Here is a 72,089-nt window from a genome sequence, read left to right as displayed (position 1 = left end):
GGTTGTGTTGAGTGAGAACCCACCTCACTGCATCTTAAGTACCTTCACTATTCAGTGAACCCAGCTCACTGCATCTAACTACCCAGTACCTGTTGTGTATAATTAACCCACCTCATCACTGCATATACCTAGCGTTGTGTTGAGTGAACCCAGCTCACTGCATCTAAATACCTGTTGTGCTGGGTGAGAACCCACCTGGCCACCTTACTGCATCTAACTACCGGTTGTGTTGAGTGAGAACCCACCTCACTGCATCTTAAGTACCTTCACTGTTCAGTGAACCCAGCTCACTGCATCTAACTACCCAGTACCTGTTGTGTATACTTAACCCACCTCATCACTGCATATACCTAGCGTTGTGTTGAGTGAACCCAGCTCACTGCATCTAAATACCTGTTGTGTTGAGGGAGAACCCACCTGGCCACCTCACTGCATCTAACTACCGGTTGTGTTGAGTGAGAACCCACCTCACTGCATATAGCTAGCATACCCCCGAGATGGACAAAATGGACAAACCAGGTAGAGGAAGAGGTAGAGGCAGGCCCAGAGGAAGGCCACCAGGCACCGGCAGGTCTGTGCGAGGTGGTGTTTCTCTGATTTCATGCTGACCTGCCCCAAAATACAGTGCTCAGAAGAAGGCACGTGCCATCACTTCCCAAAATCATGAGGAGGTGATTGAGTTTTTAACACAGAACACCTCATCTCTCGCAGCCACCAGCGTAGCGCTGGTGGCTGCGAGAGATGAGGTGTTCTGTGTTAAAACAAGCAAGCAACAAGTGTTAAAACAAGCACCACATCCGCTGCATTTGACACTTCGCAGGAGTTATTTGGTGGTGGTGGTGAAATCACTGATTCCCAGCCACTACTGCCACAACAACAAGAAGGCGCAGGTACACCACCTCATACGTCTGAGTTAGGTGGCGATAATATGGACGTAACGTGTGTGGATGGGGATGATGGTGGACCACCTGAAGTTGGTGCACTTGAGGAGGTGTCTGAAGAAAGCACAGCTGGCCAGGAGGATTATGATGACGATTATACGGATACCACATACAGTGGAGGAAATAATTATTTGACCCCTTACTGATTTTGTAAGTTTGTCCAATGACAAAGAAATGAAAAGTCTCAGAACAGTATCATTTCAATGGTAGGTTTATTTTAACAGTGGCAGATAGCACATCAAAAGGAAAATCGAAAAAATAACCTTAAATAAAAGATAGCAACTGATTTGCATTTCATTGAGTGAAATAAGTTTTTGAACCCTCTAACAATAAAAGACTTAATACTTAGTGGAAAAACCCTTGTTTGCAAGCACAGAGGTCAAACGTTTCTTGTAATTGATGACCAAGTTTGCACACATTTTAGGAGGAATGTTGGTCCACTCCTCTTTGCAGATCATCTCTAAATCCCTAAGGTTTCGAGGCTGTCTCTGTGCAACTCTGAGCTTGAGCTCCCTCCATAGGTTTTCTATTGGATTAAGGTCCGGAGATTGACTAGGCCACTCCATGATCTTAATGTGCTTCTTCTTGAGTCACTCCTTTGTTGCCTTTGCTGTATGTTTTGGGTCATTGTCGTGCTGGAACACCCATCCACGACCCATTTTCAGTTTCCTGGCAGAGGGAAGGAGGTTGTCGTTCAGGATTTTACGATACATGGCTCCATCCATTTTCCCGTTAATGCGATTAAGTTGTCCTGTGCCCTTAGCAGAAAAACACCCCCAAAGCAAAATGTTTCCACCCCCATGCTTGACGGTGGGGACGGTGTTTTGGGGATCATAGGCAGCATTTTTCTTCCTCCAAACACAGGGAGTTGAGTTAATGCCAAAGAGCTCTATTTTGGTCTCATCAGACCACAGCACCTCCCAGTCACTCACAGAATCATTTAGGTGTTCATTGGCAAACTTCAGACGGGCCTGCACATGTGCCTTCTTGAGCAGGGGGACCTTGCGAGCCCTGCAGGATTTTAATCCATTGCGGTGTAATGTGTTTCCAATGGTTTTCTTGGTGACTTTGGTCCCTGCTAATTTGAGGTCATTCACTAACTCCTCCCGTGTAGTTCTAGGATGCTTTTTCACCTTTCTCAGAACCATTGACATCCCACAAGGTGAGATCTTGCGTGGAGCCCCAGAGCGAGGTCGATTGATGGTCATTTTGTGCTCCTTCCATTTTCGAACAATCGCACCAACAGTTGTCACCTTCTCTCCCAGCTTCTTGCTAATGGTTTTGTAGCCCATTCCAGCCTTGTGCAGGTCTACAATTTTGTCTCTGACATCCTTGGACAGCTCTTTGGTCTTTCCCATGTTGGAGAGTTTGGAGTCTGCTTGATTGATTGATTCTGTAGACAGGTGTCTTTTATACAGGTGACTAGTTAAGACAGGTGTCCTTAATGAGGGTGACTAATTGAGTAGAAGAGTCTAACCACTCTGTGGGAGCCAGAACTCCTAATGGTTGGTAGGGGTTCAAAAACTTATTTCACTCAATGAAATGCAAATCAGTTGCTATCTTTTATTTAAGGTTTATTTTTTCGATTTTCCTTTTGATGTGCTATCTGCCACTGTTAAAATAAACCTACCATTGAAATGGTACTGTTCTGAGACTTTTCATTTCTTTGTCATTGGACAAACTTACAAAATCAGTGAGGGGTCAAATAATTATTTCCTCCACTGTATGTTCCCGGTAGAGGAGATGACCAGGGGGACAGTTCAGAGGAGGATTCAGAGAGAGGTAGGAGGAGACGACTCCATGATAGAAGCAGAGGGAGCTAGTCCTCAGAAACAGCTGGGGGCAGTGTCTGGTGCCATGTATCACCAGCTATGGCCAGCCAGCACAGATGCCCTTCAACGTCAGCTGCTGATGCCACCGTAGCGCCATCAGCCCAGGGGGGCTCAGCGGTTTGTAAATTTTTTTAACGTGTGTGTCTCAGATCGGCGCAATGCCATCTGTTGTCTCTGCCAGCAAAAATTGAGCCGTGGAAAGGCCAACTCTCACGTAGGGACAAGTGCCTTACGAAGGCACCTGGAGAGAAGGCACAAACAGCTATGGCAAGAACACCTGAGGAAAAGCAGCACCCCTCAAAAGACAAGCCACCCTCCTTCTCCTCTTCCTCCTTCAGGTGCATTGTCTTCATCCACTTTCTCCCTTGCACCTTCACAGCCACCCTCCTCCACACCGCCTCTTCCCTTGAGCGGTTCCGTCTCCTCTGCCCACAGCAGTACCCAGCTGTCCGTGAAGGAAATATTTGAGCGGAAGAAGCAAATGTCTGCCAGTCACCCTCTTGCCTGGCGTCTTACAGCTGGCGTGGCGGAACTATTAGCTCGCCAGCTATTACCATACAAGCTGGTGGAGTCGGAGGCTTTCCGTAAGTTTGTGTCCATTGGTACACCGCAGTGGAAGATACCAGGCCGCAATTATTTTTCACAAAAGGCCATACCCAAACTCTACCGTGCAGTTGAGAGGCAAGTGGTGTCATCTCTGGCACACAGCGTTGGGTCAAGGGTCCACCTGACCACGGATGCCTGGTCTGCCAAGCACGGGCAGGGCCACTACATTACATACACAGCCCATTGGGTCAACCTGGTGACCGATGGCAGCAAGCAGGGAGTACGTGGCTGCGCAGCAGACCGACTTGTCACACCTCCACGGCTTGCAGGCAGGCCTCCAGCCACCTCCTCTCCACCTGCTACCACCGCTTCGCTGTCGTCATCCCCCTCCTCCTCCTTGGCTGGTGCCACGTTCTCCTCTCCAGCTACACAGCCCCAGCACCCCAGGGCCTATGCTGCATGCCAGGTACGATGGTGTCACGCAGTGTTAGACATGTCTTGCCTGAAAGCGGAGAGTCACACTGGAGCAGCTTTCCTGGCTGCTCTTAACAAACAGGTGGAGCAATGGCTGACCCCGCACAAGCTTGAGATCGGCAATGTGGTGTGTGACAACCGGCGGCAATCTGATTGCTGCGTTGAATTTGGGAAAGCTGACACACATACCCTGCATGGCACATGTGCTGAATCTGGTCGTACAAAGATTTGTGTCCAAGTACCCAGGCTTAGAGGACGTCCTGAAGCAGGCCAGGAAGTTGTGTGGGCATTTCAGGCGCTCTTACAAGGCCATGGCACGCTTTGCGGAGATTCTGCGTAGAAACAACTTGCCGGTGAGACGCCTGATTTGCGATAGCCCGACTCGCTGGAATTCCACCCTGCTGATGTTCTCTCACCTGCTAGACCAGGAGAAAGCCGTCACCCACTACCTGTATCATTACAGTACAAGGACACAATCTGGGAGGATGGGGATGTTGTGGCCCAACAACTGGACACTGATGCGAAATGCATGCAGGGTCATGGAGCCCTTTGAGGAGGTGACCAAACTGGTGAGTCGCGATGAGGGCACCATCAGCGACTTGATCCCCTACGCCTACTTCCTGGAGCGTGCTGTGCGTAGAGTGGTGGATACAGCTGTGGAGGAGCGTGAACGAGAAGAGTTACGGCAGCAGGAGTCGTGGGAGCCATTTACACACGAACCCGATGTTCCCACAACACCTGCGGCAGCACAGAGGGGGGAAGAGGAGAAGGAGGAGGAAGAAGAGGAGTCGTGTGGGGAAGGAGAGGAGTCAGACTCTGATGATGGTGATGATGAGGAAGGTGTTTCTGTGGAGGAGGAAGAGGCGGCGGAATAAGAACAACCGCGGCAGCCGTCACAGGGGGCTTCAGCTGCTCCACGTTCCCGTGGTATTGTTCGTGGCTGGGGGGAGGAAGAGGAGTTGCGTCCCATCACTGAGGAAGAGCAAGAGGAGATGGAGAGTACGTCTGCATCCAGCTTTGTGCAGATGTCCTCTTTCATGTTGTCCAGCCTGTTGAGGGACCCCCGTATCAAAAAACTCAAGATGAATGACCTGTACTGGGTGGCCACGCTACTAGACCCTCGGTACAGGCACAAAGTGGCGGACCTCTTAGCAACTCAACAAAAGGCGGAAAGGATGCAGCACTTGCAGAACAAGCTGTCGATGATGCTTTATAATGCATTTAAGGGTGATGTGGCTGCAAAACGCGAACAAGGTACCACTGGCAGTAACCCTCCTCCTCCCAAGTCCACGCAGGCAAGGACAGGATGCTCCAGCGATTTCAGGGTGATGTCGGACATGCGGACATTCTTTAGTCCAACTCCTCACCATAATCCTTCCGGATCCACCCTCCAACAACGCCTGGAGCGGCAGGTAGCCGACTACCTGGCCTTGAGTGTGGATGTAGACTCTGCGAAAAGCGACTGCGTAATATGTTGGCGCTTTATAAATACAATAAATAAATAAATAAAGCGACGATGAACCCTTGGACTACTGGTTGCGCAGGCTTGACCTGTGGCCAGAGCTGTCCCAATTTGCCATACAACTTCTCACTTGCCCTGCCGCAAGCGTCCTGTCAGAAAGGACCTTCAGTGCAGCTGGAGGCATAGTTACTGAGAAGAGAAGTCGCCTAAGTCACCACAGTGTTCAGTACCTGACCTTTATCAAGATGAATGAGGAATGGATCCCGGAGGGCTACTGCACGACCGAAGACTAAGTCAGTCCCCACACACAGCATCTCTGCCTGCAGGCCGCTTGACTGCCTTCTCCGCCACCACCAACAGGGTCCAGGACTCTAGGCGGATTCCTGAATTTTTAAGGTCGCTGCTAGCAGCGGCCGCTACACTAATTTTTCTGGTGCGTGTATATGCCTGCCTAATTTTTCTGGCTGCACTGCGGGCGGCTGCAACAACAAAACAAAAGGCATGTACATGTGCCCATCCCCCTTCATGATCATTACCTTGCCGCAGTGAAGGGGCTTGCGCATCACAATGAAGCAATGACCGCCGGCTATTTGAGTGTCTCGGGTGGGGGTGGCACACAAAAGATAATAAGGTTGTTGCGTCATTGTGGTCAGACCAAATTTGATCAGCTGGACAGTCACTGTTGTTCTATCATTGAGCTACCACAGCCCGGCGACCATATGGGCTTGAAAAACGCCACGGCCTACACTCTGGCTACGGTGCACACCAGTCCAGTACGGCCGTCACTACGCAAACAGCTGTTTGCGCTGCGTTACACAGTGAGTTTGGTGTGTCAGCGTGTAGCAGAACTCTAATTACACTCCCTGATTGATGTATACCCATGCAAGACGTTTTAAAGCACTTTAGGCCTGCAATTTAGCATTCAATGTGATTTCTGCCCTTAAAATGCAGCTTTGCGTCAAATCCAGATTTTTCCCCGGGACTTTGGGCATGTATCCCACTCCGCCATGCCCCCCTCCAGGTGTTAGACCCCTTGAAACATCTTTTCCATCACTTTTGTGGCCAGCATAATTTTTTCTATTTTTGAAAGTTCGCATCCCCATTGAAGTCTATTGCGGTTCGCGACCTTTTCCGTGAACCGAACCTTCCGCGGAAGTACGCGAACCCGGTTCGCGAACCGAAAATCGGAGGTTCGCGACATCTCTACTCATGGGTAAAATCTAATTTTGAATTCACTAAGGTGTTATAGATTTATTGAACGTTTTATCGATAAAACATTAGATAAATCTATAACACCTTAGTGAATTCAAAATTAGATTTTACCCATGAGGTAAATTATCAAACGTTTGATAAAGTGTTTGATAAAGCTTAGTGAATTGAGGCCAAAGTAATTCTTATAAGAGATACTCCCAAACCTGGGTTGTAGGTTCATCAACCATGGTAGATCACTAGTGAAGAAAGCCTGTCTTGGCTTCGACCTGGATAACCTGGATAACTGAGCAATTATCATAAGTGACTGCCAAATGGGGGAAAAACAATCAATGAGAGGGAAGTGGTGTCTCAAATGAATAAAAAAAAAAATCTAAAAACAGTTTATGGTGAACTAGCTAAAAGGTGCTTCTAACCATCCATGTTATACCTCCAGACACTTACTGTGAAATATGTAAGTGGGCATGTACCTGCAAAACACATCATCCAATAAACTTCCCCTTTTTTTTCCTAATTCATGTTTGTATGTTATTGACTATTGAGGTGGGCTACTCGGAGCTAGTATGGCTTAGGTGACTCCGCGAGAAAGTCCATTGGAAAATTCATGATTTTTTTTTTTGGACAGCACCATCTCAAACATTTAGGTTTCAGATACTGTTGGTTGTAGTAAGTAATAATACACCCACACTATTCAGCTAATTAATATGCTTCAAGTTGTGAAGGTTGCTGTGATTAGAGAACTGTTCCCTACGGCCTCTACCTGGGCCACCTAAACTATACTAGCTTAGCTACTCTTCCCATTTTAAACTGTTTTTAGATTTGTATTCTTTTGAGGTGCCCCCTTCCTCCCATTGAGTGTCTTCAAGGAATCCTTCTATCTTATCTCAAAATGTTGGGAGGTATGCTTGTTCCCTTACATGTGCAAACTCCATGTAGACAGTAGACAGGCCTGGATTTACCTATAGACACAGATGTTCTGCCCCCTTAGATATCGCCCTCGATGAACCTACAAACCCCCACCAAACTGCACTACAAGTGTGCTGGCTGTCCCAGCTGTCACTTACTTCCCTTGCCTGTCATAGGTAGCTACAGGTGCCCCTTACCATTAGGTAGCCACAAGTACCCTCAATATGAAGTAGCTAAAGGTGCCCCCAAGTATTAGGTAGTTAGAGGAACCTCGGTATTAACCCTCCTGGCGGTTTATTAAAATCCTCCAGGGGGCAGCGCAGCAGTCTTTTAAAAAAAAAAAATTTAAATCATGTAGCGAGCCCAGGGCTCGCTACATGATAGCCGCTATGCAGCGGCATCCCCCCACCCTCTTCGATCGCCTGCGGCGATCTCTGATCAGGAAATCCCGTTCAAAGAACGGGATTTCCTGGAGGGCTTCCCCCTTCGCCATGGCGACGTCATCGACGTCGTGACATCATTGGGAGTCATGATCCACCCCTCAGCGCTGCCTGGCACTGATTGGCCAGGCAGCGCACAGGGTCTGGGTGGGGAGGTGGCGCGGCGGCGGCGGGGCGGCGACGATCGGGGTGCTCACGCAGCTAGCAAAGTGCTAGCTGCGTGCAGCAAAAAAAAAATTATGCAAATCGGCCCAGCAGGGCCTGAGAAAACCTCCTGTGCGGCTTACCGCCAGGAATGTTAAGTAACTAGAGTTGTCCCTGACTGGAAGAAGATGTCGTTAGTGGAATGCCGTAACCTCACTTACATTCTTATCTGGACTCTGCTTAGGGAAGGAGGGATAGAGGCAATTGCCAAGGGGAGTGTGCCGCCTTTCCATCATTAGGCACCTAAACAGTGGCGTAGCTAAGGAGCTGTGGGCCCCGATGCAAGTTTTACATTGGGGCCCCCCAAGCACTCTATACATAACAATTGATACGGAGCACCAAAATCTGCCAATGGCAAATACAGTGTCATAGGTGCAAGAAGGGTATGGGAAACAGTTTGTTAATGATTACCACTATTCAAAGTATCTATAGAAGTCATTATAATGAGCACAGGACCAATAGAGAGCTAATACTGAAGTTGAGGGAGGGCCCTTCGGGGCCCCTCTGGCCCAAGGGCCCCAATGCGGTCGCAACCTCTGCAACCCCTATTGCTACGCCCCTGCACCTAAAGGCATGTGTCTTCAGTGCCTTATGGTAAATCCAGGCCTGACAGTAGATCCTCTCTTTCATGTGCTTCTCCCCATTTAAAGCCTCCCTTCAGTTCCACCCACACTCTTGGGCATCCACCAGTCTAGGCCCTTGTATCAAAAAAAGGAAAAGAGGCCTTGCACATCAATTAAAACTTCACTTTTAATGGAACCAGTAAAAGGCATACATTACATCTCATAGCTCACTTAATAGTTCACATGCCTCTACTAGACATTCTGGAACATCCTCGGAGGATGAGGCCCCTTTAGAAAGAGGAAGGTCAGGAGAGGCAAACGGAAATCACAAGAGTATTTTGAAACAAGTCTCGTGGACCAAACCACAACCGAGACGTTCAGAGAGAAACAGGAAGAAATAAAAGTATATAACCTGTAGGGGGTGGAGTTGAGTGATGCAGTATACTCCCTCTTGAATAAAGGTTTAAGTTTTTGCCCAACGGTGGAATTTGATTTTGTGAGATTCGAACAGGAACTTTTCTTGAACACCAGGAAGCTATCACTGCACAGGTTCTTTGCCAACAAGGAGAGACAATTAGATCAAACTCAGGATTCGAACTTTAGAACTATACCTCTACTAGTTGGTTCTTCGGAACACTATTGGGAGTGTGAAACATTGAGAGACCTCTGTGAACTTTCAGAGGCCCACACTCCTAATACAGTAGAGTTGGGTCGTAGTCTCCCCTATAACATAGGGAATAGATCAGTCTTCAACCCCCCGACAATACCAGGTGGCTCAGTTGAGTTATTCTATTCCAAAGTCCTTGAGGATTGTAAGGCCCTGATATACCCTAAAGATGCTTCTAATTTGTCACGCCAAGAATTGGAGGCCTTGAGATGGTTAAAATCTAGGTCTGACCTTACTATAAAGGAAGCTGACAAGGGTGGAGGGGTGGTTGTGCTCTCTACTGACCAATATAGGAGGGAATGTCTGCGACAACTTGATGATAGATCAACATACTCCAAACTATCTGCAGATCCAACTGCACAATACATTGGGGATTTAAAAAAATTGCTACAAAAGGGGGTGGAGGAGGGTGCACTGGATAGGGCAACAGCAAATAAATTGCTTCCTCATTTTCCCCGCAGCCCGGTGTGGTACTGTATCCCTAAGATACACAAAACCTTGAATAACCCACCGGGCCGCCCCATTGTTTCGGCAATTGGATCTTTGACAGAGGCATTATCTCAATATGTTGATTTTCAATTGAGACCCCTGTTGAGGTCCTTGCCGTCTTATGTAGGTGACACTACAGAGGTCCTTAATGTTTTGGGTACTTTTGAGTGGCAATCTGAGTACCATTTAGCCTCAATTGATGTGGTCTCTTTATATAGTAGAATATGTCATCCAGATGGTCTAAGAGCTATCGAATCCTTTATTCCTGAGGTTATTGATGACGAGCCTCTGCGGTGGTTTGTCCTGGCGGGCCTGGAGTTTGTCCTAACTAGGAACTCATTCCTCTTTGACCGGCAGTGGTTCCATCAGGAGGTCGGCACAGCGATGGGGAGCCCTGTGGCCCCCACCTATGCTGGCCTCTTCATGGGTCGCTGGGAGGCGGATTACATCTATTCTTCGAGGAATGGGTTCCTGGATCGGATCAAACTCTGGGTCCGCTATATAGATGATATTTTGATCATATGGGAGGGGTCACAGGAATTATTTAAATTATTCATGGATTACCTGGGGTCCAATGATGTGAATATGTCTTTCACCCATACTTGGGGTGATCAACATTTAGACTTTTTAGATCTGGATATTAAAATCCAAGAGGGAGTGATAGTAACTAAAACTTTTAGGAAGAAAACGGCTGTTAATTCCTTACTTAATGCAAACAGCTATCATCCCAACCCTACACTTAGGGGAGTCCCTTATGGGCAATTCTTAAGGTTGCGTAGGAATGCCAGCTGTTGGGAAGATTTTATAGAACAGTCAGAAGATTTGGGAGAGAGGTTGCAATTAAGGGGGTATAATCCACAGGATATCCAACAGGCATTTGCTAGAGCTGCCTCCAGAGATAGAACCTCATTACTATCGCAAACCAGAAGGCCTAAAGGATCTGCTTCACAAGATAGATTTTTCATGCATTTCACATATTCCCCCATGTTCCAGAGTATCCAACAAACAATCAGAAAACACTGGTGGATAATTCAACAGGATAAAATGTTAAAATCAAAGAGTACTTTGTTTCCCTGTGTCTCCTACAAACGAGTTCCTAATTTAAAGGACAAACTTTCACATAGTGAGTTTACTAGCCCCCAAACTTCTTGTTGGCTAGGGTCCAACCGCCCTAAAGGAAATTTCAGATGCCAAAGGTGCTCCTGCTGCAATTTTTTGGAGGTGGGTGATACCTTTACCCGCTTTGGGCGGACTTGCAAGATCAGACAGTTTATTAACTGTCGGACCAGAGGCCTGGTCTATGCGCTTGTATGTCCTTGTAGACGTATTTACGTTGGTGAAACCACGAATATGCTCAAGGATAGATATCAGGCCCATTGCAGGTCCGTTCATAGCGGAGAGGGTTGCCCTAGAGTGATAGATCATATGCGGGAGGTTCACAATAGTGATGTGACAAAACTGAGATTTCTAGGGCTAGAACAAGTTAGGCATGACAAGCGGGGGGGTGATTGGCATCGCAGGCTTTTGCAGAGAGAAAGTTACTGGATTTCATACTTCGATGCGGTTGGACCTTTGGGTCTGAATGAAAGAAACAATTTGGCTGTATTCATCTGAGATTCTTTGTTTTATGTTTTAATTGTTATTAGTATCCTATTTTGCCTCTTTTTGCATTTTAATAATTTCTGCCCCTACAGGATCACCATGGTTCTTGCTTCGCAGTCCATCCCATTGGAATGGTGATTACTTGTAGTACTTGGATGCAATGGTGCATGTAAACAACTGATTTTTTCTTTCTCCTCCCTCCCAGTGTGGATGGACTGTATTTAGCAATTACATGTGGGTTACATAGATATGTGACTCAGTTTGAATAATGGTGTAGAATATGAGCAGCAGTCATCTGTATTTTATTTTGTTAATTTGGTCTATCTGCTGCTATATATTTATAGATGCTATTTGGGATGTAATAGTAGATTTACACACTAGATGGCAGCAGAGCGACTGTTTATCCAGCATGGGTGGCTTTACTTTGTAAGGTGTATGGTTTCTGGCTCTCGTTCGCTCTCTGGTGGTTGGCTCATATGCGGCTGTGATACGCATGCGTGGACGCATTGCGTCAAATTTGACGCATTGACCCGACGTAACTTTTTAGACGTCGCGTGGATGGCGTCACCTTCCGGTTTAGCGTTCCACCACCAGGAAGCCATCCAGAGAGGCGGCGCTTTTTGCCAGCGTGCGTTCCATGCACGGAGGGCGCACTCTAACCTGGATGATGGCGGCTGCTCGTATGGGGTGAGTGTTGCACTTATTTAAGGGGTGACTTTCAAAGGGGTAGGTTGTCCTGATGATGCGCCACTGTACATAACCGGCGCGAAACGGCTGTCGACTACCCTCACTGCCTGTACCTCTCTTTCCACCTCATAGGAGATGTAATGTATGCCTTTTACTGGTTCCATTAAAAGTGAAGTTTTAATTGATGTGCAAGGCCTCTTTTCCTTTTTTTGATATGAACTGTTGCAACTACTTTTTGGCCTTTTGCACTCTGTATGTATAACGGATAGCTATTCCTGTGCACAGAGCCACATCTACTGGACATTACTGTTAGCCTAGGCCCTTGTGGCCTCTCCAGAAAACCAGCCCTGCATGGCACCCAAATGAATGCCACTGAATCTAATTTGACTGCAGAGAACTCAATATGGTGCATCATATTTTGCATCATAATTCTCTCCATATTTGCGGTGGTGACCTGTGACCTCTACCTTCTCTTTGATGTATTGTTTTTCCTTTCATCCTTCATCTTTTTTATGAAAAAGTTAAAATAAAAACCACAGAAAGAAAGGAACAATTATTGAAAACAAAGTGAGAATGCGATGAAACATTCTGTGTAAGTTGTGGTGGAGCCATAAATATATGTATGGCGATATGTATTATTATGTCCGGCTGCACCAACGTATCTCCCGTGTTTTATTACAGCCTGATTCTCGTCCCTCTGACAGCGGATGATGAAAAATCCATACAGTGCGTGCTGCATGTTATTCAGCCTGATGCACTATCTTTATCTTACAGTCACAACACCAGATAGCCATACATTAGTTCTGTTGTGTTATACTAACCTTTTCTCTCCAGGCCTTAGAGTTATCGCTGCTAAGATGTACAGTGAGTCACTTATGAGAGAATCAAAAACAAATTCCGTTCTTGAGCAACGTTACAAATGGCCAAGTTCCCTTCAAGCACCCAAAACAGTTCCCAGGGCAGTAGTGTAACCGCAAATCATGGTACCCTTCAGGGCTGGCCATTGCCCTGATTGACCTGAGCAATCGCTTAGGGCACCACAACGATCTTTTTAGAAGCAGTGAATGGACATCCACGAAGCTCCGCACCTCAACTACAGTAAACCACCACCTCTAGCCATTGCAAAGCTCTGCCCACAACCTATACTGCAGGTCTCTCTGGCTACCTACACTGGGGGCACCCTGTATTGCCACCTAATGAAGGGGGTGCTCTCTCTGACTACTTAATACTGGGGGTTCCTTTGACTACCTACACTGGGGGACACATCTGGCCACATGCACTAGGTGCTCCGTCTCCGTGCTCCATGTTTGCGCGACCTAGTGGACAGTGCCGTGCGCAGCAGGCTATGGGGGGGGGGCTGGGGTGCGGCGGCATAGCTAGCATAGTTGCCCCAGTGTAGAAGGGAGTTTAGTTGCCTCAGTATAGCTAGTATAGTGCCCCAGTATAGCCAGTATAGTGCCCCCAGTATAGCCAGTATAGTGCCCCAGTATAGTCAGAATAGTGCCCCAGTATAGCCAGAATAGTGCCCCAGTATAGCCAGAATAGTGCCCCAGTATAGCCAGAATAGTGCCCCAGTATAGCTAGTATAGTGCCCCAGTATAGTGCCCCAGTATAGCCAGAATAGTGCCCCAGTATAGCTAGTATAGTGCCACAGTATAGCCAGTATAGTGCCCCCAGTATAGCCAGTATAGTGCCCCAGTATAGCCAGAATAGTGCCCCAGTATAGCCAGAATAGTGCCCCAGTATAGCCAGAATAGTGCCCCAGTATAGTGCCCCAGTATAGCCAGTATAGTGCCCCCAGTATAGCCAGTATAGTGCCCCAGTATAGCCAGTATAGTGCCCCAGTATAGCCAGAATAGTGCCCCCAGTATAGCCAGAATAGTGCCCCCAGTATAGCCAGAATAGTGCCCCCAGTATAGCCAGTATAGTGTCCCCAGTATAGTGCCCCAGTATAGCCAGAATAGTGCCCCAGTATAGCCAGAATAGTGCCCCAGTATAGCCAGAATAGTGCCCCAGTATAGCCAGAATAGTGCCCCAGTATAGCCAGAACAGTGTCCCCAGTATAGCCAGAATAGTGCTCCAGTATAGCCAGAATAGTGCCCCAGTATAGCCAGAATAGTGCCCCAGTATAGCCAGAATAGTGCCCCCAGTATAGCCAGTATAGTGCCCCCAGTATAGCCAGAATAGTGCCCCCAGTATAGCCAGTATAGTGGCCCCAGTATAGTGCTCCAGTATAGCCAGAATAGTGCCCCAGTATAGCCAGAATAGTGCCCCAGTATAGCCAGAATAGTGCCCCAGTATAGCCAGAATAGTGCCCCCAGTATAGCCAGAATAGTGCCCCCAGTATAGCCAGTATAGTGCCCCCAGTATAGCCAGAATAGTGCCCCAGTATAGCCAGAATAGTGCCCCCAGTATAGCCAGAATAGTGCCCCCAGTATAGCCAGAATAGTGCCCCAGTATAGCCAGAATAGTGCCCCAGTATAGCCAGAATAGTGCCCCCAGTATAGCCAGAATAGTGCCCCAGTATATCCAGAATAGTGCCCCAGTATAGCCAGAATAGTGCCCCAGTATAGCCAGAATAGTGCCCCCAGTATAGCCAGAATAGTGCCCCAGTATAGCCAGAATAGTGCCCCAGTATAGCCAGAATAGTGCCCCCAGTATAGCCAGAATAGTGCCCCCAGTATAGCCAGTATAGTGCCCCCAGTATAGCCAGAATAGTGCCCCAGTATAGCCAGAATAGTGCCCCCGGTATAGCCAGTATAGTGCCCCCAGTATAGCCAGAATAGTGCCCCAGTATAGCCAGAATAGTGCCCCAGTATAGTGCCCCAGTATAGCTAGTATAGTGCCCCAGAATAGTGCCCCAGTATGGGTAGGTGGTGCCCCCCACCCATCCACGCCGCTGTTATTACCTTAACAGCTGCCGCTCTCCCCTCTCCAGCGCATGTGTTTATTCAAGGCAAGCGGCGTATCACCCGGCTGCTCTGTGATGCGACAGGAAGCAGGGCAGCGGCTTCCTGTAGCGGCGATATGTATCGCCGTTACTATGGTAACCGAGCCCTGATTCCTGCGCATCACAGTGCAGCCGGGAGATACGCTGCTTGCCTTAAATAAACACATGCGCTGGAGAGGGGAGAGCGGCCGCTGCTAAGGTAATAGCAGCGGTGGCCGCGGGGACGTGCGGGAGGGGGGGAAGAGGACGGGACACCAGGCAACATGCCGCGGCACACTGGTTGAAAAACGCTGCCTTAGAGGGCGAAGTCTAGGGTGCCAAGACATCTGTGCCTATAGGCTCCTGTGAGGTAAATCCGGCCCTGATCTGGACGCCATAGAGCCTTTACGATCTCTCCTGTCTTTCCTCCACCTTCCAGGTGAAGCCAGTCTCCATGCATAAAGGCTTTGTATTCTATTAACAGCCATCAATATGAACCACTTCTTGTAGGATACAACGCATAGAGGTGGGACAAGGTCATTCAGCACCCAAGGCTGAGACAGCAAAGTGCGCCCCCCCATCCCTCCCACCCCAGCCATCACCCACTGATTGCTATTACACTAAGAGGTGCCCCAGGGCCCCCAACACCTTAATCACTACTTATCTGGCTTGCAGTCGCTGCCATGTATCACCTTTTCTTATTTCTTTCTGCTTCAAACACAATTGGGAATGACAGCTGAATGAATTGTGCACCCCCTCCTACACTGCGCCCTGAGGCTGGAGCCTCTCCAGCCTCTGCCTCGGCCCGGCCCTGACAACGCACATGGATTTTGTATAATTCCAAATGTCCAGTTTTTGAATTCCTTATTTGTTTAGAGGTGTTAATTATTGCTACACAGCCATAGCCGTTAAGGCACCTGTTTATTTCACTGACCTGAGAAAGTGGACAAACACCTGCGAAATGCGTTGTTTTATGTGTTCGAATAAGGGAACTTTTTTCAATAAACTGGTCTAAATTCTTCAAGAGAAGTAAGATTACTTCTCTGTTTATAAGATCAATAGCTTTATTAAGGGGCCCATACACTGGTCGAATTTCAGCCATCGATCGATTGATTGGTTCTATGGAATCAATTGATCGATCGGGAATCAATTCTTTCAAATCAGCAAATCAATCGATTTGCAGACAATTTGCCAGGGTGGAAAATCTAGGTTGATCTGCTGCTGGCAACCGATCGATGGCCCATAGAGTTGCATTGGATCTAATGGTGCAATAATGCATTTAGATTGATTTTCAATAGCTTTCCAATAGATTTCATTCTAAAATCTATTGGAAATCTGTTCCTAGTGGGTGGAACACATCAGATAGATTCCTGTCAGAATCGACTTGACAGGCATCTGATAGAAATCTATCTGATGGTCGAATCTGCTGCAAATCTATTTAGGGCCCGTTTTCACTTGTGCGGTGTGAATCGCCACTGTAAAAAATTGCATGCGGATGCAAACTTCGCATGCGGTTGTATGCAAATTTTCATGCAAATTCGCATACGATTTCGCATACGAATTTGTATACGATTGGATGACGATGTATGTGAATTTAACCATGGCAGTGCCTGTGTGCTTTTCCATTGATTCCATGCGAAATTGTATGCAAATTCGCATGAAAATTCGCATACCAATGCCGCATGCGAAATTCCCTATTAAATACATTGTATGCGATTCGCATAGCGGTATGCGGTATGCAAATTCCGATGGCTCTGCCGTGCAGATTTTTTCTGCACAGAAAAACGCAAAGGAATCCTGACAAGTGGAAACAGTCCTATCCACTTGTATTGGCTATGCGAATTTGCATGCGGCAAACGCATGCGAATTCACGATAGTGGAAAGGGGCCCTTAGTGTATGTCCACAGTTAGTCTGTCAGTTATGCAATGGGCGCCTCCTGTTTTAAGTGCCCTTTATTGTTTACACACATTGCGCACAGATGATATTTGCAAAAAGAAAAATCTTTTTGACATCAGCTGTAATCACTGTGGCATCCAGTACTAAAGTATGAAGACAGTGGATCAGGCTGAGAGCTATTTTGAACATAAGTTCTTTATTTTTACTGTATTAAGTTAAAAGAAATAAATTGCATAAGACGTGGGAGCCAAACAGCTTGGGAAGGAGCCTCCTGAGGCTGCGGAAATGATTTTGTTGCAAATAAATACTTCTGGTTTCGTCTTTTTTTTTTGCTTTGATTGAATTTTGGTGCATCACTTGTATAGGATTAAAGCAGCAGCAACAGCCATACTATCCAAGGAAAAGGAAGACATATGGAGAAATATACAGTGAGATGCGAAAGTTTGGGCAACCTTGTTAATCGTCACGATAAAAAATGTCAGTTAAATATATCATATAGGAGACACACACACAATGATATTTGAGAAGTGAAATGAAGTTTATTGCATTTACAGAAAGTGTGCAATAATTGTTTAAACAAAATTAGGCAGGTGCATAAATTTGGGCACCACAAAAAAGAAATGAAATCAATATTTAGTAGATCCTCCTTTTGCAGAAATTACAGCTTTTAAACCAGGGGTCTCAAACTCGAGGCCCGCGGGCCATTTGCGGCCCTCGATACAATATTGTGTGGCCCGCGCCGGCAAAAGCTTCCTTATAGTTCGCTTCAGTGCTCCCAAGTAATCCGCCGCATCCCCGCCGCTAAACGAGGTCTGCAGAGCCCCCGAATCGCCGGGGGGCAATCCGCCAGCATTTCCTGGAAGGGGCAGAGCTTTCAGCTTCAGCTCTGCCCCTCCTGACGTCAATCACGGCGCATCGCCGCCTCTGCCTGCCCCTCTCTGTGAAGGAAGAGTGAGAGGGGCGGGCAGAGGCGGCGATGCACCGCGATTGTGAAATTCCTTATGCGGCCCAGCCTCATCCTGACTTTGCCTCCTGCGGCCCCAGGTAAATTGAGTTTGAGACCCCTGCTCTAAACGCTTCCTGTAGGTTCTAATGAGAGTCCAATACAATACAATAACATTTGTAAAGCGCTTTTCTCCCATAGGACTCAAAGCGCATTTTGGACCATACCTCTTTACAAAACATCTCTAGTTCATTCAGGTTTGATGGCTTCCAAGCATGGGCAGCTCTCTTTAACTCACACCACAGATTTTCCATTATATCCAGGTCTGGGGACTGAGATGGCCATTCCAGAACGTTGTACTTGTTCCTCTGCATGAATGCCTTAGTAGATTTTGAGCACTGTTTAGAGTTGTTTGTCTTGTTGAAAGAACTAGCCCCGGTGCAGCTTCAGCTTTGTCACTGATTCCTGGACATTGGTCTCCAGAATCTGCTGATACTGAGTGGAATCCATGCGTCCCTCAACTTTGACAAGATTCCCAGTCCCTGAGCTGGCTACACAGCCCCACAGCATGATGGGACTACCACCATATTGTACTGTAGGTAGCAGGTGTTTTTCATGGAATGCTGTGTTCTTTTTCCTCCATGCATAACGTCCCTTGTTATGCCCAAATAACTCATCAGTCCACCCCTTCACCTTATTCCAAAATGAAGCTGGCTTGTCCAAATGCGCTTTAGCATACTTCAAGCAGCTCTGTTTCTGCTGTGGGTGTGGGCTTCCTCTGAGTCTGCATCACTCTTGCATACAGCATCTCCTTGTGTAAAGTGCGCTGAATGGTTGAAGGATGCACAGTGACTCCATCTGCAGCAAGATGATGTTGTAGGTCTTCGGTGCTGGTCTGTGGGTTGACTCTGACTGTTCTCACCATTTGTCCCATCTGTCTATCCGAGATTTTTCTTGGTCTGCCACTTTGAGCCTTAACTTAAAACTGAGCCTGTGTTCTTCCATTTCCTCAATATGTTCCTAACTGTAGAAACAGACAGCTGAAATCTCTGAGACAGCTTTCTGTATCCTTCCCCTAAACCATGATGGTGAATAATCTTTGTCTTCACATAATTTGAGAGTGGTTTTGAGACCCCCATGTTGCTACTCTTCAGAGAAAATTAAAAGAGAAGGAAAACTTACAATTGACGCCCTTAAATACTCTTTCTTATAATTGGATTCACCTGTGTAAGTAGGTCAGGGGTCACTGAGCTTACCAAGCCAATTTGAGTTACAGTAATTAGTTCTAAAGGTTTTGGAATCAATAAAATGACAACAGTGCCCAAATGTATGCACCTGCCTAATTTTATTTAAGCAATTATTGCGCACTTTCTGTAAATCCAATAAATATATAATAACTTTTATCTTATACAATAAAATGCAAGTGTGTACTGAGCATGTGCGCAGCCAGGGCAGTTAGGACACAGGACCGGATGTGACTTATTGCATTGTGGGAAATAACAGCTTTTTCCAACTGCCAATCAAGCAGCTCCCTGTGTGCATATACTTCAGACAGTGGTGGGGAACGAGCAAGCGGGGCGCGTATGTGCGCTCATTGGGGGGGGGTAGCGGCTATGACCTAGTGCCGTTTTTTAACTGGCGGGCCTTTTTTACTAGTTTGATACATTTAACTGACATTTTTTATCGTAACAACCACCGATTTATACAGGAAAATTATGACGATTAACAAGGTTGTCCAAACTTTCGCATCCCACTGTGAATGATAACTGTATCTAAAATTTCTCAAATTTTCCCTATTCGATTCTCAGCTAATTGTATTACTCTGCATCTGACAGAAATCTATTGTCCCAACATGTCTAATCAATTGAATTGTGAATGGGATTGTGTTTGACCTAAATAAATCAAAACTACTGATGGGGCAGGACAGAACGTTTCTTTTGAATTAGGGCAGGGTTGGAATGGTGGTCAATCTATGGGCCATATTGTTGCATTGCATTGAACAGTGCAATGCTGTGTTTCACTACATTTTCAATCTAGTGAACTACAATGCACTGAATAAGCTCATAATTGAGGAACCAATAGACACCAGGTATCAATGTACGGGGGGGGGGGGGAGGGAGGGGCGAACCATCTGGGAACTGTGTAAGGGAGGGGAGAAGTAGACACACACCAGTAAACTTTGTTGAAGAGGAAGTGTGGCAACTCTAAACACCAGGAAACTGTATAGGGGAGGGTCACAAGACAGCAAGGAAATACAGGATCTTCTCAAAAAATTAGCATATTGTGATAAAGTTCATTATTTTCTGTAATGTACTGATAAACATTAGACTTTCATATATGTTAGATTCAAATACACACAACTGAAGTAGTTGAAGCCTTTTATTGTTTTAATATTGATGATTTTGGCATACAGCTCATAAAAACCCAAATTTCCTATCTCAAAAAATTAGCATATTTCATCCGACCAATAAAAGAAAAGTGTTTTTAAAACAAAAAAAGTCAACCTTCAAATAATTATGTTCAGTTATGCACTCAATACTTGGTCGGGAATCCTTTTGCAGAAATGACTGCTTCAATGCGGCGTGGCATGGAGGCAATCAGCCTGTGGCACTGCTCAGGTGTTATGGAGGCCCAGGATGCTTCAATAGCGGCCTTCTGCTCATCCAGAGTGTTGGGGCATCTCTCAACTTTCTCTTCACAATATCCCACAGATTCTCTATGGGGCTCAGGTCAGGAGAGTTGGCAGGCCAATTGAGCATAGTAATACCATGCTAATAAACAAAACCTATTTGTGCGCTCCTCACAATTAGCCAAATAACAAAATGTTACAGCTTCCCCTGGATCGCACCTGAAAAAAAGTGTGTGTGTCACTCTGCAAGTAATATGAAAGGTAAACAGGGCGCTCTACAGTAAGCAGTTAAGATTATCCTCAAACATTACATGAACACAGTCAAACATAAGGGTGGACATGCAAATGACCATATATTAATGTCCCTGATGTTAAAATCAAATCACAGTCCACAGGTTTCTTCCTCCGGATCTATTTAGTACATAGGTGACCTCCAACAGTTCCTGAGTATTATAGTAACAGTATACGCTCACCAGATTCCACAGCTGCCCTTCTCAGGATCAGCCAAACACGCTTCTGGACAAGCCAGTATTCTCTCAATGTCCCATTCTTTTCCTCCTCAGCAGGCCGTGCGAACATAAGAGACAAAAAAGCTCCAATAGTGTGATACTGTATGGTTCAAATCTGCTCCATTGCACCAGTGCTCCCAAAGAACTGATATCGGCACCCTGTGCTCCACCACCAAATAATCAATAAAGCCTCTCACCACACGAACTGGCTGACCCAGCACAGACCAGCATTGATCACTTTTGCCGCTTGCATCAAGCTTATACTTTCGTTGACAGCCTTCCTAGAACTCAAACAGGGCCATGTATAGTGTAAAAATCTTCTTTTATTAAAATGATTAAAACGTAGTGCACTTACAATATCGTAGAATCAATTGCGCATATAAAATCCTTATGAACTCTTTCAGCGTCCCTCGCTCCTCAGGCCACGCCCAACTAGTTTCGTCCTATGACTCATCAGGGGCTAGTTGGGCGTGGCCCCTTGCAATGGCAGGGGTCGCAGGGGTAATTGCTATGCCCATGTTCTTAGATCGTCTGTCCCGATATCTTTGGCCAGTTGGGGCCAGTCGGCGCATGTGCGACTGTGCATGCTCCGCGTCTTTCTCCCGCTGCCAGAAGAGTTCTGCACATGTGCAGTAGACTGCGCAAAGAAAGCTCCCAGCAACGGGAGCGCAGCAGGGTAGACGCGTGCTCCCGCGCCGTGCATGTGCAGTAAGTGACTGTGCATGCTCCTCGTCTTGCTCCTGCTGCCAGGAGAGTCCTGCGCCTGTGCAGGAAACTGCGCAAAGAAAGCTCCCAGCAACAGGAGCGCGGCGGGGTAGATGCGTGCTCCCGCGCCTTGCATGTGCAGTAAGTCGTGACTGGCCAAAGATACTGGGACCCCTTATGGAAGATCCACGAGGCAGGGGACGGTGCCGAGGGAGCGATCAGGCTGGAGGAAGCTGCAGGAAGCTCCAGGTATGTATGATTTTTTTTTTATTATTATTATTCTCAGGTTCCCTTTAAAGTTATATAACTTAGTTTGCTCTGCATTCTTTTTGTAAAGTGTATGGCTTTTGTGTAGTAAAGTTGTGAAAATCCGAAACGATACGGGGAAAAACAGGAACAGATGTCGCTGTGAGTAACATCGCATTCATTTTAATATCATTTTTTTCCATCACTGACACAGTGTTTGCTTGTGTGAAATTCACGGCCTTAAAATAGCTCACTGTACTTCATAGAATATCTACAAGTGTAATTCTTGCACATTTAAATACATGAAGCTCAGTGGTTAGCTCTCCAGCCTTACACTAAGACCAGGCTTTAAAGAGAACCTGAACTGAAAATAAAAAGTCAAAATAACCAAACACAGGTCATACTTACCTCCTGTGCAGTCTACTCCTCAATCTCTTTCTCCTCTCCTGTGTCCTGTTTGTCCACTTTAATCAATGGAATTCTCCGTCCTCTATTTTAAAAATGGCCATTACCCCATAACAGCTTCCTGGTCAGCACACTGTTTATGTGTTATATCACCCATAGGGAAACATGGACATGACTTTGCACATTCAGTTATAACTGACAGCTGCTGATATATAACTGACAGCAACTGGTATGTTTCAGTTCTGACAAAATATTGTCAGAACTGGAAGGGATCACTGTAAGAAGAAAATGGCGAGCTTCTGAGAGGAAGTGATGGTGAGGTTAGTATGTAATATTCATTTGCAGCTATGTCATGTGTTTATTTGAAATAATTTTACTCACTTCTGGTTCCCTTTAAAGTACAACTGTAGCGAGAGGTATGTGGAGGCTGTCATATTTATTTCCTTTTAAGCAATACCAGTTGCCTGGCAGCCCTGCCAATCCTCTGCCCAGTGGCGTAGCTAAGGAGCTGTGGGCCCCGATGCAAGTTTTACAATGGGGCCCCCCATGCACTCTATACATAGCGATTAAAACGGCGCACTAAAAGCTGCCAATGGCAACTACAATGTCAGAGGTGCAAGAAGGGGATGGGGAATAGTTTGTTAATGATTACCACTATTCAAAGTATATATATAAATGATTATTATGAGCACAGGACCAATATAGAGCTAATACTGTAGTTGAGAGAGCGCCATTCGGGGCCCCTCTGGCCCAAGGGCCCCGATGCGGTCGCTACCGCTGCACCCCCTATTGCTACGCCCCTGCCTCTGCCTCTAATACTTTTAGCCATAGACCCTGAACAAGCCTGCAGCAGATCAGGTGTTTCTGACATTATTGTCAGATCTTACAAGATTATCTGCATGATTGTTTCTGGTGTGATTCAGACACTGCTGCAGCCAAATAGACCAGCAGGGCTGCCAGGCAACTGGTATTGTTTAACAGGAAATAAACATGACATCCTTCACATACAAGATAAGACAAATAACATTTATATCGTGCTTTTCTCCTGGCGGACTCAAAGCACCAGAACTGCAGCCACTAGGACGCGTTCTATAGGCAGTAGCAGTGTTAGGGAGATTTGCCTAAGGTCTCCTATTGACTACGTGCTGGCTTACGGAACAGGGAGAGCTGAGATTCGAACCCAGGTCTCCTGTGTCAGAGACAGAGCCCTTAACCATTACATCACCAGCCACCACCCTTCGCTACAGTTGTCCTTTAAAATTTAGCAAGGACTAGTGATACGCACACATTTTGCATAATGTATAATTTTGTATCATAATTTGCAATTGCAATTCAAAAATCATAATGCAAAATTTCTGTAAAAATCGCAATTAATTTTGTACATAAACATATCAGATACAGTGCTGCTTGTGCATTTTCGGCAAAGTAACTTTCGCATCAAAAATAATATTTTCAATTTCGAGAGAATTTTCGCAAAAATAGCTTTTGCACTTTCGTGTTTTTCGTAAAAACATGCAAAATAGACACTTTACTGCGATAATTCGCAATATTTTTACTGCGGAAACATGAAAAATCTATATTTTTACCATTAGAGGGGCACTAAAGTGAAAAATTGTAAAATGTAAAATATGTGCAAGCTCAGATAAATAAGACCTTCCTCTTTTTTTTTTAGAGTAAAATGAGCCATAAATTACTTTTCTCCTATTTTGCTGTCACTTACAGTAGGTAGTAGGAATATGACAGAAGTGACAGGTTTTGGACTAGTCCATCTCTTCATAGGGGATTCTCAGCAATTCTCATTCTCATTCTCTTTATAAAGATATTCCCTAAAAAGTATTTAAACAATGATGCTGGCCAGTTTCCCTGCTGTTTTTGGCAGTTGGACAGAGCAACTGCCATTCACTAAGTGCTTTTGAAAATAAATAAATCCCTGAGAATCCCCTAGGGAGAGATGGACTAGTCCAAAACCTGTCACTTCTGTCAGATTTCTACTGCCTACTGTAAGTGACAGCAACATAGGAGAAAAGTAATTTATGGCTCATTTTTCTCTGAAAAAAAAAACCATCCTTATTTGTCTATGTTTGCAAATATTTTAAATTTTACAATGTTTTACCATAGTGCCCCTTTAAGGGCTCGTACACACTAGTGGCGTTTTTTGGAATTTTTAAGAGGAGGCGATTTGTACAATTCCTAAAGCGCTTACACTCTGCTTTCCAAAGAGATAGTTCTCATTGTGGCGTTCCATTTCCTTGCCGCTGACAAAAGCGCTGCATGGACCATCTTCAGGGCGATTTTAACCTGAATGGAAGGTATAGGGAAATTGCAAAGCGCTTGAAAAAGCACTTTGTATAGCAATTTCCCCAGCACTTTAATGAATAAATACACTGTATTTATTCATTTCCGGGGGCAAATTAATCACTTCCTGAGTCTGACTGACGTCAGGAAGGGAATTAAATAATTGCTCTGCTAAAGCGCTTACAAAAGAGCTTATAACTTGCAGAGCAGAGTGATTACAAAAAAAAAAAATCGCTCAGCCTGGGCGATAGCGCGAGCGCATCGCAATGTGAACAAGGCCGAAAAGTTACCAAAATATGAAAAATAACAAAACTTATTTTCTATGATATTTTTGCTCAAAAATCGAATTTAACATTATTTTCGCAAAAAATGAATGGATAAAGAATATTGGCATTTTCGCTCATCACTAATCAGGAGCCATAATTTTGCCATTTTGCATAATTTTTGTGTAATTTTGTGCCAACTTTAGAAGTTTATAGCAAAGCCCCCATACCTGCTTTCATTACCAAAATTGCTACCTATGTTAAGGGTAATAGTGGGAACAAGTCAGAATAATAATTTTTCAAAAATACCATATAGTTTTTAAGATAATCCATTTTGAAAATAAGAGAAAAAAGTTTTTGAAACTGTAATTTTTGATTTTAAAACAGTTATCCCTTTGCATTTTTCTCAAAAACTACAAGTTCTTTTTAAAAACATTCTTTATTTTCGATTTGTTCCCACTATTTTCCTTACTATACTTGGCGATTTTGGTGATGGTAGCATATATGGGCTTTGCTATTAACCACTAAATTTGCCACAGCATGACATGAAATTTCATGTAAGTATGCAAAATTACAAATACATTACACAAAATCAATTGAATTTCCAAATCGTAATTATGTATGGCCATAATTGTGAATAATTACATGAAATTTCAGGTAATTGTTACCAGCAGTTTACAATCACCACTAGCCAATACATGATCAGCAATGCATAGGGTTTGAAGGTTCTCCAAAAGGTTACGTAGGTTTCCTTCAAGCACCCTGGCCTCCATCCCATCTGTAGACTGTGGTAGGTATAATTGATGCAAGCCCCACTGGCCCACCACCCCTAGTGGGTGACAAACTACTTTGCTTCCTGCAGGCATCCAAGTGGTGAGTGGTGACTGACGGCCAGGATTGCCCCAACAGTGACAGAAAAAATGAAAGGCTCTACAAGTAGAGTAATGACAAACTGGGAGACTGATGACTAGAGATAAACCAACAAGCCAGAGGTCAAGACAGGCACCGATTTAGGAAGGTCAAGTAACTAGACAAGGTCAAGGCTGGCAGAGTTCAATCACAAATCAAAAAATGAGATGACGAACGGGGTAGGCAACATACAAGTGAAATATAGATAACCAGGTTACAACAGGAGAACTACACTGACACAACTGGTACGCAGAAACAAGGTATGCTCAAAGCTGCAGATGTCAAAGCAACTTACTACAGTCTGTCAGAAGATAGGCAAAAATAACGCTAGTAGGATATCGGTAAAATTACTGATATTCTACTACTTAACTCCTATAATCTTTTCCGATATTTTACAATAACCTAACCCTACTCCCTCTACCTATGCTTAACTCTAATACCTCCCTGGTGCCTCCTAACCTTAACCACCTTCCCTGGTGCCTAAAAAAACACACTCCCCACACCTCAATGGACAAAAAAGTGCTGCAGGACCTATTTTCCCCGACCGTTGTGCCCAGCGGACTGTAAACCAAAAGTTTTGCAGCTTCATAGGAACAAATAGAAAACTGACAGTTTACAGCACAATGGCTGTAAAAACGGACAGTTTTTGCCTGATCCTGATGGCCGGATGCGTATGGCCGGTTCCATGAAAAAACGCAAATGTGAACCGGGCCTGATGCAAATCTCGTTAAGACGGCACCCGAAGCAGAAATTTGGGTGCCCAATAAATATTATTTCAACATTAGAACACTGTATTTTTTGAGCTATGTTAATGTTTTGAAAATTTTTATATTATACTATATTATACAGTTGTTTTTGAAATAGTTTATCTTTTGTATGTTCAAATTTTATGTTTGTAAGGGTGTCTGTGCAGGAAGGGGGGGGGGGGGCAGATAGGCATTAAGAATGGGTGCTTGTGTAGGCGGGGACGATTAGGTGTAGGCGTCAAGAAGGGTGTTGGGGGGCAGTTAGGGGAGGGTTCTGTGTAGGTTTAGCTTAAAAGAAGATCTGTGATGAATTTAAAGCACATTAAAAGAAACAGATTACTGTTTCCTCCGTTATTCCCCCTCTTCATTTCTCCTATTTTTGCCGCTCCCCGCGGCCAATAAATAACTTAATTAATAAAATATAACTTTTAAACCTTTGAGCAAGATGGCTGCAATGTAAAGTGCTTTCAGGTTAGTACACAGGTCTCCCTGTACCGCTGTGCACTAGAGCTGAGCTGAAGCCACACTAGGCAGATCTCCTACCTGCTGTAGCCTCACTGGAGTAAGGCAGATCTTCCCCCTGCTAGCTGGAGCACACAAAAAAGTCAGAGATGACTCATCAGATGATGTACAGCAGGGGGAGGGAGAGGCAGATAGCAGGGAGGAACAGCTGCTGTATTGTCTGCCTCTTCCTGCAGCACAATATTCGTCTAACTAGACGAATAATTAGAAAGGAGCAGGAAAGAGACACCACAGCTGTTTCTAAACAAGACAAGGGAAAAAAGATTTGTACTTATCACAGGAACATATCTCTTCATTTAAATTGCATTTTGAAAAAAGGCCACAGAACCCTTTTAAGCTGTAGCAAAATGTCGGTAAGATTTCCAACTGTTTTATTATCGTTGTTGTTAACAATGTTCATTTGCCAGTATTATTACAATAATACACACCATCTAAATTTAAAAAATGAACAATATTGGTAGATATAAATTATATTTTTTATTATCATTACTTTTATTAACAGAACCCATTTTTCCTTGCACCCCTTCTTCCTGCACGCAGCCCCGGATACCTGAAGGGTTTGTTGCAACTGCCTCACACGTCTCTGAACCTCAGACTAACAGGATATAATAACTTGAACAATCCCCTGGTTAGTGATGACACCATCTAGCTACTTCCTGATGGCCAAGCTGCAGCAGTAGTGCGCAGACGCTCATCATGTAGCGCCCCACGAATTGCGTCTGAAAGCCGCATGCACACTACGTAGTTGTGATCTCAGCCAAACACACAAAGGGTGTAATCAGGGACGTAACCATAGAGCCTGCAAGGTAAGCAGGCACAGGGGGGCCTGGAAGAAGAGAAGCCTGAGAGGAGTCCTGAAGGAGGAGAAGCCTGCCATCTGAAACGGGGCCTGGATACTTCCTGGACTAGGGGTGGCTTGGACGCTTCTCCATCCTGGCTGTTGCAGCCCTCTCAATCATGCTGGACGGGCGCATGGACGCAATCCCTCCAGCTGCTGCAACTCCACGTAGAAAATTGGGAGAGGAAGACGCTTCTGCCGTGATTAGGAAAAGTCAGAGTGCCTGCAACAGCAGCGTCACACTGTGCAGGCTTGCGACCCACAGCCTGTCCTGCGGCTGTGTCTGAGAAGGACAGAACTGGTGGAGAGGCTGGGAGTGGGACTGCATAGACAGAGGCAGTGGCGGTGTAAGTGTGCATTTTTTTTTTAATCTATATCTGCACGGCTGCTTGATTTATTAAGGAAGGCCTGATTTATGGTGGTGGATGTGATTACTGTTTTGGGGGGGGGGGGGGGGGGGCTGAATCTGGTGGTGCCTGTCTGTCTACCCAATGTTTTGTGGGTATTAGGAAGGGTGGAGTGCCTGCATAATTTCTTTTCTTTTTTTTTGTCGGGGCAAGGAAGGCCCTGCCTGGTTTCTGTTGAGTGTGATGGGGGTTTCCTGTTGGTTTTCCATTTTCTTGTGTGTGTAGGGGGGTGGGGGGGTTGCCTGTGTCATGATTTCTGTTTTGTGAGGGATGTGGAGGGTGCCAGCCTGATTTTGTGTGTGTGGTTTGGGGCAGGGTTGACAATGTGGGGGTGGGAGATTGGGAGGGAGGGCCCATCCAAAAGTTTTACAGGGGGCCCAGTGGTCTCTAGTTACGCCCCTGGGTGTAATATTTTATTCTGAAGTCTTTGAGGTTCCTCTCTAGGCCACCTCCATCTTCATCAGCAGTCTTGATTGCAGTATGATTCCTCTTTTGTTCATAGGTTTCATCCCTTGTTGTTTGCACTCTTCTGTCTCGCCTGAAGAGTCTCTTTGGAGGAAGTCCATCTTCTATGAGCTTCCTGCTGGCTCCGTCTATTTATAGACTTGGCCATGGCAGCCCCCATCTTTGCAGAATAAGCAGTCATTTGTCTGTTTTCACGCTTCCATTGCTCAACTCGATAACCTATCAGCAGCATACAGGTTTACAGGGGGGACAATCGCTTTTTATTTAATGACCTTTCAGGAGACCAAAGGGTACTTCAACGAGCTGTGAGGATACCAAAAAATTTGTCCATGTCTGTGGATATAAAAAAAAAAAGTCTCACTGACAAAACTAATAGTGCCAGTACGGAACACTCCATCTCTCAGCCTGCGATCATTACGCCGGGAGAGAACAATCTGCCCTTAAAGAGTGCTCAGCAAACAGAGCCATAAATAACAGCTAAAAAGCATCCAATTCTCTGGCGTTCCACTTTAGCCGTAAAACATCTCATTCGCTAAAACAAGTTGTCAAATCACATTTTGAAACAATCCACCAAGGAAATGGAAGCGCGGCGTGAGGCTCGTACGATTTTTTTTTTACCTCCTCTCAATGTCATAAAAATTGATCAGATCACTTTTGAAGGAAGAAATCGATGAAAGTGTAATTTGCCATGCTCCAAAAATATATGTTAAGAATGGTTAAAAACGAGAAATGTGATGTGATCTGATACTTATTGTACGATTAGTAATAGCTTCTCTGGAGCGGCTGAGACATAGGTTTTCTCGCAGTTTGTCATGTCAGATGATACCCGGGACAATGAGTAGTTATGTTTCAGACATTTAAGAATTGCGTGCCCTGGGATATATGCTTAAGAATGACCTTTCTTTTCTTATTTATACAAGTTCTCTTTGAGAGAGAGAGAGAGAGAGACGTTGAAAAATGGAAGGAAGGAGAACTAAGAGAGAGGGAGAGATGGGAGACAGAGATAGTGAGGTCCAAGCATTGAGAAAGGTAAACTAGGAGGACACAGTCTGTATTAGTGGATAGCATTGTTGACTTGCAGTTCTGAGGTCCTGGGTTCGAATCCCACGAAGGATAGTTGCTACATAGAGTTTGTACACATAGCACACTCACTGGCAAGGGCCGAATAAATACGATAGGACTAGAGAAGGATTAAGCCAAAATGGGGTCCAAGGCAAAGATATACTTTGGCTCAGGGCCTAGTCGAGGCAGAGGCGAGAGAGGCTCCAGCCTATGTATGTGTGAAAACGTGCACGTTTTATCAGGGGCGTAACTAGAAAAAACTTTGGATGGGGCCCCTCCCACCAATCCCGCCAATAGAAGACCCTGCTGCAAACAGAATAGGGTCTGTCTAGAAATCTTTGTCTAGAAAACTTTGTATGATTCTTTATCAGTGGCTGAGCAGATGCAGTCATGAGAACAATTGTGCAGAGAATAGAAATCCTTTTCTCTCTGTGCCCAGACTCCTCAAGCAACACTACAGGACACAGCACTTGGGGAGCGGTAGAAAGGCTGGGGGTAGAGCAGCGCTGTTCATAAGACCCTGCTGAACACTGAATAGGGACTGTCTACAAATCTTGTATGCAAAAGTTTGTATGGTTCCTTATCAGTGGCTGAGCAGATACAGTCATTAGAATAATGGTGCAGAGAGCAGAAATATTTTTCTCTCCTTGCCCTTAGTTGTCAGTCTTTCAGGACAAGGCCCCCCTGTGGCTTCTGGGCCCCCCTGCAGCTGCATCCCTTGCAGGGTCTATTGTTAAGTCCCTGTGTTTTATCACAGAAGCTAATACAATTGATAGATAAAATACTGTAAATGCAGTGCTTCACTGCTGTCTCACTGTTGTCTGTTTTTATCTGCATGGGGAAAACACAATTATGTGTGCACTAGCCAACTGAATAACACTGGTTCTCAGTTTACTTGTGCAGAAAGCAGGTGAGGGTTGGGATTGGCAGGAGGGGGCCCCATCCAAAGTTTTTTGCAGGGGGGCCAGTGATTTCTAGTTACGCCCCTGACTAATATCCACTGAAAACTGAGACATCAACTCGGGGTGAACAATGCTTTAATTGTGCAAAGAAGGCCCAACACACTTATCCAAACTTTGTTTTTTTATTTTTTTGTCATTGTACAGAATCCCCACTGGAGGAGTTTTACGCAAGGAAACAAAAAAAGTCCAATGATTCTCCGCACAGTCCTGTTTAATTATTTACCCACTTTCAGTGACAAGAGAATGAGATCCTTGCATTGTTTGTACGAGATGAGACGTATAAAGTTCATTACAAATTAGGCCTGCCAGATGTGCTTTTATACGGGTGGAAATCGGATCTCGGAGAGGTGGGGTGTTGAATAATGCATCCCATGAATTAAGCATTAGGTACAGTAGACAGTTCCCGCTAATAAGATGCTTGTTTACCTTCACCCAGAAATCTGGTCTGGAAATGTTTTGTGTTTTTGAAAAATCAGCAGGAATCATGTTCTGTCTGATGAGCAGGAGGGGGGATCAGTGCATGTTCTGTAAAATATTAATGGGAATATCAATGAGAACAGAACATTGACCTGGAAAATATTATAATGCTGTTTTGTGGTCTACTGTTGCAGAACTCAGTACACGTGAATGTGGGAGGGAACAGTGGTGCTCAGTAGTGTTGGGCGAACAGTGTTCGCCACTGTTCGGGTTCTGCAGAACATCACCCTGTTCGGGTGATGTTCGCGTTCGGCCGAACACCTGGTGGTGTTCGGCCAAACTGTTCGGGTTCGCCCGAACGGCTCATTGCCTGGCCGAACAGGGCCCCTGTTCGGCACGAACAGGGCCCTGTTCGCCCGAATACTGGCCCCCTATGGGGTCGCAGGCATAAGGGGGGAGCATGCCCCGATCGCGGGGGGGGTCGGAAATTCCCCCCACCCCCTCCGCTAGCGCTCCCCCCTCTGCCCGCTTCCCCATTCAAAAGTTAGGAAGTGAAACTGTACCTGTGCGGCCGGTAGTGGGTGACTGGCAGTGGGCGGCACTATGGAGAGACTGAGGAGGAGGAGGAGTCCGGAGAGTGACGCGTTGAGGGAGGCCGGGCAGTGGGCGGATCAGCAGTAGTACGGTACTACTGCTGATCCGCCCACTGCCCGGCCTCCCTCAACGCGTCACTCTCCGGACTCCTCCTCCTCCTCAGTCTCTCCATAGTGCCGCCCACTGCCAGTCACCCACTACCGGCCGCACAGGTACAGTTTCACTTCCTAACTTTTGAATGGGGAAGCGGGCAGAGGGGGGAGCGCTAGCGGAGGGGGTGGGGGGAATTTCCGACCCCCCCCCGCGATCGGGGCATGCTCCCCCCTTATGCCTGCGACCCCATAGGGCCCCCAAAAGCGGGATGTTCGGGGAGTTCGGGGTTCGGCCCGAACATGCCGAACATTGCGGCCATGTTCGGCGAACTTTCCCGAACCCGAACATCCAGGTGTTCGCCCAACACTAGTGCTCAGCAAGATTTTGGATATCCGAACTACCCAGATAATCCAAACTTTTTCCACTATTCGAACTTTGAATAGCAATTTGGATATTTTTTAAAAACCCGAATAGACTATCCGAGCAAACTCGGATTTCCCATCTGAAATCCAAAATCCGGGTGGATAGTTAGTGCAGATCAGGGATGAGCAGGAACTACACCAGTACGAATTTACGCATCGTAGTTCGCATCTACACATAGTAGTTCGTAGGCGAAGTTTCAATTCCACGCTTACAAATGTACGCGTAGCGAAGTACCGCGATGCGTAGCTTATGCCCACTATGCGTAGTTAACATGTGTATTGCGTAGTGAACTACGAATGCGTTACTCGCGTCTAATTTTCCGCGTGCGGTTGCATGCTTACAAATTACGCATTGGTAAGGGGAATGTATGCATGAAAGAGTCCCCGGGATAAGCAATTAATGAAGAATTAATGCGTACAATTTTATGCATATGGGCTTAAGCATCCGCAAACACTACGCTTTGCACAACGCGTATTTTAACGCGTAGTATACGAAATGCATATGAAGCGAATATTTAATATCGAAGCCATAGTTTGGCGAAGCGTAATTGCGTAAAACTACGCGTAGTTCCAACGTAGCGAAATGGGCTGATTATGACCATCCCTGGTGCAGATATCCAAGCCGAAGCCAAAATCACCTTCATACGGCAAAAATCCCTTTGGAAGGCATCCAGGCAGAAAGAGAGAGAGAGACCTCTAAAAGGGGGTTTTGCCATTTAAAGATACTTTTGGAAGCATTTTCAGTCATTTTCAAGTCACTTCCGGTTTTCTATCCGGATATCCGAATCCGGCCGGATTGGAAAATTTTAAATTCGGATATCCAACCCAGATCAGATATCGGGGTATCCGGATCCGAATTAGATCCAGATAGTGAAAAGTGGTATCCGAGCAGCATTGGGAGGGAAGTATTTGGCCACAAACATACACATTTCAATGCTATCTTCTTACACTCTGGAGGCTAGGTCCACAGTGGAGCAAGTATTTTGTGTTGCTCATCAGGATTCCGGATATCCGTGTAACCCGGATTTCCAAACTTTTTTCCACTATCCGATTCGGATTCCGGATTTTTTTAAAAATCCGGCTAGCTATCTGCGGATATTACGGATATCCAGATCCAAAATACTGTAACTAAGAAGATGACGTCCTGGAGCCAATCAGAGGGCTCCCAGCAGAAGCCCTAGCAACCAATCACGGAGGGGAACCCTGGCCAACCCCACTTGACCTCATTGAGCCAATCAGAGGGCTCACAGCCTAAACCCTGGCACCCAATCACAGAAAGGAACACTGGCCAGCCTCCTGTATAATAAGGAGGGCTGCCATGATGAGACATATTGTCTTAGCTTGCTGAATGCTCACTGAGAGACATGCTCCAGTGCTGGTGGCCTAGCAAAGGCTGTACACAGTTATAAACCTAAAGCTGTTCAGTGATTAACCCCTTCACTGCTATCACTACACTATTGTTAAATCGTTAATTAGCTTGATTGATGTCATAATGTGACAGTCAGAGTGTGTGCTCCAGTGCTTCTGGGCCTAGAAAGGGCTGTACACAGTGATAAGCTGTTCAGTGATTAACCCCTTCACTACTATCACTACACTATTATTAAATCGTTAATTAGCTTGATTGATGTCATTGTATGACAGTCAGAGTGTGTGCTCCAGTGCTGCTGGCCTAGCAAGGGCTGTACACACTACACTGAGATACATGAAAGCTGTTCAAAGATTAACCCCTTCACTATTACTACACTATTGTTAAATCATTAATTAGCTTGATGTCATTTGTGTGACAGTAAGAGTGTGTGCTGCAGGCAGCTGCTATGTGTCTGTGTGCGTGCTGTGCACAGACCAGGCCAGCTGCTGCCTGCTGGCCAGCTATTAGCCTTAGGTATAGGTTAGGTTAGGAATTAGGGAATAGGATTACTGTGTTATTGTGCAGTTAGTTCTGTAGTACTACAGTCAGTGCTAGTAGTTGTTAGAGTAGTAGTAGTGATGTGCTAGCTTTCTACAGAACTGCTGTGCTGTGAGCAGTGCCAGTGTGACAGTTAGTGTGCACTAGTGTCTTCTCCTCTGCTTTCTGACTGTCACTCGGCAGTCAGCACTTGGAACGTGTCAAGTGGCACTTGGCACGTGGCACTTGCCATGTGTCATGTGGCACTTGCCAGTTGCCACATGTCACGTGGCACTTGCCACGTGATACGTGAGGCTTGCCAAGTGTCACATGGCACTTGTCACGTGGCACTTGCCATGAGACAAATGACACGTGGCAAGTGACACGCGACACGTGGCAAGTGACACGTGCCAAGTGGTACATGACGTGACACGTGCCAAGTGCCACATGACATGTGCCAAGTGCCACGTGCTAAGTGCCAATTGCCACATGCCACATCTGGCACACATTACACCTGCTGCTTTGCCCTGCTCCTGCTGCCTGTGCAGCTCCCACCGCCAGGCCAGGGTGCCACAGGCCACTGATACCACCTATATTTAACCCAAAACACAATTGCTGCGTAATTTTTTGGAGGTGACTTGGCTGAAAACTGCCATGTCCCAGTTGTGCGGTTGGACTTTGGACACAATGTGGGCTGCACGACCGCTGTCTGGAACCTAGCCTTAATGTTAATTGACAGCCAGGTTTTTTTTGGGGGTGGGGGATTTTAAGTCCCCACATCATCAATTAGTGTTCCCCGCTACAAAATAATGATGCTACATGCCTCATATACCTTTAAAAAAAACGTTTTTAAAGCAATTTAAAGGCCACTTCCGGTTTTCTATCCGGATATCCGAATCCGTCAGATACTGAGGTCGGATATCCGATTTGGATTCGGATCGGAAAATTTTGAACTCGGATATCCGACCCGGATCGGATATTGGGGTATCCGGATCTGAATCGGATCCGGATTTTGAAAAGGGGTATCCGAGCAGCACTAGCTGCATTGTAACTTGTATTGTAATGACTGTATGGTAACTAGTGTTGGGCGAACAGTGTTCGCCACTGTTCGGGTTCTGCAGAACATCACCCTGTTCGGGTGATGTTCGAGTTCGGCCGAACACCTGACGGTGCTCGGCCAAACCGTTCGGCCATATGGCCGAACTAAGAGCGCATGGCCGAACGTTCCCCGAACGTTCGGCTAGCGCTGTGATTGGCCGAACGGGTCACGTGGTTCGGACCCGAACGCGCTCTGATTGGCCGAACTGTCACGTGGTTCGGGTAAATAAATACCCGAACCACGTCATATCTCCGCCATTTGTCTGTGGGTTTAGCTTTGGGTAGGCAGGCAGGGTAGTTCGCGCTCCAGCCACGCTAGCCAGGGTCCCCCCCAGTCATTGTGTGTCGCTGCTGGGAATAGTAGTACACCGCTCGCTCAGCATTCTGTTTACTGCCACTCTGTGTACCTCGCTCAGCCACACTATATAGCATTCTGTTTACTGCCACTCTGTGTCTGCTGGGAATAGTAGTACACCGCTTGCACAGCCACACTATATAGCATTCTGTTTACTGCCACTCTGTGTACCTCGCTCAGCCACACTATATAGCATTCTGTTTACTGCCACTCTGTGTCTGCTGGGAATAGTGGTACACCGCTCGCTCAGCCACACTATATAGCATTCTGTTCACTGTTCTGTGTCTGCTTGGAATAGTGGTACACCGCTCGTTCAGCCACACTATATAGCATTCTGTGTACTGTTCTGTGTCTGCTGGGAACAGTAGTACACCGCTCGTTCAGCCACACTATATAGCATTCTGTGTACTGTTCTGTGTCTGCTGGGAACAGTAGTACACCGCTCGCTCAGCCACACTATATAGCATTCTGTTCACTGTTCTGTGTCTGCTGGGAATAGTGGTACACCGCTCGCTCAGCCACACTATATAGCATTCTGTTCACTGTTCTGTGTCTGCTGGGAATAGTGGTACACCGCTCGCTCAGCCACACTATATAGCATTCTGTTTACTGTTCTGTGTCTGCTGGGAATAGTGGTACACCGCTCGCTCATCCACACTATATAGCATTCTGTTCACTGTTCTGTGTCTGCTGGGAATAGTGGTACACCGCTCGCTCAGCCACACTATATAGCATTCTGTTCACTGTTCTGTGTCTGCTGGGAATAGTGGTACACCGCTCGCTCAGCCACACTATATAGCATTCTGTTTACTGCCACTCTGTGTACCTCGCTCAGCCACACTATATAGCATTGCGTACTCTGCCAGTCAGTGTGTATATTGCTGGGATCAGTAATACTCCACTCACCGTCAACCACTATATGAGCTCAACATGAGTTCCCCAGAGACCTCCGCTGTGAGCAGCACTCCCAACAACAGCAACAGCCAACGCCCCACGCAAGCTATAACATCCACCCCAGCAGCCAGTGGTCAGCAGCAGCCCTCCCCGGAGGAGAACGTTGTGTCCATCAGTCCGTCGCCAGAGCGATTAATGAGGGCTGCCATTGAGGAGATGATGGGGCCTGATGTGGAGGAGGAGGTCTGGCTCAGGCCAGCATCCCAAGTTAATGTTGAGGACGATGAGGGGTCTGTGTCTGGGGATGTTGGGGTGGCAGAGGTGGTGGGTGGGTCAGACTCAGGAGAAGAGTTGTATGATGAGGATGATGATCGGGACCATCTGTATGTGCCTCAGAGTCCGACCCCGGAAAACATGTTGTATCGTGTGTTTAGGTACTAAAATCTGCGTTCCCTCCCAGTAGTGTTGGGCGAACAGTGTTTGCCACTGTTCGGGTTCTGCAGAACATCACCCTGTTCGGGGTGACTATATAGCAGACTATATAGCATTGTGTTTAATGCCACTCTGTGTACACGGCTCAGCCACACTATATAGCATTGTGTTTACTTCCACTCTGTGTCTGCTGGGAACAGTAGTACACCGCTCACCCGCCACTGTATAGCATTGTGCTCTGTGTCACTGCTGACAATAGTGGTACACCGCTCACCCACCACTGTATAGCATTTCTGTACTGCCACTGTACTGCTGCCAGTCAGCGTGTACTTTAAGGATAAGTGAAATGAGGAAGAAATCCGGTGAAAGAGGGAGGGGCAAGGGAAGAGGTGTTTCCCCTGACGGTTCACGTACAGGCCACAGGGGAGCACCCAAGAAAACCCACTCAATACTGCCCATGTTGTCCAGGACAACAACCCTCACAGATCCAAAAGAACAGGACCAGATAATTACTTGGATGACCTCTCAAGCGTCCAGCAGTGGGTTAAGCAGCACCAGCACATCACGCACGAGGTCCGAGTCCTCAGCCAGTTAAAGTCTGGGCTTTCTTTGAAGACTGCACTGAGGATGTTACCATGGCGATTTGCAAGGTGTGCAAGACCCGCCTGAGCAGGGGGAAAAGTATTAACAACCTCTCCACCACCAGCATGAGCCGCCACATTCTATCCAAACATCCCACTCTGTGGGCAAACGCGGCAGGACAGGGTACCACCAGCAACACTGCCTCCCTTGGGTTCACCAGACTCACCACCAGACCCGCCTCAGCAGCAGCAGTAGCCCAGCCATTGCGTGGTTCACAACATTCACAAACATCAGACGATGCTGACACTGTCACTTTCCGGACTAGTGCTCTTGAGGTCTCCCAGTGTTCATCAAACACAACAACCAACAGCCCTTCGGTGTGCAGCGCTACGGTTGAGTTGTCTGTTTCTGAGATGTTTGAGCACAAGAGGAAATTGCCAGCAAATGACCCCCGGGCCGTGGCAGTAACAGCCAGCCAGCATAGCCAAGCTTCTGGCCTGCGAAATGCTGCCATATCGAGTGGTGGAGACAAACAGCTTCAAGGGCATGATGTCAGTGGCCATCCCACGTTACGTGGTTCCCAGCCGCTACCACTTTGCGCGCTCTGCAGTGCCTGAGTTGCATGAGCACGTGGTCAGCTAAATAACCCGAAGCTTGAAGAATGCCGTTGCCTGCAAGGTTCACCTCACCACTGACACCTGGACGAGTGCGTTCGGCCAGGGTCGATACATCTCCCTTACCGCGCACTGGGTGAACCTTGTGGAGCCTGGCAGCGATTCCTCACCTGCTACGGCGCGGGTGTTGCCCACGCCGCAAACAGCTGGATAACAACAGCAGCACCTACCTCTCTGACTCCTTCTCCTCCAACGCATCTCAAAGCTGTACCTCATCCGGAAATGCTAACCCAGCACCAGCAGCAGTAGGATCGTGGAAGCAGTGCAGCACAGCTGTTGGCATGCGTCAGCAAGCGTTGCTGAAGCTGATCTGCCTTGGGGATAAGCAGCACACAGGGGAGGAAATTTGGAGGGGAATAAAGGAACAGACGGATTTGTGGCTGGCACCGCTGGACCTGAAACCGGGCATGAAGCTAGACACCTGGCACGAACTGGCAATGTACGCAATAGAGGTGCTGGCTTGCCCGGCAGCCAGCGTTATGTCGGAACGCTGTTTCAGTGCTGCCGGAGGCATCATCACAGATCGGCGTATCCGCCTCTCCACAGAAAATGCAGACCGTCTGACTCAAATTAAAATGAATCAATCCTGGATTGGAAACGACTACGCAACACTCCTGGACCCCAACCAAGTAACATGACCGATGAACATCTGGGATGGTTTAGCGTTTCCGGTCCCTGTTTATTGAACCTCTCATCTGTATTACATTTATGACTGCATGGCGGCAAAAAGCATTGCTGCTATATCCGCACGCTTTTTGTCCTCATGCAAGGCCTGGGTTGTTGTGTCTCACAAAGCGTGGCCTTCTCCTCCTGCGCCTCCTCCTGTTCCATCACGTGTGCTGCTGCTGCTGCTGCTGCTGGGTTAGCGTTGCCGCGTGGTCCCTGTTTATTGAACCTCTTATCTTTATTACATTTATGACTACATGGCGGTACAAAGCATGCTATCCGCACGCTTTTTGTCCTCATGCAAGGCCTGGGTTGTTGTGTCTCACAAAGCGTGGCCTTCTCCTCCTGCGCCTCCTCCTGTTCCATCACGTGTGCTGCTGCTGGGTTAGCGTTGCCGCGTGGTCCCTGTTTATTGAACCACTTATCTTTATTACATTTATGACTGCATGGTGGTACAAAGCATGCTATCCGCACGCTTCTTGTCCTCATGCAAGGCCTGGGTTGTTGTGTCTCAAAGCGTGGCCTTCTCCTCCTGCGCCACCCTCCTCCTGTTCCATCACGTGTGCTGCTGCTGGGTTAGCATTACCGGTCCCTTTTCCTGGAACCTCTTATATGTATTACATTTATGACTGCATGCCGACAAAAAGCATGTTACCTGTGCAAAGAAAACAGACATTTCCCGCATTTAAAAGACAGTTTTCCCTTTGAAACTTTAAAATCGATTTTCTCAAAAACTATAAGCTCTTTTTGCTAAATTTTTTTTTCCTCTTGTACCCACTCCCAAGGTGCACATACCCTGTAAATTTGGGGTATGTAGCATATAAGGAGGCTTTACAAAGCACAAAAGTTCGGGTCCCCATTGACTTCCATTATGTTCGGAGTTCGGGTCGAACACCCGAACATCGCGGCCATGTTCGGCCTGTTCGGCCCGAACCCGAACATCTAGATGTTCGCCCAACACTAATGGTAACCAGTGGCTGCGCTACACTGGGGCACTAACTCCCCTAGCAACCACTGTGTATTCCTGATTGCCCCCGCTCAGTAACATGCTGTTAATTGTTTCCAGACTCCAGCAGCGTACACTGAACAGGGTAGGGTCTATGAAAAACTATCTATGTCAACTAGAGAGTATGTAGGCGTTAGGTAAACCAAGGATCTTATCTATTTGCCATAAATACCTTACAATCCACGCAAGGTCCCTTGTAATTCATGTATCTGGATGAAACTTATACCGTATTTGCAAAAAAAAAAATATCTCTCTACCTCCTTCTAATTGTACGTTCTAACACTGTCAGTCGACAAGAATAGAGCCTGAAGAATGCTTACAAGCTGAAAACTTACAGTTTTTCTTTTCAGTTAGCCAATACATGGTATTATCCTGATTCAAAACTGTCTGTCTGTAAAATACAAGCTCTAGTCTGCAGCAATGCTTAGCTACTAAGACAGGGATGTCAAACCGATCCTACGAGGGCCGAGATCCTCACACATTTTTGACACAGCTCAAATTAATTGATGTGTCTGAATCAGGAAAGGTGCGGTCCATCAGGTAGAACACATTTCTCTCTTTCTCAGTCCATCCTAAACACTGGCATGGATCTGGCCCTCCAGGCCTGGAGTTCCACACCTGTGTATTAAGATAAGGAATTACACACACAGTGTTTCTCCCCCTCCCCTTGCTTGTAGAGTCATGAAACACAGGCTAGGGAGGGTCTGGAATGATTTGTCTGTGACCTGTCCACTCAAGAACACAGTGGATGCATCTGCTTGATGTCTATACTTTATAGGTTGAGATATTTCATGGGTTTTATCTTGAGGTATCCTATATTTCTGATTGACCAATCTGCTATTATTAAGGAGCGTATTATGTGGGCGTCTTTACTCCTGGATGATTTTTTACGTGTGGGTTGACTTTCACCCCATATGTCACAGTATGTAGAGGTCTTAACGTTTATCCAATCGGTAGATATTTATATGGAGTTTACCCATTTACCCCCTTAATAAAATTCAGTGATGGTATCAATGGCCCAATTTTATTCTAGGAATAATTAAAAAGTTAGGTTTTAGGTACTATAGTACCCATTAAGAAAGGGCAACTTAGGGACTGTTTGGTCCCAGTGTTTTGTTGTTCAATACCCTATCTTACCTTTGGTAGTTCAAGTGTTTGCTCTTCTGAGTTCTGTTTGTGATGTTAGCATTTGGTTCCCATCATTGCTGAACTAGTTAGGGCCCGTTTCCACTAGAGCGAATCTACATGTGTTTCCTGCATGCAGATTTGCATAGACAACACAAGTGGATGGGACTGTTTCCACTTGTGCGGGATTCTGTGCGGTCTGTCATGCAGAAAAAATCTGCACAGCAGACCCATCAGAATTTGCACGCCGCACACGCGCACGCGATTCGTCGGTAATGTAACTAAATAGGAAAACCACAAGCATTTTAGTCTTGCGGTTTTTCCCAGCGTTTCCGCGTGCATTTCCGCTTAAAAACTCATGTCAATGCTTGCCGGCATTGACATGGTTAAAATCACGTTGTACAAACCGCGAGCGATTCCGCATGAAAATCCGCATAGAAACTGCAACCGCATGCAGATTTGTTGCCGTGATTTTCCCGTCGAAATCGCGCCACAATAGTGGAAATGGGTCCTGAGTCTTATTTTTATCACCTGAGTTAGAGAAAAAATATCTAAAGCTCACCATGCAAACATTGATTTGGATCACCCAAATGAGCCCCACCGGCCAGCCATAGTGCCCCCTTTTGTGCCTTGCTAAAAATTTGAAGCTGGAAAGCCACCACTGATTATAACTGCAGTGATTAACCAATGCAATGTTCGCAGTGGTGCAGGTGTGGGGCAGTCTAACAGGATGCGGCATCCCACAAACCGCACACATTAAAGCGGTATTGTCACCATAAAATCAAATTTCAACAGCAACTGGTCTGAGTGTAGAGGTGAGCGTAATGGAGTAATTACGATTTCGCGAAATTTCGCGTAATTAGTGTAATTACGTTTATGGCCGTAAGTACATAATCGTAATGAAGAAGGATTTCGTGAAATTTCGCGTAAGCGTAATTTTCGCGTAATTTTCGCATTGCAACGGCTATTACGAAATTAATGCGTATGGTCATGCTCCCAAAGTGGAAAAGTTGACGCATGTATCAATGTTAGGTAGCCGCCGACTTTAAGGGTTAATAGCAAAGCCCCCTTAAATGCTAAGAGCCTCAAATTTGGAGAATATATTAAGGAGATCAGGAGGAATAAGAGGAAACATTTTTTTTTCAAAAAGACCTTATAGTTTTTGAGAAAATCGATGTTAAAGTTTCAAAGGAAAAATGTAAACATTTAAAAACCCGCCGACTTTAACGGTTAATAGCAAAGCCTGCTTAAAGTTTAGGAACACCAAATTCCCAGGGTATATTAAGGGGAACAGTGGGAATAAGAGGAAAATTTTTTTTTTCAAAAAGACCTTATAGTTTTTGAGAAAATCGATTTTTAAGTTTCAAGGGCGAAAATGTCTTTTAAATGCAGAAAATGTCAGTTTTTTTTGCACAGGTAACAATAGTGTATTATTTTCATAGATTCCCCCAAGTGGGAAGAGTTTTACTTACTTCGTTCTGAGTGTGGGAAATATAAAAAAAAAAACGACGTGGGGTCCCCCCTCCCAGACCTCTTTAACCCCTTGTCCCCCATGCAGGCTGGGATAGCCAGAATGCGGAGCACCGGCCGCGTGGGGCTCCGCACCCTGACTATACCAGCCCGCATGGTCCATGGATTGGGGGGTCTCGGAAGGGGAGGGGCAGCCAAGCTTTCCCCTCCCCCTCCGAGCCCTTGTCCAATCCAAGGACAAGGGGCTCTTCTCCACCTCCGATGGGCGGTGGAGGTGGAGGCCGCGATTTCGTGGGGGGGAGGTTCATGGTGGAATCTGGGAGTCCCCTTTAAAAAGGGGTCCCCCAGATGCCCACCCCCCCCCCTCCCAGGAGAAATGAGTATAGAGGTAGTTGTACCCCTTACCCATTTCCTTTAAGAGTTAAAAGTAAATAAACACACAAACACTTAGAAAAAGTATTTTAATTGAACAAAAAACATAACCACGAAAAAAGTCCTTTAATATTCTTAATTAACCATTAATACTTACCTGTCCCTTTAAAAAAATGATCCCTCGAAATAGCCTCGGAAATGTTCTATCAGTTACAATGTAACAAAGTTATTACAATGTAACAACTTTGTTACATTGTAACTACGCCGCACCCGACGTCACTCGCCGCCGCCGCATACGCGTCTGCGCAGCACACATTCCCGACAGAGCTCTGAGCTATATAGCTCAGAGCTCTGAGAAGCATCTTTGTATTTTGGCTCCAAGGAGCCCCATTGGTCCTTAGCAGACCAATGGGGTTCCTTCAAATCAAAAGGAACCCCATTGGTCTGCTAAGGACCAATGGGGCTCCTTGGAGCCCAAATACAAAGATGCTTCTCAGAGCTCTGAGCTATATAGCTCAGAGCTCTGTCGGGTCGTGCAGGACGCTAAGTCCCCGCAGCTCCCGCTGTCCACCCCGCCTCCCCCACATGTCACCCACATGTCACTCACATGTGACATATTATAGCTCAGAGCTCTGTCGGGTCCGTGCAGGACGCTAAGTCCCCGCAGCTCCCGCTGTCCACCCCGCCTCTCCCACATGTCACCCACATGTCACTCACATGTGAGTGACATGTGGGTGACAGATGTGGGCGGGGTGGACAGCGGGAGCTGCGGGGACTTAGCGTCCTGCACGGACCCGACAGAGCTCTGAGCTATATAGCTCAGAGCTCTGAGAAGCATCTTTGTATTTGGGCTCCAAGGAGCCCCATTGGTCCTTAGCAGACCAATGGGGTTCCTTTTGATTTGAAGGAACCCCATTGGTCTGCTAAGGACCAATGGGGCTCCTTGGAGCCAAAATACAAAGATGCTTCTCAGAGCTCTGAGCTATATAGCTCAGAGCTCTGTCGGGAATGTGTGCTGCGCAGACGCGTATGCGGCGGCGGCGAGTGACGTCGGGTGCGGCGTAGTTACAATGTAACAAAGTTGTTACATTGTAATAACTTTGTTACATTGTAACTGATAGAACATTTCCGAGGCTATTTCGAGGGATCATTTATTTAAAGGGACAGGTAAGTATTAATGGTTAATTAAGAATATTAAAGGACTTTTTTCGTGGTTATGTTTTTTGTTCAATTAAAATACTTTTTCTAAGTGTTTGTGTGTTTATTTACTTTTAACTCTTAAAGGAAATGGGTAAGGGGTACAACTACCTCTATACACATTTCTCCTGGGAGGGGGGGTGGGCATCTGGGGGACCTCTTTTTAAAGGGGACTCCCAGATTCCACCATGAACCTCCCCCCCAGGAAATCGCGGCCTCCACCTCCACCGCCCATCGGAGGTGGAGAAGAGCCCCTTGTCCTTGGATTGGACAAGGGCTCGGAGGGGGAGGGGAAAGCTTGGCTGCCCCTCCCCTTCCGAGACCCCCCAATCCATGGACCATGTGGGCTGGTATAGTCAGGGTGCGGAGCCCCACGCGGCCGGTGCTCCGCATTCTGGCTATCCCAGCCTGCATGGGGGACAAGGGGTTAAAGAGGTCTGGGAGGGGGGGCCCCACGTCGTTTTTTTTTTATATTTCCCACACTCAGAACGAAGTAAGTAAAACTCTTCCCACTTGGGGGAATCTATGAAAATAATACACTATTGTTACCTGTGCAAAAAAAAACTGACATTTTCTGCATTTAAAAGACATTTTCGCCCTTGAAACTTAAAAATCGATTTTCTCAAAAACTATAAGGTCTTTTTGAAAAAAAATGTTTTCCTCTTATTCCCACTGATCCCCTTAATATACCCTGGGAATTTGGTGTTCCTAAACTTTAAGCAGGCTTTGCTATTAACCGTTAAAGTCGGCGGGTTTTTAAATGTTTACATTTTTCCTTTGAAACTTTAACATCGATTTTCTCAAAAACTATAAGGTCTTTTTGAAAAAAAAATGTTTCCTCTTATTCCTCCTGATCTCCTTAATATATTCTCCAAATTTGAGGCTCTTAGCATTTAAGGGGGCTTTGCTATTAACACTTAAAGTCGGCGGCTTTTTTATATTATACGGAGCGTTACGGTTTAACGTGAAATTACGGTAGCGTTTAATGCGAAATTACGGCATGAACGAAACGCGAAATTACGCGTTGAAAATTACGCTTACGGTATTTTCAATTACGATTTTAATGGCAATTACGCTACTGTAATTTCGCATCGTAATCGCAAATTTCGCATGCGTAATTTTAGTAATGCGAAATTACGAAAATTTCAGCTCAACTCTATCTGAGTGTATTAAGTGATAAAAATGCTAATCCTGCATTCAAAACTTTTTCTGCTGTTATGGTTTGGAGTTATCACATACTTTAGGAGCACTGGCCCTAGTGCCAAACAGTGCCAAAAAGTCGAATGCTGGGAGTTCTTTTTATCTATAATATATTCCTCCTCTTCCATCTATTTCCCTGCCTAGCTTCTTATCAGAAAAACCCTCTGATTACTTGTGTTTACAAGCAAGGCTGAGGTGACTCAGTGATTGGATGTGTAAATAAAAAAGACAGTGCAGCTGTTAGTATACACCTCAGTGAGAGTGTCTGAAGACTCTGGGAGGAGGGCAGCTAATGAATACACAATGAGCAAGAGAAGGGAGGGGGGAAAACAAGAGTCAGGGAGGATATGATGTCAGCATTAGCTTGGCAAGATGGCCACTGCCTAGAATAGGATTTTCTGCGTTTCCTTTATAAAATTCACAGGAATCATAATGTGGACAGTGCAATACATCTGTTATGTAAGTAGAAGCATGGCTGGATTTCTGGCAAGGCCACATAGGCCATGTCCTAGGGCACCAGATAAACAAGGGGCAGCCTGCAGACAGTGGGCATTATTTGCAAGTGTCCAAACAAATGAAAGGGGTCAGGATTAGTGTTGGGCGAACATCTGGATGTTCGGGTTCGGTGTGGTTCGGCCGAACATGCCCCTGATGTTCGGCATGTTCGAGCCGGACCCCAAACCCAACCCGAACATGTCCCTTTGGGGCCCCTATAGGGTCCCAGCATAAAAGGAGAGCATGCCCCAACCCCCCCCCACCCCGCGCTCGGGGCATGCTCTCCCTTTATGCTGGGACCCTATAGGGGGCTATGTTCGGCCGGACACGGCTGTGTTCGGCCGAACAAAGAAGGCCTGTTCGGGTTTGGGCAGCGTGCCCAAGCACCCTCCCGAACACCATGAGGTGTTCGGGGGGTGCCGAACCGAACCTGAACAGGCCAAAATCCGGGCGAACCCGAACAGTGGCGAACACTGTTCGCCCATCACTAGTCAGGATAACTGCACTATTAGTACCAGCTGGCATCTGCCTGTGCAGTGCTACAGGCAGCTGCAGTCCGTTAACCAAACGTTTGTGAACAGTGTGTGACTAGCAAAAAGCCAGACCTTGTCCAATGACATAGCAGCAGCTGCAGGCAGTTACAGAAGGCCGGGTCTCACGCACTTGGCGTGGGGGATGAAAGGACCAGGGGCAGCATCAGCAAATAGTACAGAATACAGAAAGCAGCCTCTCACAGTACCCATTTCTTAATTATTGATTGGCCAGCGCTGTTACCCTGGAGACAGCAGTGGGTACAGGACTCACTTTTACGTGTTGCTGACCCCACCCAATGTCCAATTGTGTGCCACTTTTGACTATGTGTGTGTGGTGGACGGCTCCCACCACGCCCATCACCTGTAGATCGCTTGATTGACCAGTTCCCCCGTGTGACTTGATTGATTCACTTCACGTTGCCATGGAGACCTCGGCACTAGCCGCAATAGTGGACACCAGCGGCCCAAACATTTTTGGGTGTGTGTGTGTGTGGAGAGAGGTGGTATGATACGGTTTCGGTTGGGGCGGCTGGTAATAGTCGGCCTTGGGCGGTAAGAAGTACAAATTTCCTTTTGGATAGTACAAATTGCCTGGTTGTCCTGCCTCTACACTAAGCCTCACACACACACTTATGAGGCATGTGACCTGGTCAGGACCTAACCCGCAAGAACTCCTGGGGGCCCCAGAGTGAAACTTTGATGCCCACCCAATACTTACACCCCTTCCCTTGCCTCCCCTTAATGCCCTTCATGGCCTGGGGGCCCATCTCCCAAGGGCAGGGATGGTTGGAAATGCCAATTTCCGATATAGCGGAAAATCCTCATTCTGCCACTGCCAATTACCGCTACTGCTACCCATTCCGCTTTCCGCTACCAATTTCCACATTCAGATTGTGGATTTCCGCCGGAAATCGTGGAAATTTCTGTCGACTTTAACATCGATTTTCTCAAAAACTATAAGGTTTTTTTAAACCTTTTTTTTCATCTTGTTCACAAGATTCTGTTTAATAAATCCTTAACATTTGGTGTTTCTAGGACTTATGAGGGGTTTGCTATTAACCGCTAAAAAAAATGTCGGATTTTCACTGTAATGTAAAATGCAGAAAATCCACATTATGCGATACGCGGTAATTTTAAGCGAATCAGAAGACTCGGAATGAATAAGCCAATCAGAGAATGCTGAAATTTCCACCTAAATCCCTATTCTCTGATTGGTTTATACATTCCGAGTCTTCTGATTCGCTTAAAATTACCGCATATCGGATAATGCAGATTTTCTGCATTTTACATTACAGTAAAAATCCGCCAACTTTAGTGGTTAATAGCAAAGCCCCTATAAGACCTAGACACACCAAGGGTTTATTAAACAGATCCTTGTGAAAATCCGCGAAAATCCGCCTACCGCACTTGTGTTCCCGATTTCCACATTCTGATGCGGAAATGTGGAAATTGCATTTCCGCGGAATCCGAATGAGCATCCCTACCCAAGGGTCATAAAACAAGGGTGATCATCATGTCCTTCACACCCATAATAAGTGTAGCCACGAAAAACAAGGGTCTGGAGTATTGTCCCTGGCATCAGAGAAAGGGAAGGTTAGTAGTTGGAGCCCTCCAAAGCTCTGGAACCTGTGACCGCAGGGAATTTTGCAGGCTGCTCATGCACAGTGCAGTATGTCCAGGGTAAAGGGCTCCGACCAGGATAACGAGAGGAACAGCAAGCAAATTGAGGCAGGCACAAGGCCACGTGAGGTGGGGTGGGCCTATACGCACCCCCCCCCCCCCCCCCCCCCACACACACACACACACACACACGGCATTATTTTTAAATTTTAATTAGGGCTAAGGTATCCTTTAACCACTTAAGGACCAGGGGTGGTTTGCCTGATCTGTGCTGCGTGGACTCTCCAGCCCGCAGCACAAATCAGGATTATGCTAGGGCGATCAGACTTACCCCCTTTTTTCCCCACTAGGGGGATGTCCTGCTGGGGGTGTCTGATCGCCGCCGGCTTGCTGCGCTTTGCGGGTGGGGGTTCTTCAAAGCCCCCCTCCGCAGCGTTTTCGGCTCTCCGTCCCTCTCCCTCCCTCTCCCTTTCCCTCTGAGCGGCGCAGTACGGATATCCGTCCTGCACATTGTAGGATAGGCTTCAGCCTATCATATGCCGGCGATCCCCGGCCAATCAGAGGCCGGGGATCGCCGATCTGCCTTACGGCGCTGCTGCGTAGCAGCACCGTATGATGTAAACAGCGGGGATTTCTTCCCCGCGTGTTTACATTTTGCCGGCGACCCGCAATTGGCGGCTCTCCGGCTGTTCACGGAGACACCCTCCGTCAACCGACATGAAAAAGGCCGCTCGAGCGGCCGTTTCCATGGTAAACCACTTAAGACCTGCCGACGCCTATGGGCGTTAGCTGGTCGTTAAGTGGTTAAAGATCATTCATGTAATTAAGGCGCCAGGAAGTTTGTGTGCGCTGGGAAAAGCCGATAATCGTCTAATCCTGCTCCTGCAAAATTCATGGCGCTGTTACTTACTATCTTACTATTCCCCCTTACCGGCCACCATGGACTCAGGGACGTAATTCAGCTGCCAGCTATTGCTATCGCTTGCAGCAATTACTAAATAATTAGTGCACTCTGCACACGGGGTGTAGAAGTTCTGGCCAATCCGAGCCTTGTTCATCTATATATATAAAATCGTGTGTGTGTGTGTGTGTGTGTCTGTGTCTGTGTGTGTGTGTGTGTGTGTGTCTGTGTGTGTCTGTGTGTGTGTGTGTCTGTGTGTGTGTGTGTCTGTGTGTGTGTGTGTCTGTGTGTGTGTGTGTCTGTGTGTGTGTGTGTGTCTGTGTGTGTGTCTGTGTGTGTGTGTGTCTGTGTGTGTGTGTCTGTGTGTGTGTGTCTGTGTGTGTCTGTGTGTGTGTGTCTGTGTGTGTGTGTCTGTGTGTGTGTCTGTGTGTGTCTGTGTGTGTCTGTGTGCGTGTGCGCGTGTGCGCGTGTGCGCGTGTGCGCGTGTGCGCGTGTGCGCGTGTGCGTGTGCGTGTGCGTGTGCGTGTGCGTGTGCGTGTGTGTGTGTGTGTGTGTGTGTGTGTGTGGTGACCGAGGTTACAAATCCAGGAAAAGTGGGCGGAGCATAAAACAGCCAATCAAATTGCAGCTATTCATTTTAAATGGGAAAATGTAAACTGCAGCCATTCTTAGACTGTTAATCGCAAGGTTCTCGAACTTGCCACACTTGGTCACTGGGTGAATGCGATTAAGATTCAAGAAAGTGGGTTGAGCCTAAAAAAGCCAATCAAAATTCATCTATTGATTTTCAAGGGGGATATTTAAACTGCTGCCATTCTTACACTGTTAATGGCAGAGGCTTCAAACTTCCTACAGTGTGTCTTTGGGAAACTGGGGTCCAAATTCACTAAAGGGGCGGGGCCACAAACAGCCAATCAGATTTCCTTGGTGGATAAACTGCTTCCATTCACACATTTTTGATGCCAGGAACCTGAAAGCTCACAAACTTGGTCAGTGAGTGACTGTGTGTCCAGGTTACAAAAAGTGGGCGGAGCCAAAAACAAATGTCACTGGGAAAATATAAACTGTAGGCATTCTTACACCGTTAATGTCAGGGTTCTCAAACTTTGCACAGTTGGTCACTGGGTGAATGATATTAAGAATTTGGAAGGTAGGTGGAGCCTACAACAGCCAATAGAAATTCACCTTTCGATTTTCAAAGGGAATATTTAAGCTGCTACCATTCTTATACTGTTAATAGCAGATGCCTCAAACCTGGTACAGTCGGTCACTGGATGATTAGGGTTCAAATTCAGAAAGGGGGCGGAGCCACAAACAGCCAAACAGATTTGTTTTATTTTCAATGGGAATATACAAAGTATTGATACCAAGGACCCCAAAGCTGATAAACTTGATAGAGTGACTGTATGTCAAGGTTAGAAAAATTGTGCGGCGCCAACAACTTAATTTTTTACATGGCAGGGTTCCCAAACTTGACACAATTGGCCACTCGGTGACTGGGATTAATATTCAGAAATGTGGGTGGAGCCTAAAAACAGCCAATCAAAATGTACCTATTGATTTTCAAGGGGGAACATCTACATTACATTTTACTCCGTCTAATCTGGGCTGCGTGTGTGTTCCAATACACCAAGCGTCACATGCTAATCATGTGACGCTTGGTGTAATGGAGCGCACACGCAGCCCAGATTAGACAGAGAGGACAGCGTGCTTCTGAGCCGAAAGCTATGCGCCGGCCAGAAGTAAAGAGGGAAGAAATATGTTCAGGTCAAGGGTCAAGCAAGTCGCCGGGACACCAGCATGAATAGTGCACGAACAGCGGCAGACGGAGGGGGCAGGAGGAGGTCACAGTATGTACTTTTGACCCCCCACACACTGGAGTTATCTGTTTATTCAGCTGTGGTATCCTTTAATGGCAGAGGTCTCAAACCTGACACAGTCAGTTATTGGGTGACTGGGGTCCAAATTCACTAAAGTGGGTGGAGCCACAAACAGCCAATCAGATTTTTTAAATTGATTTCAGCCATTCTGTTATTGGCAGGGTTCTCAAACTTGACACAGTTTGCCACTGGGTGACTGGGACTAATATTCAGGAAAGTGGGTGTAGCCCAGGGCCGGGCCGAGGCATAGGCTGGAGAGGCTCCAGCCTCAGGGCGCAGTGTAGGAGGGGGCGCAGAATTCATTCAGCTGTCATTCCTAATTGTGTTTGAAGCAGAAAGAAATAAGAAAAGGGGATACATGGCAGTGACTGGAAGCCAGATAACTAGATATTAAGGTGTTGGGGAGGTTGTAGGACCTGTGGCACCTCTTAGTCTAATAGCAATCAGTGTGTGACGGCTGGGGTGGCAGGGATGGAGGGGCGCACTTTGGTGTCTCAGCCTTGGGTGCTGGAGGACCATGTCCCGGCTCTGGTGTAGCCTACAACAGCCAATCAAAATTCACCTTTTGATTTTCAAGGGGAATAATTACATTGCTGCTATTCACACACTCTTAATGGCAGAGGCCTCAAATCTGGTACAGTCAGTCACTGGGAGACTGGGGTTTAAATTCTGAAAAGGGAGTGGGCCAAAAACAGCCAATCAGATTTGTTTAATTTCAATGGTAACATGCAACTTATTGATGCCAAAGACCACAAAGCTCATAAACTTGGTCAGTGAGTGACTGTATGTCAAGGTTAGTGGGCAGAGCCAAAAACAACTTTTTACATAGCAAAATATAAATTGCAGCGATTCTTACACTGTTAATGGCAGGGATCTCAAACTTGACACAGTTGGTCACTGGGGGACTAGGATTAATATATGGAAAAGTAGGTCGAGCCTACAAGAGCCAATCAAAATTCACCTATTGATTTTCAAGGGGAATATTGAAACTGCTGTCATTCTTACACTGTTAATGGCAGAGGCCTCAAACCTGCTACAGTCGATCATCAAGTGACTGTGGTTCAAATTCACTAAAGGGGTGGAGCAACAAAAATCCAATCAGATTTGCTTTTTTTTTTTGATAAACTGCTTCCATTCACACAATTTTGATGCCTGGAACCCAAAAGCTCACAAACTTGGTCGACTGTGTGTCAAGGTTACAAAAAGTAGGTGGAGTCAAAAACAGATTTTCTGGGAAATTGTAAACTGCAGCCCTTCTTACACTGTTAATGGCAGGGTTCTCAAACTTTGCACAATTGGTTACTGGGTGACTGGGATTAATATTCATAACAGTGGATAGAGCCTAAAAAGCCAATCAAAATCACCTGTTGATTTTCAAGGGGAATATTAAAATTGCTGCCATTCTTGCACTGTTAACGGCACAAGCCTCAAACCTGGTACAGTTAGTCATTGGGGTTCAAATTCAGAAAAGGGGACAGAGCCACAAACAGTTTCATTTCTTGGAAAATACAAATTATTGATGCCAAGGACCCCAAAGCTCAGAAACTTGGTCATTGAGTGACTGTATGTCCAGGTGACAAAAAGAAGGCAGAGCCAAAACCAAATTTCACTGGGAAAATGTAGACTGCAGCCATTCTTACACTGTTAATGGCAGGGTTCCCAAACGTTGCCCAGATGGTCACTGGGTGACTGAGATTAATATGGGTGGGTGGAGCATATCATAGCCAATCAAAATTCACCTGTCGATTTTCAAGGGGAATATTTAAATTGCTGCCATTTTTACACTGGTAATAGCAGATGCCTCAAACCTGCTACAGTTGGTCATTGGGTGACTGGGGTTCAAATGCTAGAGAGGGGCAGAGCCACAAACAGCCAATCTGATTTGTTTAATTTCTATGGGAATATACAAATTATTGATGCTAAAGACCCCAAAGCTCACAAACTTGGTCATTGAGTGTTTGTGCGTTAGGGTTAGAAGAAGTGGGCGGAACCAACACCTGTCAAATACATACCCGGGCAATGCCGGGTCATCAGTGGGTGGAGACAAATACAAATTTCACTGGGAAAATGTAAACTGCAGCCATTCTTACACTGTTAATTGGAGGGTTCTTAAACTTTGCACAGTTGCTCACTCAGTGAATGGGATTAATATTCAGAAAAGTGGGTGGAGCCTACAATAGTGTATAAAGCTTCACCTATTGCTTTTCAAGTGGAATATTTAATTGCTACCATTCTTGCACTGTTAATGGCAGAGGCCTCGAACCTGGTACAGTTGGTCATTGGGTGACTGGGGTTCAAATTCAGAAAAGGGGGTGGAGCCACAAACAACCCATCAGATTTTTTCATTTCAATACAAATTATTGATGCCAAAGACCACAAAGCTCACAAACTTGGTAATTGATTAATTGTTAGGGTTAGAAAAAGTGGGTGGAGCCGACACCAGCCAAATATATTCCCGGGCAACGCCGGGCAATCAGCTAGTTTTTCATAAAACTGAGGTAGTCAACATTGTCTAAGGAAGGGCGAACGCCCTTCTCACTAGATCCTAGACATGACCTCCACTAAGACTTTGTTCACATCATAAATCGCCAGCGCTATCACAAGTGCTGAGCGATTTATGAAGATTTTTTTTCTCTGCGCTTTTGCAGAGCGATTTGTTTTTTCACTTCCTGACTTAAGTCAGGAAGTGAACTCTTTCACCCGGAAATGAATCAATACAATATATTTATTTATGAAAGCGCTCAGGAAATTGCTATACAAATTACTTTTTCAAGTGCTTTGCGATTTCCCTGTACCTTCCATTGAGCAAAAACACTCAGAAAATGGTACAGGCAGCGCTTTGCTGAGCGGCTTGGAAACGAACCGCTCAGATGTGAACTCCCTTATAGGGAATCATTGCACAAGCACTTTAGAAAATTGCCGGCGCTTACAAAAACTTGAAAACGCCCTTAGTGTGAATAAGCCCTCAACCAGTGCAGATCCTTGTTTCCTGACTGGCTTCCAAGGGCTTGCAGTAGCCTGTGATTCTGTACTATGACCAGTGACATGTGTTTGTTAGAAGATAAGCAGCCAATTTCTTTCTTTGCATTCAATTTACATGTAAGCCAGAAAAATAAACATCTATCTCATTGGTCATTTCTATTAGTATCACCAGCAGAGTTGTAGATCAAGATTGAATGGCCCAAGGCAGTGCAAAAGCTGCTGCGCCTTGATTAATTTTTGCTTGGTGAATCATCTGTAGTTTGCAGGATAGTATTGCTATTGACCTGTAATGTACTACAAAAAGACAGAGCACTACAAAATCCGAATCTCTGGACCAAATCATAAACACTATTAAACAACAAGAAAGTAGTCCATGGTCTAAATACAACAACTGCACACAAATGTAAAATATATAATGATTTATTTAAAGAAAACCTGAACTGAAAATTAAGAGTCAAAATAAGCATACACAAGTCATACTTACCTTCCATGTAGTCTACTTTTCAGTGTCTTTCTCCTGTCCTGCGTCCAGTTTTTTCACTGTGATCAAGGGAATTTTCCGTCCTCCATTTTGAAAATGGCTATTACCCCATAACAGCTTTCTGGTCAGCACACAGTTAAACTGTAACATCGCCCACTTGAGCCATAGGGAACCATGGACATTGCCTGGTACATCAGTTTTCCTCTCGGCTATAACTGACAGCAACTGATATTTTACTGACAGCAACTGATATATTTCAGATCTGAAAAAATATTGTCAGAACTGGAAGGGATCACTGTAAGAAGAAAATGGTGAGCTTCTGAGAGGAACTGATGGCAAGGTAACTATGCAATGTTCATTTGAAACTACCTCATGTCTTTATTTTAAATATTTTTTACTCAGTACAGGTTATCTTTAAAGAGACTCTGTAACATTAAAAAGATCCCCTGGGGGGTACTCACCTCGGGTGGGGGAAGCCTCCGGATCCTAATGAGGCTTCCCACGCCGTCCTCTGTCCCACGGGGGTCTCGCCGCAGCCCTCCGAACAGCCGGCGACTGTGCCGACTGTCAGTTCAATATTTACCTTTGCTGGCTCCAGTGGGGGCGCTGTGGCGGCTTTCCATTCCGAACTACACGGAAATACCCGATCTCATTCGGGTCCGCTCTACTGCGCAGGCGCCGGAAACTTGCGCCTGCGCAGTAGAGCAGATCCGACGGCGATCGGGTATTTCCGTGTAGTTCGGAGCCGACAGCCGTCAGAGCGCCTGCGCAGGAGCCAGGAAGGTAAATATTGACGTCACCGCTGCCCGGACTCCACGGAGGGCTGCAGCGAGACCCCTGAGGGACGGAGGACGGCGTGGGAAGCCTCATTAGGATCCGGAGGCTTCCCCCACCCGAGGTGAGCACCCCCCAGGGGATCTTTTTAATGTTACAGAGTCTCTTTAAGGACTTATCCCAAAAATTAAAAACAAATGTGCTGCCTAATTGGCCAAAGGGGGTATAAAGATATGAAAATCCATAAATATATATGTTCATACAGAGTGCCAAACATCGATAAGTATATAAAAATAGTAATTGATCACTAATGTGAAAATACTAAGATGCTGCCTGCTGCTCCAAGTGTATTTGGAGAAGAAGATCTTTAAGGGTACGATACATGTGAGGTCTGTACTGCCCATTGGACCTGGGGGTGACGGTGCTCTAGCTCGATAAGGTCAATTTTCCATATCATTATTTGTGTATTTTCTTGCAGGCCATTGCTTTACATACTCAGCTGCTGCTTTGCAAATACACTTGGAGCAGCAGGCAGCATCTTAGGATGTTCACATTGGTGATCAGTTGCTATTGACCTGTGTCTGGGTAAATTAAAGGGCACCTGTATTCATCTTGCTTATTTGCCTATTCTGCGATGGAGGAAGGTGTGGGCGAGCTCAGTAGGCAGGAGCTCTGTTAGGGTGTCTAGCCCAAGGTCTCCTTGCAGAATAGTAGCTGACTTACTGAACAGGAAAACCCAAGTTTCAAACCCTGGTCTTCTGTGTCAGAGGCAGAGCCCTTAAAGGGGTACTCTACGGGGCTATGGGGAAAAAAGAGTTGAACTTACCTGGGGATTCTAATTTACCCCCACACACATCCTGTGCCTGCACAGCCACTTGCCGATGCTCTGGTCCCTGTTGCCGGTTCACTTCTTTAAAGTTGAAAAAACACTATGCTTGCATGGCAGCTTCCTCGCTCCCACTGACGTCACCGGAAGCATACTGCGCAGGTGATCTGTAGTACGGTCTGCACCTGTGCAGAATGCTCCTGGTGACGTCAGGATGCGGCCATGAAGGTGCAATGGTTTTTCGACTTAATAGTCTCAAATTCCAGAAGTGAACCGGAGGCAGGGACTGGAGCATCGGTGAATGGCTGCACGGGCACAGGACGTCTGTGGGGGACCATTAGAAGCCCTGGGTAAGTTCAACTCTTTTTCTCCATAGCCCCCTACAGTAATCCTTTAACCAGTACATTATCCAAGTACCATAGGGTCAGTCAGTGTCCCAACAAAGAGTATCCAGCATGATCCTTATAAAAAGAAAATTCTTCATTTCTTCATTGAAAGTTACATTTGTAGCATAAAAAGGAAACTGTTTGGTGGCTACAGCCCCCTGTTTCAGGTTTAAAGGGTCACTTAAGTCAACGTGAAAAAATTAGTTTTACTCACCTGGGGCTTCTACCACCCCCCTGCAGCTGTCCGGTGCCCACGTAGAATCGCTATCGATGCTCCTGACCCCGCCGGCAGCCACTTCCGTTTCGGTGACAAGAGCCAACAGGCCGGGAACGCAAGTGATTCATCTCGTTCCTGGATGCAATAGCACCCTGTATACTGCTATTGCGTCCAGGAATGCAAAGAATCACTCGTGTTCCCAGGCCTGTCGGGTCTGTTGCCGAAACCGGAAGTGGCTACCGGCGGGGCCAGGAGTAGTGTTGGGCGAACATCTAGATGTTCGGGTTCGGGCCGAACAGGCCGAACATGGCCGCGATGTTCGGGTGTTCGACCCGAACTCCGAACATAATGGACGTCAATGGGGACCCGAACTTTTGTGGTTTGTAAAGCCTCCTTACATGCTACATACCCCAAATTTACAGGGTATGTGCACCTTGGGAGTGGGTACAAGAGGAAAAAAAATTTAGCAAAAAGAGCTTATAGTTTTTGAGAAAATCGATTTTAAAGTTTCAAAGGGAAAACTGTCTTTTAAATGCGGGAAATGTCTGTTTTCTTTGCACAGGTAACATGCTTTTTGTCGGCATGCAGTCATAAATGTAATACATATAAGAGGTTCCAGGAAAAGGGACCGGTAATGCTAACCCAGCAGCAGCACACGTGATGGAACAGGAGGAGGGTGGCGCAGGAGGAGAAGGCCACGCTTTGAGACACAACAACCCAGGCCTTGCATGAGGACAAGAAGCGTGCGGATAGCATGCTTTGTACCACCATGCAGTCATAAATGTAATAAAGATAAGTGGTTCAATAAACAGGGACCACGCGGCAACGCTAACCCAGCAGCAGCACACGTGATGGAACAGGAGGAGGCGCAGGAGGAGAAGGCCACGCTTTGTGAGACACAACAACCCAGGCCTTGCATGAGGACAAAAAGCGTGCGGATAGCATGCTTTGTACCGCCATGTAGTCATAAATGTAATAAAGATAAGAGGTTCAATAAACAGGGACCACGCGGCAACGCTAACCCAGCAGCAGCAGCAGCAGCAGCACACGTGATGGAACAGGAGGAGGCGCAGGAGGAGAAGGCCACGCTTTGTGAGACACAACAACCCAGGCCTTGCATGAGGACAAAAAGCGTGCGGATAGCATGCTTTGTACCGCCATGTAGTCATAAATGTAATAAAGATAAGAGGTTCCATAAACAGGGACCGGCAACGGTAACCCAGCAGCAGCAGCAGCAGCAGCAGCACACGTGATGGAACAGGAGGAGGCGCAGGAGGAGAAGGCCACGCTTTGTGAGACACAACAACCCAGGCCTTGCATGAGGACAAAAAGCGTGCGGATAGCATGCTTTGTACCGCCATGTAGTCATAAATGTAATAAAGATAAGAGGTTCCATAAACAGGGACCGGCAACGGTAACCCAGCAGCAGCAGCAGCAGCAGCAGCAGCACACGTGATGGAACAGGAGGAGGCGCAGGAGGAGAAGGCCACGCTTTGTGAGACACAACAACCCAGGCCTTGCATGAGGACAAAAAGCGTGCGGATATAGCAGCAATGCTTTTTGCCGCCATGCAGTCATAAATGTAATACAGATGAGAGGTTCAATAAACAGGGACCGGAAACGCTAAACCATCCCAGATGTTCATCGGTCATGTTACTTGGTTGGGGTCCAGGAGTGTTGCGTAGTCGTTTCCAATCCAGGATTGATTCATTTTAATTTGAGTCAGACGGTCTGCATTTTCTGTGGAGAGGCGGATACGCCGATCTGTGATGATGCCTCCGGCAGCACTGAAACAGCGTTCCGACATAACGCTGGCTGCCGGGCAAGCCAGCACCTCTATTGCGTACATTGCCAGTTCGTGCCAGGTGTCTAGCTTCATGCCCGGTTTCAGGTCCAGCGGTGCCAGCCACAAATCCGTCTGTTCCTTTATTCCCCTCCAAATTTCCTCCCCTGTGTGCTGCTTATCCCCAAGGCAGATCAGCTTCAGCAACGCTTGCTGACGCATGCCAACAGCTGTGCTGCACTGCTTCCACGATCCTACTGCTGCTGGTGCTGGGTTAGCATTTCCGGATGAGGTACAGCTTTGAGATGCGTTGGAGGAGAAGGAGTCAGAGAGGTAGGTGCTGCTGTTGTTATCCAGCTGTTTGCGGCGTGGGCAACACCCGCGCCGTAGCAGGTGAGGAATCGCTGCCAGGCTCCACAAGGTTCACCCAGTGCGCGGTAAGGGAGATGTATCGACCCTGGCCGAACGCACTCGTCCAGGTGTCAGTGGTGAGGTGAACCTTGCAGGCAACGGCATTCTTCAAGCTTCGGGTTATTTAGCTGACCACGTGCTCATGCAACTCAGGCACTGCAGAGCGCGCAAAGTGGTAGCGGCTGGGAACAACGTAACGTGGGATGGCCACTGACATCATGCCCTTGAAGCTGTTTGTCTCCACCACTCGATATGGCAGCATTTCGCAGGCCAGAAGCTTGGCTATGCTGGCTGGCTGTTACTGCCACGGCCCGGGGGTCATTTGCTGGCAATTTCCTCTTGTGCTCAAACATCTCAGAGACAGACAACTCAACCGTAGCGCTGCACACCGAAGGGCTGTTGGTTGTTGTGTTTGATGAACACTGGGAGACCTCAAGAGCACTAGTCCGGAAAGTGACAGTGTCAGCATCGTCTGATGTTTGTGAATGTTGTGAACCACGCAATGGCTGGGCTACTGCTGCTGCTGAGGCGGGTCTGGTGGTGAGTCTGGTGAACCCAAGGGAGGCAGTGTTGCTGGTGGTACCCTGTCCTGCCGCGTTTGCCCACAGAGTGGGATGTTTGGATAGAATGTGGCGGCTCATGCTGGTGGTGGAGAGGTTGTTAATACTTTTCCCCCTGCTCAGGCGGGTCTTGCACACCTTGCAAATCGCCATGGTAACATCCTCAGTGCAGTCTTCAAAGAAAGCCCAGACTTTAACTGGCTGAGGACTCGGACCTCGTGCGTGATGTGCTGGTGCTGCTTAACCCACTGCTGGACGCTTGAGAGGTCATCCAAGTAATTATCTGGTCCTGTTCTTTTGGATCTGTGAGGGTTGTTGTCCTGGACAACATGGGCAGTATTGAGTGGGTTTTCTTGGGTGCTCCCCTGTGGCCTGTACGTGAACCGTCAGGGGAAACACCTCTTCCCTTGCCCCTCCCTCTTTCACCGGATTTCTTCCTCATTTCACTTATCCTTAAAGTACACGCTGACTGGCAGCAGTACAGTGGCAGCACAGAAATGCTATACAGTGGTGGGTGAGCGGTGTACCACTATTGTCAGCAGTGACACAGAGCACAATGCTATACAGTGGCGGGTGAGCGGTGTACTACTGTTCCCAGCAGACACAGAGTGGAAGTAAACACAATGCTATATAGTGTGGCTGAGCCGTGTACACAGAGTGGCATTAAACACAATGCTATATAGTCTGCTATATAGTCACCCCGAACAGGGTGATGTTCTGCAGAACCCGAACAGTGGCAAACACTGTTCGCCCAACACTACTGGGAGGGAACGCAGATTTTAGTACCTAAACACACGATACAACATGTTTTCCGGGGTCGGACTCTGAGGCACATACAGATGGTCCCGATCATCATCCTCATCATACAACTCTTCTCCTGAGTCTGACCCACCCACCACCTCTGCCACCCCAACATCCCCAGACACAGACCCCTCATCGTCCTCAACATTAACTTGGGATGCTGGCCTGAGCCAGACCTCCTCCTCCACATCAGGCCCCATCATCTCCTCAATGGCAGCCCTCATTAATCGCTCTGGCGACGGACTGATGGACACAACGTTCTCCTCCGGGGAGGGCTGCTGCTGACCACTGGCTGCTGGGGTGGATGTTATAGCTTGCGTGGGGCGTTGGCTGTTGCTGTTGTTGGGAGTGCTGCTCACAGCGGAGGTCTCTGGGGAACTCATGTTGAGCTCATATAGTGGTTGACGGTGAGTGGAGTATTACTGATCCCAGCAATATACACACTGACTGGCAGAGTACGCAATGCTATATAGTGTGGCTGAGCGGTGTACACAGAGTGGCAGTAAACACAATGCTATATAGTCTGGCTGAGCGAGCGGTGTACTACTGTTCCCAGCAGAATCAGAGTGGCAGTAAACAATGGTATATAGTCTGGCTGAGCGGTGTACACAGAGTGTCAGTAAACAATGGTATATAGTCTGGCTGAGCGAGCGGTGTACTACTGTTCCCAGCAGAATCAGAGTGGCAGTAAACAATGGTATATAGTCTGGCTGAGCGGTGTACACAGAGTGTCAGTAAACAATGGTATATAGTCTGGCTGAGCGGTGTACACACAATGCTATATAGTCTGCTATATAGTGTCAGTAAACAATGGTATATAGTCTGGCTGAGCGAGCGGTGTACTACTGTTCCCAGCAGAATCAGAGTGGCAGTAAACAATGGTATATAGTCTGGCTGAGCGGTGTACACAGAGTGTCAGTAAACAATGGTATATAGTCTGGCTGAGCGAGCGGTGTACTACTGTTCCCAGCAGAATCAGAGTGGCAGTAAACAATGGTATATAGTCTGGCTGAGCGGTGTACACAGAGTGTCAGTAAACAATGGTATATAGTCTGGCTGAGCGGTGTACACACAATGCTATATAGTCTGCTATATAGTGTCAGTAAACAATGGTATATAGTCTGGCTGAGCGAGCGGTGTACTACTGTTCCCAGCAGAATCAGAGTGGCAGTAAACAATGGTATATAGTCTGGCTGAGCGGTGTACACAGAGTTTCAGTAAACAATGGTATATAGTCTGGCTGAGCGGTGTACACAGAGTGTCAGTAAACAATGGTATATAGTCTGGCTGAGCGGTGTACACAGAGTGGCAGTAAACACAATGCTATATAGTCTGGCTGAGCGAGCAGTGTACTACTGTTCCCAGCAGAATCAGAGTGGCAGTAAACAATGGTATATAGTCTGGCTGAGCGGTGTACACAGAGTGTCAGTAAACAATGGTATATAGTCTGGCTGAGCGGTGTACACAGAGTGTCAGTAAACAATGGTATATAGTCTGGCTGAGCGGTGTACACAGAGTGGCAGTAAACACAATGCTATATACTCTGGCTGAGCGAGCGGTGTACTACTGTTCCCAGCAGACACAGAACAGTGAACAGAATGCTATATAGTGTGGCTGAGCGAGCGGTGTACCACTATTCCCAGCAGACACAGAACAGTGAACAGAATGCTATATAGTGTGGCTGAGCGGGCGGTGTACCACTATTCCCAGCAGACACAGAACAGTGAACAGAATGCTATATAGTGTGGATGAGCGAGCGGTGTACCACTATTCCCAGCAGACACAGAACAGTAAACAGAATGCTATATAGTGTGGCTGAGCGAGCGGTGTACCACTATTCCCAGCAGACACAGAACAGTGAACAGAATGCTATATAGTGTGGCTGAGCGAGCGGTGTACCACTATTCCCAGCAGACACAGAACAGTGCACAGAATGCTATATAGTGTGGCTGAGCGAGCGGTGTACCACTATTCCCAGCAGACACAGAACAGTAAACAGAATGCTATATAGTGTGGCTGAGCGAGCGGTGTACCACTATTCCCAGCAGACACAGAACAGTAAACAGAATGCTATATAGTGTGGCTGAGCGAGCGGTGTACCACTATTCCAAGCAGACACAGAACAGTGAACAGAATGCTATATAGTGTGGCTGAGCGAGCGGTGTACCACTATTCCCAGCAGACACAGAGTGGCAGTAAACAGAATGCTATATAGTGTGGCTGAGCGAGGTACACAGAGTGGCAGTAAACAGAATGCTATATAGTGTGGCTGAGCAAGCGGTGTACTACTATTCCCAGCAGACACAGAGTGGCAGTAAACAGAATGCTATATAGTGTGGCTGAGCGAGGTACACAGAGTGGCAGTAAACAGAATGCTATATAGTGTGGCTGAGCAAGCGGTGTACTACTGTTCCCAGCAGTGACACAATGACAGGGGGGACCCTGGCTAGCGTGGCTGGAGCGCGAACTACCCTGCCTGCCTACCCAAAGCTAAACCCACAGACAAATGGCGGAGATATGACGTGGTTCGGGTATTTATTTACCCGAACCACGTGACCGTTCGGCCAATCAGAGCGCGTTCGGGTCCGAACCACGTGACCCGTTCGGCCAATCACAGCGCTAGCCGAACGTTCGGGGAACGTTCGGCCATGCGCTCTTAGTTCGGCCATATGGCCGAACGGTTTGGCCGAGCACCGTCAGGTGTTCGGCCGAACTCGAACATCACCCGAACAGGGTGATGTTCTGCAGAACCCGAACAGTGGCGAACACTGTTCGCCCAACACTAGCCAGGAGCATCGGAGCGAGTCTACGTGGGCACCGGACAGCTGCAGGGGGCTGGTAGAAGCCCCAGGTGAGTAAAACTCATTTTTTCCTTTAAGCCTTTTTTACGAGCCACCCAGCAATTCATTGCAGCTTCCACACTATCCTCTTTGAGTGTGATAAGCGGAGGGTCAATCGGGTGCGACCTTGTGATAGCCAAAGTAAGGCAATGTACACACCCAGTCCGTGAAGAGATGGACTAGTTCAAGTCACAGCCTCCAGACTTTGGCTACCTTCTGTAAGTGACAACAACATAGGAAAAAAGTAATGTACAGTGCATTGTACTCTGGGACAAAGACACCTCTTATATGTATGTATTTTAATTTTTTTACTTGTTCGCGATAGTCATCCTTTCACTTGAATAGGCTCTCGCCTTGCTTAATTTTGGATTTAGTTGGGCTTTAAATGGACAAAAGTAGTCTTTATGAGAAAGACTTTCCTGTTTATAATAAGGAGGCTGGCCACAACTACTTATTTTAAGGCGTATATGAAAAAAAAAATCCGATTTACAGCAACTCGGTACTTTTAGCCCAATCCCAGAACTCCGATGCGTTGAACCAATCCCAGAACTCCGATGAATTGAACCAATCCCAGAACTCCGATGCATTGAACCAATCCCAGAACTCCGATGCATTGAACCAACCAGAACTCCGATGCATTGAACCAATCCCAGAACTCCGATGCATTGAACCAATCCTAGAACTCCGATGCATTGAACCAATCAGAGAATGCAGAATTTTTCTGAAAAAATCTGATTATGGCGGTGATTTTATACCAATCACAAGATTTTGTTTTTCTGATTTTCAAGTTTCCGATTTCCCATTTTTTGGGTCATTTTTTTTTCTGCATTCTCTGATGCAAAAAATTAATTGGAAAATCAAAAATATGGAAAATCAGAAACCGGAAAAACGTAAATCAGAAATTTGCATTGGCGGAAATCAGAATTTCCGCAGAATCGGAAATGGGCATTTCAGGCCATCCCTAAACCTAACCTTACTCTCACACAGTACCCTCCCCCCAGATGCCTAACCCTAACCCCCCCCCCCCACCCCCGCGCACAAACTTCCTACCTGATGCCTAACCTTAAACACTCCCCCCCCCTTCCTGGCACAGACTTCCTACCTGAGACCTAACCCTGAACCCCCACCCATGCACAAACTACCTACCGGATGCCTGACCATAAACCCCACCCTCCACCTAAACTTAACCCTGCCAATTGCCGACCCATGCCACAAGAAAAAGAAAACGTAATTTTTTTGGTGCCACCGCTGCTTTTTTTAGGGCGCCACGGGCAACCAAATTACCCCTCAATGCCAATATTTCAATTGGTGCCTATGGTGACACCCAGACTCTAGCAGGCGGGCCAAATTGCTTGCTTCACATTTCAAGGCCGAAATTATATATTTATCTGGGTCGAATTTCTTTAAGGTTGAATTTCTTCCAAGAAAAATAAGAGGCTCGTCAAGTATGTTTACATTTCTTGGTATACCGTGTCCAGATGGCACGCTTCAGGGCGTGATGCAATGGGGAGTTCTAACTCACCTTCATTTGTTTTAAGAAACACATCAAACACTTTCTGAGCAAGAAGTTCCCCAGTGCCCCCTCCCCCCACCACCGCTACACCAGCCATTAACCAATTACCCGACTTTCTGCGGCGTTCTCTTCCAGCGTCAGCGAGCACGATGTTCTCTTTAGATGCCTGAGATTATCAGTACTTACCAAGACTTACAGCAGTCCCCCACGGAGGGAATTGAATTGTTTATACAGAGGATTTACGCTTCTTGTAAAATATCTCGCTGTCTTGCCGCGGCAGATGGCTGGTTCTAGCAAAATATATTAAATACCTTCTTGGGCCCAATTATTACAATCAGCAAACAGCCCATAATTTCAGTCGGCCTGTAAGAGAGTGAAAATATACATATTATGCATGGAGATCCTGCTAATTAAATTTCATTAACGTGAGATGACGGTGACTGCTCATTTATTTAAATCACGGTGGCTGGGGTCTGTGTGACAACGTAAGTACTTAAAGTTAGGCTAATATTTTCTGTGCTGGACTTAAAGGGGCACTATGACGAAAAATTGTATAATTTAAAATATGTGCAAATATAGACAAATAAGAAGTACATTTTTTCCAGAGTAAAATGAGCCATAAATTACTTTTCTCTTATGTTGCCGTCACTTACAGTAGGTAGTAGAAATCTGACAGAAGTGACAGGTTTTGGACTAGTCCATCTCTTGATATGGGATTCTCATCAAGGCTTTTACTCTTTATAAATATATTCCCTAAAAAGGATTTAAACAATGATGCTATCCAGCTTCCCTGCTCACTACACAGTTTTTTTGGCAGTTGGACGGAGCAACTGCCATTCACTAAGTGCGTTGGAAAATAAATAAATCCCAGAGAATCGTCCCATGAAGAGATGGACTAGTCCAATACCTGTCGCTTCTATCAGATTTCTACTACCTACTGTAAGTGACAGCAATATAGGAGAAAAGTAATTTATGGCGCATGTTACTCTGGAAAAAAAACGTACTTCTTATGTGTATATGCTTGTACATATTTGAAATTTTACAATTGTTCGCCATAATGCCATTTTAAGAAATAAGGTACTTCAAGTTTTTCTAATTATTTTAGTATCAGTGATTGATATCATCAGTGATGGAATAGGTGATCAATTTGTCCATTGTGGCATTTGCAACATTGACTAATCAATCAGGCACTGCTTCCAGAGTTAAAGGTCCAGCTTATGAGTGTAACTACACACAAATCATAGGGCACCCCAGCAGTGGCGTAGCTAAGGAGCTCTGGGCCCTGATGCAAGTTTTACATTGGGGCCCCCCAAACACTCTATATGTAACAATTGATACAACGCACAAAAACTTGCCAAGGACAACCACAGTATCAGAGGTGAAAGAAGGGGATGGGGAACAGTTTGTTAATGATTACTACTATTCAAAGTATCTATAGAAGTGATTATTATGAGCACAGAACCAATAGAGAGCTAATACTGAAGTTGAGGGAGGGTCCTTTGGGGCCCCTCTGGCCCAAGGGCCCCGATGCGGTCGCTACCTCTGCAACCCCTATTGCTACGCCCCTGTACCCCAGTAAAAATTTCAAACCCCCCCCCCCATGTTTATACCGTTTGCCTTGCCTACCCCTGGTGACCAGTGATGAGCAAAAATGGCAATACTCTTTTCACTTATTTTTTTTTTTTTCCAAAAATATGTTAAATTCGACTTGTGAGCAAAAACACCATAATTTTGTAATACGTTTGTGTTATTTTGCATTTTTTTGGGAGTATTTTGTGGCTAAAATGATTTTTCACACTGTTGTGAATGTTCACGCTTTTTGCGGTAAGTTTTTCCGGTAAAAATAACGCTTTTCCGCATTTTCACAAATTTTTGCCATAAGAAATGTTCTCAAAATCCATAATGTGATGCAAAAATTCATGAACAACACTGACCCCTATTGCCTGGGGGGGCCCATCTTACAAGGGTTACATAACAAGCGTGGACATCATAATTACACCCATAACAAGTGTAGCCTTATCTAAAGGATGGATCCCATTATTGGAGGGAGTGAAGTCGTAGTTGGGGGCCCCTCACAGCTCTCGGCCCCTCTGGGGCTGCAGGGGCTTCTACCCTGTAGATATGCCCCTGGTTCCGCTTCTTTAAAACAGAAAATCTGGTCTGGCTGGTTTGGGTGCCCGAGAGTGGCTATAGAAATAATTTAGAGGAGACATTGGGCTGCAGCACCGAAGCAAAAAATGATATAAAATGTGTGTATTGGAAGGTAAGGGTTAGGCATTTATAAGAAGGGTTGAGAAACATGAGCTAGATTAGTAAATAAGGCGCTGGAGATAGGATGGATTGGTTAGGGTAAGTTATCGGTTTAAAAAAGTGAAAGTTAGAGGTAAACAACTAAACATCACGAAGTAAAGATTTCTTAACGTGGAAGGGTTAAAGTGTACCTAACCGGAGCTTCCTCCAGCCCCATAAGCATGTGTGAGTCCCTCGATGTCTTCCAGCGGTCTGCCGTTCAGCCTCGATCAGCCCCGGTAACCGGATCAGTCGTGTCAGTCGTGGCCTTCTGCGCATGCTTATGGGGTTGGAGGAAGCCCGAGTAACTATTGTTTCTTCTTCTTAAAGAAAACCTGTAATGAGAAAAAACAAAAAAACTCCCCTGGGGGGTACTCACCTGGGGTGGGGGAAGCCTCCGGATCCTATTGAGGCTTCCCCCCATCCTCCTCGGTCCCACGGCGGCAGCGAAAATCCTCCCAGAACGGCGGGGATGTAGATATTTTCCTCCCGGGCTCCAGCGCAGGCGCAGTATCGGCTCTCCACCTCAGAGATAGGCGGACATCGCTGTTGGGCCGCTCTACTGCGCAGGCGGACTCGACAGAGACTCGACAGAGTTCGGCTATTTTCACCTATCTCCATGTGGAGAGCCGCAACAGTGCCCCCGCTGGAGCCAGGAAAGGTAAATAAATCAGCGCTTGTCAGCCTTGTCGAGGGAGGATTCCGGGACACTTCGGGGGAGCCAGCGCTAGACTGCCTGCAACTACTGCGGAGGGGGAAGCCTCAATGGGACCCTGAGGCTTCCCCCTACTGAGGTGAGTACCCCCCAGGGGACTTTTTTTTGTTACAGGGTCTCTTTAAGTCAGCTCTGGTTTAATATAAATGTAGCTGAAAGGAAAGTAAGGGACATAAGGTTAACCACTGGAAAAGTGTTAAAACAGTTACCAAAAGCAGTGTCACATAGCTGATGTAAACCTGTAATTTAAAAAAAAAAAAAAGTTAGATCCTAGCCTTGGTAGATCTGGATCCTCCAGAGACTTTTTCAGGTTGTCCTCCTGACTTCTTATCCAGCCTCGGGACCCTCTGGAAGTTCATGGCTGCACTCCCCTCCATGATTAAGCATGGCTGCACTGTGCCAGCGCAGGACACCTTGCACCTGTGCAGTAGCACCGAGTCGCTCAGGTCATGCCTGTCGCACCCGCTGTGCAATGTGCATCCTACAGCACTGGAAGTTGGGATTCATACAGGGGCGTGACTACAGGGGAGGGCCCAAAGCTTTAAGAGGTCCCCAACTACTACTTCATTGCCTCCGACAAAGGCAGTGTCCAGTTCAGGTGCTTTTCAGACTATACTTGTTGACGATTAAGATGCCCACACTTGTTTTATAACCCTTACAAGATAGGCCCCCAAGCTTTTAGGGTCACAAAGGGTAGGCAAGGGAAAGAGTGTAGACATTTGGGAGGCCCCATCAAAGTTTTGCTGGGGGCGGGGCATTCTTTGTGGTTATGCCCCTGGATTCATATCTATTTTTGGGGTTAATATACAGGTCCTCCTAGAAGCCTGGACAGAGAGCTCTAATGTTGTGCCTGGAATTTGTTGGAACCACTCTTCCAGCTTTTGAATCATAACCACGAATCCTCCTACCACTACTAGGTACACATTGACCTTAAAGAGGAACTATCAAAGAAACTGTCCTTCTGTAAACCCCACATACCTATAGAGCTTTTAGCCAGTAACAGTAGAAAGCTTTTCAGAGGTCTCTGATGACAGCCTGTGTGTAAAAAACAGTGCTAGTCCTAATGGAAAAATCTACGCTTACGGATCATTACGCGTAATTTTACGCTATTACGCATTACGCAATTACGGTTACAGCGTAGGAAATTATCTACGGTTCATCACTGTAATTACGCGTTAACTTACGCAGTTACGCGTAAGGATACCGTAATGTAGGCGCTTACATTACGATGTTACGCGTAGTGCCGTAATAACCATTAATGCGTATTTTTTGACGCATGCGGACGATGTGTACGCAATAGCCGTCAATGTGACAGCTATTGCGTACACATCATTTGTATGCGTCAAAACGTACGCTTATATACTGAAGGGTGGGAGAAGATACTAGCTTGCTTAGGATGTTGACTGATTGGCTACTCTTAGAAAAGGGGAGTTTTTCCGTTAGTATTTACGCGTAAAATTACGCGTAAGTCTTCGTAAAATTACGCATGCCTAGCAATTACGGTAGACAGCGTAATTACGATACCACTTAACTGCTTACGCGTAAATAATTATGCGTAAGACCGTAAGTTACGCGTAGCGCTTACGCGTAAATTTACATTGAATTACGATGTGTAATTACGCTCATGCGTAATTTCGGCCCAGCACTGGTAAAAAATACTTCGTTTGTAAGCGTTTGTAACAGTTTGTGTCGGCGTCAGGGCTAGAGCTGTACCATGTAGATGGGCTCCACTTCTCTGTCACTATTCACAGAAGAATGATTTAATGTTTGTTTCTGCCCTGCTTACACACACACTGCTTTTTCACAGATCGTATGAGAACAACTGAGGGATTTTTGAGATACAAAGAAGTATATGAAGAGAAGGACCTGTACTTTTTCCTTACTTACTTGGATGCTTCCCTCCCCCCTCTCCATCACCATTCAGAATGAGTTATTCTTGGCTGTAAACTCTGTTTACATTGCATAGGGCAGAGAGAGAGAGAGAAAGAACACAGAGCTGTAGCTGATTTATTTACACACATTTGAAGCTAAATTTCAATCATTCTGAACAGATTCCAGTCACAGTATTACAGCCAGCGAAGGTTGTTTCTGTATGCTGGATGTGCAGGACACAGTTCTCTGCAGCGTTCCCCAACCCTGTCCTCAAGGCCCACCAACAGTGCATGTTTTGTGGAAGTCCACACAGGTAGTTAATCAGCTCTACTGTGCATGTTGGTGGTTTTCTGCAAAACATGCACTGTTGGTGGGCCTTGAGGACAGGTGTAAGGATTGGTGTAAGCAACCAGAGAGAATCCGATTGTTGGCGATCTGCAGTATCACCAACAATACAGATGTCACCCGATTATTGATGATCTGCAGAATCACCAATAATACAAGCGCAGCTAACCTCTGGACGCCCAATACACCAATTGACAATGAGACAACAATAATAATAATTCACACGTATGTGGAAATATCCACCACACGGTAATTCCTCAGAGATGTGGTTACCTCTGAATGGGAACCCCATGTGTGAGATCCTCAGGCAGGCAGAGAGAGGATTCTCAGCCCCTGGCAGTAATCGTCTGCTAGGGACTGCGTCTCTGAGAGGCAAGCCTCAGAGATAGCCCACCAGTGGGAGACGTTCCACTGGAGGGAGAAAGGTCAGACAAGCAGAGGTTCGGCAACAGAGAGACGGCAACAGTACAGGAACGGAAGGCTGATTCAGAGTCGGTAAACAGGCAGGGTAGGCAACTTTGAATCAGATAGGCAGAGGTACAGGATCGGCAAGAGAAGAGAGTAGTCAGGTTTAGCCAGAGTCAAAACACAAATAAAAATACAATATAATCCTAACTGAGGTGTGACGTCCTTGGTATCAACACCTAGGAGCTGAGCTAAGGTCTGAGCGTTTACACACAAGTATTCACGACAGCAGTCAACTTGCTACTGACCAGCAAGTCCTATTTGTAGCCAGAGAGAGCTACTTAGCGCCACCCCAGAGCCCCAGCCAATCCAGAGTACTGCTGGAGTCAGCTGACCGGCCTGGTCAGCTGACTCTTCTTCTGGAACAATAAAGTTCCTGTCTCCTCGCACGTGGGCGCGTAATGTGCAGACTCCGAGCCGGCGAGAGAGCACAGAGCAGGCGACCTCCCAGACAGCAACTGTGTGGCGGAGTCCACCGAGCTCACGGACTCCGCCGCCTGCCCTACTCCACCCGCCGGCAGGAGTGCGGAGGCCCCTGTCCGAAATGCGGAGTCCGCCGCCACGTGCGTTTTGGTGGCAGCTCCGCTATCTCTCACAGTACCCACCTCTTGAGGAGTGGACTCCGGACACCTCCTACCCGGTTTCTCAGGCTGTAAATGATGAAACCTCCTTCTTAATCTCTCAGCATGCATGCGATCCTCTGGTACCCAAGATCTATCTTCCACCCCATACCCCTTCCAATGAACCAGATACTGCACAGAATTCTGTACTAGACGAGAATCCAAAATCTTCCCAACTTCGTACTCTGTCTGGCCCTCTACTACCACTGGGGGGGGGGGGGAGAGGAATCCACATACACTGCTGGCTTCAACAAAGAGACATGGAAGGATCTCCCACTTCTCATGCTGGCTGGGAGACTGACCACATAAGAGACATTATTAATCTTTCTGACCACCGGATAAGGCCCTATGAACCTAGGACCCAATTTGGTAGATGGTTGTCTGAGTGCCAAATGTCTCGTCGACACCCACACCATGTCTCCCGGGGCAAAGTGCCACTCAACAGACCGTCTCTTGTCGGCCTGTTTCTTCTGATTCTGAAAGGCTGCTCCTAAATGTTTCTTTACTTGTCCCCAACGTTCCCTCAAAACCTTCTGCCAATCTTCCAGGGCTGGGAAGGGTGAGGAACACACCGGCAATGGGGAAAATGTAGGTGACCTTCCTGACACAACCTGAAAAGGGGACAAGCCCGTTGAAGAGCTTTTCAGGTTGCTGTGTGCAAATTCTGCAAAGGGTAAAAACTGAACCCATTCTGTTTGTGCATCTGCCAAATAGCATCTAAGGAATTGTTCCAGTGCCTGATTAACCCTTTCAGTCTGCCCGTTTGTCTGTGGGTGATACCCAGATGAAAAGGACAGGTTCATATCCAGATTGCGGCAAAAGGCCCTCCAAAATTTTGATAGAACTTGGACTCCTCTATCCAACACCACATCATCCGGAATTCCATGTAACCGGAAGATGTGTTGTATGAAGAGATCTGCTAACTCTTGAGCTGAAGGAAATCCCTTAAGTGGAACAAAATGGGCCATCTTGCTGAACCTGTCTACGATCACCCATATAACAGACATACCCTCGGACCTGGGGAGCTCGCCGACAAAATCCATGGACAGGTGGGTCCATGGTTCACTTGGCATAGGTAAGGATTGTAGGGTACCCACTGGGGCCTGGCGAGAAGGTTTGCTCCTGGCACACACCACACATTCTCTGACAAACTCTTTACAATCAGAGGCCAATGGAGGCCACCACACACACCTCGTGAGTAAATCCAGAGTGCGGGGAACCCCAGAGGTGCCAAGCGTGTCTCAGACCTACAGTTGCTTGTGCTCCTGTTTTGATTGCCTGAGGAAGCGGGATAATCCCGCGAAACGCGTAGCACCTAGGAGCACCAATAAAACTGCTGATCTTTTGACTGAACATTGTGTTTTATATTGGTTCTTGGTCTGTCGGATGGGTGGTGAGTACATCTCCCCCCAATTTTTAATCTTAGCATTGTTTTTACTCTTTTTGGTGCCTCTGGACCTTGTCCTGAATATATTTAATGGTAGTACATGATAATAGATTCTAAACAATTTCCAAGCATTTACTATTGCTTTTAATTAGCTAAA

At 46.6% G+C, this 72,089-nt stretch overlaps 1 long non-coding RNA gene across 1 annotated transcript; it reads right to left on the bottom strand.

The window, feature by feature from the left end:
- Positions 1 to 30,947: 30,947 nt before the first annotated feature.
- On the bottom strand, positions 30,948 to 65,030 carry LOC137517890 (uncharacterized). Its single transcript, XR_011020707.1, has 3 exons — positions 64,893 to 65,030; positions 64,426 to 64,602; positions 30,948 to 31,279 (listed from the first exon to the last, which is right to left on the bottom strand). It is a non-coding gene; the product is annotated as an uncharacterized lncRNA (long non-coding RNA).
- Positions 65,031 to 72,089: the final 7,059 nt, after the last annotated feature.

Source organism: Hyperolius riggenbachi, chromosome 5 (assembly GCF_040937935.1).
Source record: "Hyperolius riggenbachi isolate aHypRig1 chromosome 5, aHypRig1.pri, whole genome shotgun sequence".
Lineage (NCBI taxonomy): Eukaryota > Metazoa > Chordata > Amphibia > Anura > Hyperoliidae > Hyperolius > Hyperolius riggenbachi.
Note: the sequence above shows the minus strand (reverse complement) of the source record. Positions and strands in the feature narration are given on the sequence as shown.